Source organism: Pezoporus flaviventris, unplaced genomic scaffold (genome assembly GCF_033815535.1).
Source record: "Pezoporus flaviventris isolate CSIRO_AGI_PZ_B2104156 unplaced genomic scaffold, CSIRO_AGI_Pfla_v1 ptg000055l, whole genome shotgun sequence".
NCBI classification, from domain to species: Eukaryota; Metazoa; Chordata; class Aves; order Psittaciformes; family Psittacidae; genus Pezoporus; species Pezoporus flaviventris.
Genome location: NW_026892603.1, coordinates 2856566 through 2927448, shown reverse-complemented (window position 1 = coordinate 2927448; position 70883 = coordinate 2856566). Strand labels below are relative to the sequence as shown.

General features: G+C 40.9%; 3 protein-coding genes and 1 long non-coding RNA gene across 6 annotated transcripts in view; 2 read left to right on the top strand and 2 right to left on the bottom strand.

Annotated features, from left to right (window-relative positions):
- The window catches only part of BZW2 (basic leucine zipper and W2 domains 2), a 58180-nt gene extending 40614 nt beyond the window's left edge, over positions 1-17566 (top strand). For all 3 annotated transcript variants that reach the window (XM_061469219.1, XM_061469221.1, XM_061469220.1), the window contains 6 exons: positions 1382-1491; positions 3344-3514; positions 3988-4134; positions 8776-8914; positions 15359-15481; positions 17110-17566. In XM_061469219.1, the coding sequence (XP_061325203.1) occupies positions 1382-1491; positions 3344-3514; positions 3988-4134; positions 8776-8914; positions 15359-15481; positions 17110-17138 (719 nt within the window). In that variant the 3' untranslated portion in view covers positions 17139-17566. The remainder of the gene's footprint in view (positions 1-1381; positions 1492-3343; positions 3515-3987; positions 4135-8775; positions 8915-15358; positions 15482-17109) is intronic.
- Positions 5472-7646, bottom strand: LOC133277425 (uncharacterized). The gene is made up of 3 exons (XR_009746200.1): positions 6529-7646; positions 6042-6146; positions 5472-5956 (listed from the first exon to the last, which is right to left on the bottom strand). It is a non-coding gene; the product is annotated as an uncharacterized LOC133277425 (long non-coding RNA).
- A 19499-nt stretch (positions 17567-37065) lies between the features above and the next one.
- TSPAN13 (tetraspanin 13) lies at positions 37066-53584 on the top strand. Its single transcript, XM_061469217.1, has 6 exons — positions 37066-37194; positions 48760-48927; positions 50235-50315; positions 51203-51316; positions 51637-51747; positions 52877-53584. Exons 1-6 carry the CDS (start codon positions 37132-37134, stop codon positions 52949-52951), a joined length of 612 nt encoding a protein of 203 aa, XP_061325201.1. The 5' UTR covers positions 37066-37131; the 3' UTR covers positions 52952-53584.
- Positions 53585-58232: 4648 nt separating this feature from the next.
- On the bottom strand, positions 58233-63927 carry AGR2 (anterior gradient 2, protein disulphide isomerase family member). Its single transcript, XM_061469216.1, has 8 exons — positions 63795-63927; positions 62003-62140; positions 61723-61786; positions 61583-61635; positions 60588-60661; positions 60164-60227; positions 59173-59256; positions 58233-58563 (listed from the first exon to the last, which is right to left on the bottom strand). The coding sequence occupies exons 2-8, from the start codon at positions 62130-62132 to the stop codon at positions 58514-58516; spliced, it is 519 nt and encodes a 172-aa protein (XP_061325200.1). The 5' UTR covers positions 62133-62140; positions 63795-63927; the 3' UTR covers positions 58233-58513.
- Positions 63928-70883: the final 6956 nt, after the last annotated feature.

The following is a 70883-nucleotide window of genomic DNA, read 5'->3' as shown; positions in this document are numbered from 1 at the left end:
TGGATATGCTGCGCTGTGTTTGCAGATTCAGAAATTACAGGTGGAATTTATGCCTAGGTCCTTGTTCGTTGACCAGGCTTTGTGAGTCTTGACTAGTCAGCCTACTATACTTAAGATTGCTGCATTATGCTGGTTTCATTTGGAGCCACCTGTACAACATGTAAAACAAATCTAAAGTAGTTGTTGTAGGCCTTTCTTGTCATGGCATTGTGCATCCATGGTTCTGTGTATCAGTTCCTAAGGGTCATGCCTTGAAACTAAGCTCTTGAAATAAGGTCACCAAAACTGTTGTATCAGTGCTATTGAAGTTTACATTGCTATGGGAATAATCTCTTATGTTCCTGTTTGATGACTCATTTAGTCAATGTATCCTATAAATAAAAAGAATGGGTATCTATCTATAAAGTGCTAAGAACAACGAAGCAGCTTCCTACCAGTAGGTCCCATCTAGCTCTCAGAGATTCAGGACTGTTTGGAGGTGAAACAGACAATTATGGCCACCGGCTGTAGCATAGTATAAAATTATCATTATCACCACCCTGAACAGCACTGTAAATGTTGATATGAGTATAGTATGGAGAAGCATAACTGGCCTATAGGAGACCTTCCACAAGGATAAGCTGGCTCTCCATCCCTGAGACCTTTCAGCTTCCTTCAGCTCCTTGCACTTTGCTGCTCACAGCCAAGAAGCTGGAGCAGAGCCATTGGTGGTGCTGCTCTAGAAAATAGGAGAAGGCAAAAAGGGGGTGTGGGGCTAATGGTTTGTTAGCTCCCCTGGGAAACCCAAAGCTAACAGAGGTAGAGTTCATTTGATTTAATGCTCAAAATACTCAGTCATGCCTTGAGGAAGGAATTTTTCCACTTAAAATCGTATTTGTGCCTTGTCCTATCAGCTACTCTATGCCTTCTACAAGGATGCAGTACAATCAGTTACCTTGAAGTTGCAAAGTTATTTAACCCTATTCCAGGACTTGCTAAAAAGTCCTTTAAAGATACAGGGGTTTAGTTCTTATTCCTGACTATCCTTTATTATTTTGTGCCTTCATTTCATAACTGATTTAATGCATATTTTTTCCTTTTGCATTGGACTTTATCTGTAAATTGAGGAGGTAGGAAAAATAATTGCAAAGTAGATCTTTGAAGAGTTGACTGGAGATGGGTGCTACAGAAAGAAAAGATTTTCAATCAATCTAGCGTATGTCAGGAAATTAATACTTTATTAAAGAAAAAAAATTAGCATTTCAGCTCTATGTGTTTAGTTCCATCGTCACAAAGAAGTGTTTTCATTCTACATTCTCATAACCACTTTCTAACCTTGTAATTCTTATAGCCATCTCTAAATCGTGTTGAAAATTGCTGAAACGTGTTTTTCCTTGAACAGGGATTGCAGCCTCTTTTGCTGTAAAGCTTTTTAAAGCGTGGATGGCAGAGAAAGATGCCAATTCTGTTACCTCTGCTTTAAGAAAAGCCAACCTTGATAAAAGATTGCTAGTAAGTACAATATATTTTCAATAATCCTTTTTTCTCCTTGGGAAGGAGAAAGAAATACAATGCAGATGGGAGTTTGCAGTAAGCATGTTAACTCCCCCTCAGACTCATAATTTTTTAAATATTTTGAATCACAGCAATATTGTTATGGCTGTAGCATTGATACAGGTTCAGGAATATTAAATATCACATGATTTTACATTCTGTCTATTTTTCCTGTAGTCAGATGCCATCTGAAATACTGTCTATATGGGGCTTGGGAATTAAATGAGTTTTTTTCTAAGCACTGCTAACAAAACACACACCACCAGCAGCTGTGCATGAGGATTTGTATTTTGTTGAAATATGTTTTACTTTTGTAAACAACAAAGTATAAAGGGTTATAAATAAGTTTCCAAAGTGACAGTGTTTAAATAGTATAGTGAAAGCACAGCCATCTGGGTAGCATAAATGGTCCTGCAGTGATCACAGGAGATCTAGCAGGAGCAATGCAGGAAGGCTTTCAGCCTTTGGACTCAAAACCTGTGTTCTGAGTTTGTAGCAATGCCCCGAGGTATTTAGAGTATATATGAATATTCATGAGTCATGTGCCTTTCTCTCTCTGTGTCTTTCTGAAGATGAGTCTTTTTTTTCCTAGTCCTCAAAAAAGATTGCTGCTGTGGTAATCCAATCAATGCACTGCATCCTGTGTAGCACTGCCTGGAGAATTTCAGCAGTATTTCCTGTTTCTACCTCAATAATTTATGACTAAGCAAGAATCTTCACAAGTGAAGCAGCCTCGCACACCCCTTCATCTCATCAAATTGTATTTGATTTTAAGAGTCCAAGTCATAAATAATTAGCCATAAAGCTGGGAAATGGGCTAATTACACTGTTTATTAGAGAGGGGGAGGAAAGCAAACTGCATCTTCTATTTTGAACTTGATTGACTTAAACTTTCAGCTGTTGGCTCTCATGCTGCTATATTAAACAATTATAAAGCATCAGGTGATGTTGCCTAGCATAGATGCCTTCATGAAAGTTTCCTCTTAATCTCATTGTCAGTCAGTAAACAGATTAAGGGTCTTTAGCTTGTTTGTTAAAAAAACCCAACTCTACCCCACAAATCATTGATAGACACTAAGAACTGGATCGTAAGCAAATGCGATTGAATCCTTGCCAAGATGGGACATTTGCTGTAGCAATTTTTAAGAGTAGTTTTATCTTTTCTAAGTAGCTGGACTTTCATAAATCATAGATTGACAGTGTCTTTGAATTAGCAATGCCTACAGGAGTTAGTGGTAACAGTACAAAGCCAGCTATGTTTCTCCACTGTACTGTACTGTACTAACAGTGCAGTACAGTGGATTTTGTGGTCTTTGTTAAATGATGCATTAGTGATGATCATCCCTCATCAGGGGAGCAACATCAGGCCAGAGTGCCTGAGCTACTTACGTGTGTGTGGCTAAGCGTATTTCTCCAATGAAGTGGATGCACTGGGAAGGCATGGTAAATGTTCTTCATATATAATGGCTTTACCATGTATTTCTTTGTGCTTTCCCTACAAGACTCTTGGAATCTGGCTGGAAAAGGTATAGTTTCTCTGAGGACTGTTTTGAGCAACATCATAAGTACACACACTTCATGCGGAATGGGTGTTAGCTTTTTTGCGTAACTGGCCATAGTTTTTTTCCTCCACTATAATGAAACACAACAATATGAATGAAGTGTTGACTTTTCCAGTGTTGAAGCACTTTATTTTTTTAAGTGCAGTACCAGGTGATTCCCACTGTTCATTCTTAAAAATTGTTCCTTCAGTTCTGTCAAGAGTTGTCATTGCTTATTTATTTAACAGAAAGCATTCCCGTCTTCCTAGGAACTATTTCCAGCCAACCGGCAGAATGTGGACCATTTTGCCAAGTACTTTACTGAAGCAGGTCTAAAAGAGCTCTCAGATTTCCTTAGAGTTCAGCAGTCACTGGGGACTCGTAAAGAACTTCAAAAAGAGCTACAAGAACGTCTCTCTCAGGAATGCCCAATTAAAGAGGTAAAGAGTGGGGTTTTCCAGCTTTCTGTTTATATGATCATAGCCAAAACCTTAAATCAACACCGGGTAGAGGGGAACAGATATGTGCATCTCACAGATTTCCTCTGAATTATTTTAATGTATTCATCCATTCACTCTGCTTATGATTAAAGCAACAAGACATCCTCTGGATTTACAAGTGCAGCTGACTATGGGTTTTTTGGTTCAGTTATGCTTGATGAGAATGTATTTCATTTAACTGGATTAACTGTTAGGTTGGAGGGGAGGGACAAAATTTATGGTCAAGTTAATAGTAATGTTGCTAAAAAAAGCATGCTAAATGCTTCCTTTTCATTATTCTTGTTCCAATGTTGTTTCTTATTACTTCTATACCATGGTGTTATTTGTAAATGACTGCAAATATTTGATAAGTCAGCATTGTTTCTGGTTGATCGGAAATGTTGTTTAAGACAGCAGTTTACTTCCTGCTCCAGATAGTGCTTTATGTAAAAGAGGAAATGAAAAGAAATGAGCTGCCGGAGCCAGCGGTGATAGGTCTCCTGTGGACCTGTGTCATGAATGCTGTGGAATGGAACAAGAAGGAAGAGCTGGTTGCAGAGCAAGCCCTCAAACATCTAAAGGTGCGTGTGTGGGTGAAGAGGGGAAGGGCTGCTATGAAGTAACAGAAAACATTCCACTGCTGCCAGGTTTTTACCTGTTTAAATCCAGGAGATTGAGTGTTTTGAGGGCTGACACTGAGCACACTAAGTACTGTGTATAGTCCCTTCTCCTTTAGTCAAATGAACGCAAAATTGAGGCATTTAAGATTATTGAATACCCCAAGGCATATAGCACAGAGAGAGCAAACCGATTTGATCACAGCCTGAGCACATCTGTGTTGTGCTTTCTCGGTATGTCAGATCCTGAGAATCTCCTTACGCTGGGGACAGTGCTAAGCAAATGCTGAGACTCAGCCCTGCTCACACCTTACTAAGGTAAGGCTGCAGGAACTGTCTTTGTAATGTCTTTGCCAGAAGCAAAGAAGTTTTGGGAGCATGGTGAGGTGGCACCTGTGCTTGTTTTGCACAAGCGGGACTGCTGAGTTCAGAATCTGTGAAAATGATTGTTGCCTGTGTTGACTGTGGGAGCTGGATACTCAGCAACTTGTCAAATAATAACCCAGGAGCTGGCTTGAGAGCATGTGGACTGTATAGTGTAGTTACTGTCTGATCCAGGCACTGACCTTGTGGAAGAGAGAACTGAATACATAGGAAGACAGGCTGCAGTTTGCTAAGATTACAGATCGCAGTATCACAGTTGGATCTTGGTACAGAAACTCTAATGACCTGGAAGTGGGGAAAAAAAACACCATCCCAAACCTAAAAACAATGCAGAGACATGAGAGTCATTGCTATGGTTGGTATTACTCATCTGAGTCAGAAGGAATTGCAGTACAAGACAGTTGAACTGAGAACAGAGGCTTTTCAGCAGAATTACTCTTTTTAAGCTGCGAACCATGACCAAGAGAATACTCCCTCATAGTCAGGGCTACAAAGATTTGCCCTAGGACAGAAGCCAGCTATACTTTATGGTTAAATGTATGTTAAGCTTGATCTGAATTCCTTTCTTTCTCATATTGGATGCCTCTCCATACTTGGATTTCCCATGTTGGTTTAGCTGCTACTGCTGCTGTCCTTTCATCTGAATTTGGTTTCCCAGTCAGTCATCCTAGACATGTAGTCACTTGGGATCTTGTACAGTCTTTGATGATAAAACTGAATGCCTTGAAGTCTTTTCAAGTGACCCAAATAGCAGTAGAAGGAGGAGATAGTTTCCAGAAGGGGGGGGAGACATTGTTTTTCTTGTTCTTTTGATGTAAAAATTGATCATATCTTATTGAGTTGTAACAGAGTATCCATTGAGATTTATTGTCTAGTACTGCAGGGCAAATCAACAAACACTTTTTGGAGTATTTGAGCATTGGGAAAAGAAACATAGCTGGCTTTGTACAAATATTGTTGACTCGATGACTAGTTCTATGCATCTCACTGACCCAGTATATGTAGCTATGTACGTAACACCACTAAATGAAGACATCTTGCCTATATCAGATAGGCATCCTTCCAGCTACAGCCACTTTCCAAAAACAGAGGATGAGTTTGTATGTGGTATTTTTTTATTTGCACTTAGAGGAAAGATTTTAACAGAAGCAGTAGAAATAGAAATTTAGGCTTTGCTAGTTGCTGTTTTACATTTCAGTGCTCAGAAATGAACAGCATTTCTTTCACATCCTTCTGTGGATAGGTGGTAACAGATCTTGGATTCCTCAGTTTGAGCTCTCAGCTGACCCAGTGTGTGAGCCAACTTCAGAAGTCCGTTTAACACTGTTAATGTGACACAGAGCTTAGTTCCCATGTCTTTGTGTGTTGACATGCCCTGAAACAATCACGGCATTGTTTCACCCTGGTGGCATGGATCAAGATGCATATAAATACGTGGTTGACACAGGACATGCCAGGTGGTGGGATTTCTTGTTGCATGGCTGTACCTGGCAGATAACTTTCACAAAGCACAGTTTCCAAAGTTTTGATGTCTGGATACAAGGCTCTTTGATTTATTGGATTTCTTTTAATAAGCTGTATACGAGGCACCCCTGAAAAGATGTATAAAGGCACAGAATCACACAATCAGCTAGATTAGAAAAGGCCTTTAAGATCAAGTCCAACCACTATACCACGACTGCCAAGTCCATCACTAAACCATGTCACTGAGGGCCTCATCTACATGCTTTTTGAAACCTTCCAGGGACAGTGATTCCACCACTTCCCTGGACAGCCTGTTCCAATGCCTGATCATCCTTGTGGTGAAGAAATTTCTCCTAATATCTGGTCTGTTACCTCTTGTGCTATCACTTGTTACTTGAGAGAAAAGACCAGCCATGTCTTTGCTCCGTTTTCCTTTCAGGCAGTTGTCAAGAGCGGTAAGGTACTCCCCCGAGCCTTCTCTATTGACCTAGTTCACAGTTCTTAACAAACCTTACTGAATGGGTGGCTTCCTAATGCAGGTGGTGAGCAGCCATGAACCGGCGTGCCCAGTGCAGTAAATGTGATGTGTGCCATTCGTATGGCAAGGCTGGCGAGAGCTGAACTGCAGAGGAAATGGGGCAAGCTGTTAAACCCTGAATCTTACAGGGTAAGCTCCTCATTGTCCCAGTAACCTGACTGTGACACTGGGGCTTAGCCCTTAGGTCACCTCCAGAGCAGAGAAGGGATATTCCCCATGGGTGTGAAGAATCCTCCAGACAATTTGCACTGCAAGCCAGGCTGTGGTGTGAGCTTCATGACCCTGCAGCTGCTGACCTGCTGTTGTTACCTAACCTGGGGCAATGGAAAGTCATGCCACTTAGTTCAGCCAGCAGTGGGAGAAAGCTAATTTTATGGTTCCTTAGTCAGTTAAACACTTGTGAAACTTACAGTTGTAAGTCTGCACCAGTTGTGGAGTGAAAGGAATGTGAAGGGAGTCAGCTGGATGCGGCAAAATGAAGGTATCTTACTTCTAAGTTGAAAACACAGGATTTTGATTATTAATTCCTTAACACTTACAGCACTTCACAAACCTATGGATGGAGTGGGTTCTGCTGAGGCTATTAGACAAACAAACTGCAGTGTGTATTGCCCTGCCTCCCTGGTGCTTGCCTAGATACCAGCTGGAAACTCCAAGGGCAAAAATGGGAAGAAGAGGGAGTCCCGCTGCCCAAAGTCTGCACAAGTTTTGCAGCGCTTTTACTGAAACAGTAACATTGTTTCTAAAGATGTGGCTATTCCTGCCAGATGTGGAAAGGCATCTGTGGTGTTAGCTACATCTAGTCATTTCTCATAGTTACTTTGTAAGGGAGTTTCTTCCAGAAGTACTAATATTATCCACCTACCTAGCTGCTCTTGTTACAGTTGCAGTGTGATTCCTTGATCTCTCTGTCATAAAATTAATGGCTGATAATTATTTTGTAAAAGACATTCTGGACAAACCTTTCAAATTTCAGTTGATTTTCAGATTTTTTAATATTTTTTTCCATGGGTCATGTTTAGTAAATCTCTTGGGATTTGGCCTCTTGTAGAGAAGTCCTGAAGTGTACGTACTTTTGAACGTGCCCTTCAGTGCTGTGGCGGCAAGTGTTTTGTTAGCACCACATCCATCTGCAGCCCTGGTCACACAGGCCAGAAAAACATCAAATTGAGAGTGTTACTACAAACCATAGAATCATAGAATGGTTTGGTTTGGAAAAGACCTTAAAATCATCTAGTTCCAACCCTGTGCCATGGGCAGGGGCGCCTCACCCTAGACTTGTCCAGCCTGGCCTTGAAAAAAGGCTGAGCTGCTCAGTGCAAGAACAATTTAAATACTAATCTTAATATATGTTTAGCCAGGGGCTCTGCAGACCAAAGGTGATTTGTCTTCCCCTTCAGTTCTGAAAAATGCTTTTAATATTACCTTAAATTTAAGACTGCAGTCTTAGCTGGACTCGTCACAGGCTAAGAGAAAAGGAAATTAGGAGATATGGATAGAAATATTGTCACTTTTAAGGAAAGAGTGAACAAGATAGAGTCCTTTAATGTCATTTTTATTTTTAAGAGCTGAAATAAGAGGGGGAAAAATTGCATAAAAAGGAAGTTTTTGGTTTATCTTAATAAACTCCAGGAAAAGACAATGAAATGTACTGCTACTGTCTTGTCAGAATAACATTAGCAGTTAATACTGCTAATGTTAACATGTGAAAATGTTTATCAAAGCAAAGGTTGTCATGATACCCTGATGGTGGTAACGAGAAAAAAATCATAACACTTGATCACAGTTAATCTGGACTAATTTAATTTCATTTCCTGGGACTTCTGAAATGCCTGTGAAACAAGAGATTTATATTTTCATGCAGTTCATTCTTGGACGTCTTACATTATGAACATCAATAAATATCACTCTTGGATTAGCAGCATGCTACCTTGTGAAGTGTACAAACAGCAGTACTCGAAAATGTGGACTTTGTAAGTTAGTTTTACAAAATTCAGTATCTGTAAGTGGTACTGAAATTTAGCTCACAGCATGCACATCTTACAAAAGCTCAGGGATATTTATGTATATGTGTTGTATGCATTTAAGTAAATGCAATTGGCAAGTAAACCTAGGGATTTGGGAATTAAATTGATGCATACATTAAAAATTTGCATTAGTTTATTTCCTTTTTCATTATACTAACATGCATTTTGTCTTTCACCTTCTCTTCCTTTTAGCAATATGCCCCTCTGCTTGCTGTGTTCAGCACTCAAGGCCAGTCAGAGTTGATTCTTCTTCAGAAGGTGCAAGAATACTGTTATGACAACATCCACTTCATGAAAGCCTTTCAGAAGATTGTGGTACTCTTCTATAAAGGTAAAAGTCTATATCCCCTGTTGTATCCTGTGTGTAGATTCTCTATGCCAACCACTCACCTATGACATTACAGAAAACTGGCGTTCTCTGGGTATTGCATATGAGAAGGTTGTGTTGGAGCTGAACTCTGGAATAACCTTATGCTTTGATAGTTCAAACCAGTGTGTGGCAGCAGGAAAAGCGAAACAAGCCCTTCTCTCTTTGTTGCACTTACCCATAGTCAAGAAGCATAAGCAGGATCCACACACTGCGCACAGTCTGTTGAAATGCAGCTTAGTCCTTGTAGAAAAACAGTTCTAAGAAGACATTTCTATACATTCCTGGCAGATTTAGAAGCAGATTACAGCTGTGCTTTAAGAAACCTGGGAAGTGCAATCCCTTTTGGCAGGAAGATTTTACGGTTTGGGGTGGTGGGTTGTTTTTTCGTTTGTTTGTTGTTTTATTGGGTTTTTTTGTTCCTCCCTCCCTGCCAGAAAAAGCTTCCCTTATTGTTCTTTCCCCTTTCCTTTCCTTACCCATTCCTTGCAGGTGCCATAGTTTGACAGATTTAATTTTTATTGTGAAATTGACTTCTTCACAAGTTTATTCTGATCAGGTTGTCATAGAGACTAATGGTCTTGCACTGCATGACGGGTGCCAAATGGTTTGTTCTGACATCCTTGCTATAAATAGTTGAAGGAGAAAAATCAGCAGGAGCAGAAACCCAATACTGATCTTTGTTCACCCTGTTGTGTCCAGGTACATGTTCAAGGCAAACAAGTTCAGACTGTTGAAATAATTTCATGGTTTCAGAAGGAAGTGAATTATGTGGGTTTATTTCCATCCTTGTGTCAATATAGCATGGCTTCAGTGATCAAATGAAAAAGCAATACCCTTTGTCCCTCTGCCCTCAAATTCTACGATTCATAAACACTGCTAATGACCGAGGACAAACTTGAAACTGAAAACTGCAGCAAGCACTTTATTCAGTTTTCTTTGGAGAAGAAAATTCACTGTGGACATGGTGAATGAGCACTGTAATTGCTGTGCACTCAGACCAGAAGTGATGGTTAAACCAGGAATAGTCTTGTGTAGGATTCCCATCAAAATTTTGGTAAATTCATTACTGCCTTAGGCTGCAGGGGTAACCCTGACATTCCAAAGTATTTTAAAAAAAGAAAATAAATCACTAAATCGTAAGTTTAACCTACCGTGCTCCAAGAACCCAGTTCCCATATACTCCACTTACCCCATGAGCTCTTGCTCTGACTCTGGAGATGTACTCGGGCAAGCTTGTTAGGGTGAGAAGGCTTTAGCCTCAGCGCTACAGGTGCCACAATATCGTTTAGGATTTGCATAATATCTAGAAGAGTGTTTGGAGCTACCGTATGGCCTGTGGGTAGAAGCTGTGAGTTTAGCATGTCCAGCATGTGCAATACTTGCTGTCCCGCTGTTCCTGCCTGGAACATCTTGGGCAGGCACGCCAGAGCACCTGCCTCTGCCATCTGATGCAGTCATGCAGTGGCACAGCTGCCAGCCCTTCTTGGCCATGCTTAGGCTGAAGCTGGATTGGCAGACCTGCTGCTGCCTGTTTGGCAACTGCTTGCCTGGCTTTACAGCCACTAGCTGTAGGTCCCTTCTGAGCTCTGGACACAGTAAAGAAGTTATCAGCTCTGTCTGCCTAAGGCAGCTGTAGATTTAAACAGTGTCCATTAAGTGGAGACATATTATGGCATTAACCAGGGAAGATTCTGGGAGCACCAGTCCTCCATTTCCTGTTTCTCCCACATTATGTTATCGAATTTTAACCGCTCATGGCTTTGGCTTGTCCAGAGCCATGCTGCCTGCCTCCTCTTTGTTTCAGTACTGGTAGATCTCACCCTCTCCTTCTCCCCAGTTTATATCTATCCACTTGAAACAAGCCATAACGTCTTTAGAGAGACACACTTCATTGTTGCCAATAACAGCATATCTTCTGTTTCCTAAGTCAAGGAAAACAGCCCCCAAACAGTTGTTTGGCTGTGTCAGTGGTGAGGGAACAGCAGACGCACGTGTTTCCCTTTCTGTTGTGCTTCAAGGGTAACCTGCACAGGATCTGGAAAGGTTTCAGGGTACCTGATGTACTTTTTTTTTAATGAGAAATATAGGCATCTGAAGTACCAGTGGATGGGCAGACAGAAATGCAGCTATCTACCAGCATGAATATGGTCAGTGTATTGCTTATTACTTATTATGAAGGAGTGCTTCCTGGGCATGAAAATAGTCATCAATGATGGTAGGCACCAAATGCCACTCATGCTTTGACATATCTAATTTTATGACTGCTCTCAACAGCATGTCCAACATCTTGCATTTAAGTCCTTCCCATGCTTCCATCATAAAATAGCCCTTACTTCTATGGGAATTACCTGAAAATAGCTAAACATACTAACAGGAATGATGGGGCTTATTAGCACCTATAAGGTCTTTGAAAGCCTGTGTTGTTGTTCTGGGTTTTTCACAATCCTGTCTCTAAATGAGGAATATCCACTTTTCCCTTAATGAAAGCCCAAGCCCTGTTTTCCCTTATGTGGTAGCAGCTTCTCACCAGCTTGTAAATATTATTTGCAAAAGCAGTTCTCTAGTCAGCTAAAGCTTGTTGACATTATAATATCTTTGTGTGCCCAGTACAGTATAGAGAAAAATAAGCTGTCCACTTTTTTACTGATCTCTGGCTATAATGTTGCTTTTCTGGTCATCACTTAAAGCCAGTGCTATTGTAAATCTGCCAGCTGCAGTGTGAGCAATAATCTAAAAGCCAGGTGCAGAATAAGAATTGCTGAATTCTCCTGAGTGACACCTAATATGTTTGCCAGCCTCCTTGCTAGTTATGCTTGTATCATAAGATGGATGGTGGTTTTTAATCTGTTCCATGTTGCAGTGTGTCCCTTAATGGTGGGTAAAGTAAGTGTTGCTGTTATGGGATTACGTTTATCATATTCACATGCACAATCGCCTTTCTTTTAGTCTGTGTCCAACCTGGAGATTTCAGATGTGAAATCTTGATGCTGTTGAAATTAATAACCATTCCTTTCATGAGGAAGGAGCAAACACCCTTAGCAGGCACAAACCCTCTGAGCACTTTTGCATTAGAATTCAAGACAATGTTTACAAAATACCAAAGGTTAAAAAAAAATAAATACGTAAAACCCAAGTACATGTGAAGTAGTTCTCTGAGTTGCAGCAGCATAATTGGGCCTCAGAGATACTGTCCTGCAATAGAGAGATGTTGTACCAAACGATGCAGACTGTCTTCTGAAACACTGCAGGAATCGTGTCCAAGAACAGAGTCTTCACATTCCACTTGATACACAGGTTTTGGGTTTTGAGGAAACACAAATATCTTCATTATTCAAGTACTTTCTTTTGGTACTGGATGCAAAAGTTTGCCAGAAAATAAAACAAAAACTGACCATAAAGACCATAGCTGTACTGTGGGTGACATTCCTTGCATTGTAAGAGCCCTTGCCTTAAGGCTCTGCCCTCCCAACTGGATTAGCTGCAGTAGAGTTGAATGCTGCAGATTGACTGCGTTGGCAGCTGACAGGGTGTGTTTTTCCCTTTCCTGCCCATGGCTATGCGGTTTGAGTTGAAAGCAGAAATTCATTCAAACTGGGTGATTTAGTACAAAGCTGAGACCTGAACTTCAAGGAAGTTTCCAGTTAACCCTGCAGTAAAGACTCTGCGCTCTGCAGTCTGTGGTCTTCAGCTTCTCCCTGTCATGGGGGATGCCCCTAGGGCTCTGGCTGTGGGTGGTTTGCGTGGCAGTTGGCTGCACCTGCAGGAAAACCAGCTCTCTGGGACTGACATCACCTGGGGCTGCAGTGAGAATGATGTGCACACACCCACAGTCACAGCATTCAGCTGGTAAAATATAGCTATAATGAACTTCAATGGGGAATAACTATATATATATACAAAATGAATCATTTCCTCCCTCCTCCCGTCCGCCTCAGTGTTCCCATTGCTTCAGAGCAACCTGGAGTTATGATTAACTGCACCCTGTCCTGCATGATTGTTTAATTGAGCATCTCTTTGCTGACAGGAGAATATCATCTCTTATGAGCACTGGAGGCATGAATGTATTACAAATAATATTGCTCAGAAATGAAAGGAGAGTTGCAGTTGTCCTTTTTGTAGCTGAATGCATTTTGTTCTTCTCCGTTAGCATAGGAGGCTTATTGCCATGGAGTTACACAGGCAAATTTTTCATCCACCTGACTTGGGAATGGCTTAAGCTTCAGGGCACACGGTGAGATTACATGCTGTTATTATCAGGTTTGGGGAGGGAGGGAAAAGTTCACCTTTTCTGTTTGGCAACAAACCCATTGAGATCCACAGTCCACAATCAAAAACTGAACTGAAATCCTTGTACTCTTGGACTGAGGTATGAGCCTACCTGGAAGCAATTCCTTGCATGCTATCAGTATAGGCTGTAATGTAGCAATGGGCTTCTGCAGCTGCTTCTAAGCAGCAACTTTGTGTTCTTAAATAGCCACAATGCCCAAGAGCCAGCTTGAGCTGGGGTTGCAGGGTTCCCCTGAAATCTCTCCTGATATTTTTGCCTGTCTCTAAGGATCATAAGATGTGTCACAACCTGAGTAATTCATAATGGTTGGATTTCATCATCTTAAAGGTCTTTTCCAGCCTAGTTGATTCTGTGATTCTGCACATATATGTGCCTGAACTTCAGGGCTATGGTGAATGTAAGCTTTTTACATGCAGGGATTAAACTACAGTTTCATGAGCATCCATGTGAACTATTTTCAGGTTTGCTAAATGAAAATCCTGATTTGTCGAATGCTGTAATAATGCCTTTGAGCTGCTGCTAAAGACTACTGGCAAGTATTTAATGCAGTGTGTTTGAAACCTCTTTCTTAGCTCCAGTGTTTCTGTTGAATTGGAGAAAAAGTTCATTGTGGTGAGTTGTGATTTCAGGAAGATATGGCTTTATGTGCCACTTGTAGAATTCCAGAAGTGCAACTTCATATATACTGAAAAAAGCCTAAAGACAGTGCAGTCCTGTCTTCTGTGCATTTTCAGCTTGCAGCTAGTTGCAGCAAACTGCAGAAGAGGTTTTATTTTGGAAGAGTGCCTTAGAGACAAGGTAACTTCCAGTCAAACACTTAAATTCCAGATTTTCAGGGAGACTTTCCATTACTGTTGAATGTTTTAGGATAGTTTTGATTAAGTTCAAATGTATCCTTGGCTGCTTCCATGTGTTAGTTACTCAGCGGCATATGTGAAATGTGTCTCCTCTGTCTCATTTGATCAGATGCTTTGGAGTTTTGGTGTCATTTATTTCAGTTTGCCTTCTTCCCTTCCCTGCCACACCTGCTCTAACCTTTAGGCTGAAGCAGGAGGTGATGGTCAGGGTAGGTGCCTCTGCAAGTGAACACCCCGTGGGTGGTGGGGTGGCACCAAAGAGCTCAGGGAAGCAGTGAAGGACTCGACATCAGTCTGTTGATTTTGCAGAGCATGAGGGGTATTTTGTTCAAAGACAGAAAGAAGATAAGATGCAGAAAGCTGTCTTTAGTCCTTTTATAGAACAAATAGGGTTTTTTTAATTTAATTTTTGTTTGTTCTTGCCTCTTGCATTACATAACTGCCAAAATGCCATTGTGGATCCAAGGTTTTGCCTCCATAGCTATCAGTTACTGAGATATTTGGCTTGGCTGGATCACAGCTTTGTTCCTGGGGCTAGAAGTCTGTTGCTAGACCTAAATTTGCATCTGTTAGAAACAGTAAAGTGTCCTTGCTGTTCATTAGGATTTCTTTATTCTGAATCATACTCAGCCTCACATTCCCTCACTGACAGCTATTTTATTCTTGGTGCTTGACATAATAATGTCAGCAGTGCTGTCCATCTGAGCTGGTCCCTTAAAATGGGTGGTCTGAATAGTGACCTTAAAACTTACTAGCTAAAAACAATAGAAAACCTTTAGGGTAAAATGATTGCAGAAATCCCCTGCTGGCTGATTTTAACTGTTCAATCAGGAGGTATCTGTCACTTCAGATTTCTGCAACCGTGCACAGTTCTGTGTTCCAGCAGCCAGAAAAAATCATGGGATTTCTTACTGTGATAGCTTCTCAGATGTGCAAACTGGTCTATTTATTTATTTTTTAATCCAGCCATCTCACATGGTGTATTTAACTCAGATGAATAGAAAACTCTCTTTTACAGAAGTATAATATTTGGTACTTTATTTCAAGCCTAATATATTGCACATTTTATTACATCTGGAATCCCTTATATGTATCATATTCTGTAGTTGTACCCCAATACAGTTCACACACAGTTTGTGCCACTGTGATCATACTAACTTTTGTTATGCTGCCTTTAAAATAAATCTTCTCTTGTGTTCAAAGTCTTCTAACCTCTGAAAAATTACACTGTTTTTTTACAAACACTGCTCTGTGTTTCAGCTGATGTCCTGAGTGAAGAAGCTATCCTCAAGTGGTATAAAGAAGCACATGTTGCTAAAGGCAAAAGTGTTTTTCTCGACCAGATGAAGAAATTTGTGGAGTGGCTGCAAAATGCTGAAGAAGGTACAGGTTCATTTAGAGAACGGTGGTAGTCTGTTCACAGATTAAATGTATTTTTTCAGGTTTTGGTTGTACCAGGCCTATGAAGTATACAGACTTAGAACAGGAAACAGCAGGCACCAATGCTCCAAATTGTTTCCAATCATGCTTGAGCCTAACAACACTTGCTGATTTTTAATGTTTACTGTGACCTTGTGAAGTCCTTAAGTCATCTGGTACCACTTGTCTGTAGATAAATTCTTGAAGCTTCTGCAGGGAGGAGCACTGCACTGATGACAGCATAAAGCACCTTGATGTTAGCACATGTAACCAAACAGCTTTCTGCATCAGTGCCTTTTCTGCTATTATCATCTGTGCTGGCAATGTGAATGTATCATAAGCCTGTGCCACTGCAGTTGAAATTACTTTTAGCTGAATGGTCAGACTAAGATTATGCAGGCTGGTTTTGGTGCTTCACAGTGGTTACTGGGGAGGGAAACTAGTTTCTTTAGTCTCTAACACTGTTTTTCTCATGTTCTGCATAGGAAAATACATTGGTTTGTACTGAATAAGTAAGTTACTTTTTTTGCATGGAAAAGGAATTCCACATTAATTGGGAAGATCAATCCATGTGTAATAGATAAGGATATAATCAATAGTGTTCTTTGCAACTATTTAATGTAATTAGTTTTAGAAACTTGGATGGAATATGTTGCAATGCCAAGGAGCAGATAAACTTTGCAGCAATTCACATGTGCAGGTAACAGTATGAATACATTAGCTCCTTTCACACTTAAGACTTTGGACTACAAATCTTGGGCTAATTGAGCATTTTTTCCCCCTTTTAGTTGTCTTCTTGTATGCCTTAATGCTGCTCTTTATTTTTATCCTTTCCTGCATGTCCCCTCTGCCAGATGTCCTGAATTACAAAGTCCAGTACAAATGAAGACAAAAGGCTGCTGTGAGAACATGCAGACCATGTTTGCTCTGAGCAGTCTGATCCAACGCATAGTATTTGTTGGCAGGAAGCCCTTCCTGCCAGGTGGACACAGATAGGAAGTACAATATGATGCAGAGTAGCTTTAGGTGACAAAAACACCATATAGGTTCTGATTTCTAAATTCTGTTCCTGTTTCTACCTCTAAATTGCTTTTATGCTGTAGAAATCAGAAGTTTGTATGGATTTCCTACCTGCTGTAGCGTAACACCACATATGCCTTTCTAGATAAGCTGTATGATGATGATTGATATTTGCGGAGCAAACAGTTTAAAGAGTGCTTCCTAGATGGTAGCAATACAGCCTGCTCAGAGATTAGAAGAGCAAGAAAATAAGGCTGATCCCTTATTAAACTCAGCTCAGATATACATTGCATGACTCTGCAGATGAGGACTAGAATAATAATGCCAGCAATCTGGTTAAAATTTAGTGTTAGATCTATGAATGAAGAGGTCCACCGTAGAGGGTTAGCAGAGTAGATCTTTGTCTTCTGAAGCTGTGTGTTTCTTTCTGGCTTACTTGGTCTGCCAATATTTCCTAGGAAGTACTAGGTGTGATGAAGATTTTGGAAGGGTATCTTGTTATTTTTCTAGAATCAGTAACATCACTGACCTTGTGCAACCTGTGTGAAGTGTTTTACTTTCTTCTTTTCTAGAGTCGGAGTCTGAAGGGGAGGAGAACTGAGACGGTTCAACGACGCACAGTCTCAATCTAGGTTAATGCCAAGTGCGCTTGGGAATGCCATATGTTCAAGCAAAGAGGCTTTACTTCAGTGTCATACAGAAAACTATAGGCTAGGCTCTCCTTTTGTTTAGAAGAATAAAGGTTTTTAATGGAGCCCTGAGGCATTAGATGCTTTACTTGGGACTCTACCTCTGGCTCATTGTACACTAACTTAGGCAAAGACATTCAGCAAGGAGCCATATAGAAAAAGTGGAAATGAAATACTTATGGACTCCTTTTTATTAACGGTCTTTTTCAGGTACTATGGCATATGAACACTCCAATTTTTGTTTATAGAACTGTTTGGTCTGTGTTTGTAGCTCAATATTGGCTTGTGTATGTGATTTGACACCACCACATTTTTTTGAATAAATGGCTTTTATATCTTAGTTTTGTGGTGTTAATGTGTGTGCTTTCTAAATGTGGCTTGCCGAAGTTCTTATGATTCTTCAAGTGAAAATTGCACAAGAATGGCAAGAAACTGTTTGCATACTTCTTACCCCCCAAAATCGCATCTGTAGTTAATTTGGATCATTAGTTAATCTTTATTCCCATGTTATGTTTAATACATTTCCATAATACGATTATATTACCATATAACTTTGGGCAGATTAACCAAATTCCATAGCAAATGTTGATTCATTCCATTAATTAATTCAGAGAAAATATACAGGAACAAATCTGTGGAGTCCCAATTTTGCATGTACAGAATTTATGCAAATGATAGAATAAAATACTGTTCTCAGTTACTGGCAATAGCTAAATCTTGCAAGAACACATCTCATTTTAGAAGTATTATCTTCAAAACATCTAGAAGTCATTACATATGAAATCTGAAATTTGTTTACATAGCATGATGTTACAGTCAGGCATATGACTGAAATACATAAATGAATGTGTAAACTTCTTAAGATCCATCTTACTTTCTTTAATATTCGCCTTATGTCTTGATGTGATGCCACTTACAATTCCAGTGCTTGAGACCTGGCAAGGATTTTGCATAAACAGAGCCAATGAACATGTTTGTACATGCATGAAAGCCTCAAAACCCAAGCCCAGAGGTAGAGGTCTGACACTGTGGGAACAGCACTCAGGATTAGAGTCCCTGGAATCCTGTGTTATGCCTTGTGGATGTGAACTCAACAGCAAAGGTACAGTGCAGCACCATCTCCTGACTGGCACTGTTTCCCACACAGTAGTTGATCAGGTAACAGTTGCTAATTTTTTGTTTCTCACCAGTCCAGTTTCATTGGAAGCAGTCTTCTCCTGCCCCATGCCCTACTTCGCTGTCCATGCGTCTAACCATGCTGATGACACACAATGACTCTAGCAGCACACTGCACCACTCCAGTTCATCTTCTCTTTAAGAGTGTTACTTAAAACACTGTGTATCCTTCCCTTTAACATAGAGTTAAATCCACATGAAGTATGAGTGACTGGAGGATTAGTAAGCTTTAGAAAAGACACCCTTGTATTCCTATGAAAGAGCATAATGAACTAATGAAATGCTGTATTTTGTCATTAGAAACCAATAACCTAACAGATAGTACAGTTTTCTATAGAGAAGTCAACTCTTCATATAATCCACAGTTGTAATGGGGTTGTAAACGTCTCAGTATGTATCTAGCTTTACTGGAAACAGCAAACAGCAAGTGGAAATCCAGTGCTGCTGAATGCCAGCTTTCCCTAGAACAGCATTTATTTTTGTTAACAGGTATTTCCCCTTTGGAAGGGGAAATATGCCATGTGGGTATTTCCAGTAACTTAGAGAAGACAGTAAGACAGTCGTATTAAAAAGCAGAATGGATGCTGTGGCTGCACGCTTTCCATTTCAGTCTTTGTTATTATAGAAAATAAATCTGCCAAGCACTCCTGACCTGTTGAGTCATTACTGATACAGAAGCACTACTGCTAAAGCCATTTCAAATTCAGAACTGCAGCTTTCTGAGCTCCTTACGAGTATTCACCTGGGTGTATGTAAAACTGATTTTCAGTATGCTCTAAAACTCGGCCTTATTCCCAAGGTGCGGATCTGGAAGGAGGTGCAGAGGACACCAAGGCTGGCTGTGGGCTGCCTGGGCCATCTGCTGGAGAGAGGCATCATTATCTGCTGGAGAGACATCATTGTCTGCAGGAGGCACTTGGCAAAAGGCAGCAGGTACAGGATGCCTGCTTGAGTCTGTGCCCTCAGCTTGCAGTGGCTATAAGCAAAGCTCACTCATGCTCAGTTGGATCCACTTCACTGACATTCAGGTACCTAAAAGGCCAGGCACCCACTGGGTTCGACTCAATCCTTAGGGGTCCCTTCCAGCTTGAGATAAGTCTATGCTTACTGGCACAGTCTCCCCGGGCTCCATTTAAAATTTTGTTGGAAAGAAACAGGTGATGTAGGACAGGGCCCCACTGGCCAAGTTGTTCCCTGTGATTTAGAGCAGAGTGAGGAGTTGCACTCTGGACTGATGGTATTTGTCCAGTTTTCAGTTCCACAATTCCCAAAGCCTGACTCTGTGTTCATACTATGTCTAATGTTTAGCTCCCAGGAGCTCCTCTCAGCTTGCCCTCATGCAGCAAAATGCTATTATTTTCCTTAGACACCAAGTGTTCTCTAGTTTTCAGGAAACTTCCCCACTTAATCTTTGAGATTAGTTCACGTGGGGATTTTTCACACATATGTTTTCACCCACTTTACATATACGCTGGTAACTGAACTAGGTAGGGGCACAAATATAAACAGACCTGGGTTGCACCAGACTGAAATTCAGTATAAACTCATGTAATGATCAAGCTTTTCAAGAAACATGGTTTATAAGCTGCGCAGGGCTTTTGATGTGACACTCTTCAGGCAAAGCACCCTTCCCTGGAAGCCTTCACAGAGTCTGCATTTCACTTAAAAATATCCACAACCCAAAGCATTTCTTTAACACAACCCTTGAATTAGTGTTTCTCTGCTAAAGAAATGAAAGATACAGTCAAGACCAAATATATTCTTCAAATATGGAATCAGTTGTCTTATAAAAATCATAGAATCATGGAATAGTTAGGGTTGGAAAGATACTTCATAGAAAATGTGCTTCACATAACATATTGGATTTAATTTTGAAACATCAGTGGAATCTGCATGTTGGAATTATATCTCTTAACATCAGATTGCAATAGAATGCCCTTTAAAATGGGGATTATTCAATTTGAATGTTTCTTCCCTTTGGGCCTCTCCCTTCTGAAATCATGCAGAGGTTTTAATTAAGAGAGCCCATTTATATAATTTTAAAACATTCTAGCATGCAGATGCTCTCTAGAAGGGACTGCATCTTCCTTGGGATGCAATAGTGAGTTGGGTTTTATGGTCTCCTTGGTTAATGCCCTGGCTAGAAGTCTGAAAGATGTTCATACGGTTACCATCTTACTGCTTCGACTACTTAACTGCATTGCAGGCTTGTCAGACTGTGTCAGGCCTTGTACAAAGGGGGCTCAATCCCACAGATCACAAATGATTACTGGGTTGACACACCCTTCAGCATTTTCAGCAGCAATCCTGCTTTAACCCATACCATGTTTTGGCTGATAGATATTTACCCCCAGGACATGTGGTAATGACCTTTTGTGCCAGCATCCCTCCTGCCTGCTTGGCCAGCACAACCCAAACCCAGTGGTCAGACCTGTGCCAAAAGGCGTGGTGGAGAAAATTCACACCGCCAGTACTTGGAAGCTTTGTTTATACATAATATAAATAATATAATACTTTTAGCCTGAACACAATCACTTGCTGCTTGGAATTTACTCTACTGTGTACGAGTAACTGAGGTGACAAGCGGAGAAACAAGTGATTTAGCCTTCTCCCTTCCTGTGCTGTAAGAAATAGTTGGGCAACTAAGATTGTTTAAGAAAAAGCACAATTGATTATCTAGGTGTTAGAATTGCTTTCAGTTTCCTTTTAATATGTCTTAGCTATGCATTATTTCACCTCTTTAGCTTTCTTTTTTAAATAAAAATTCCCTTCAGCGGGGATTCAGTGGGGTTGCTGATCTCTGGCTTCTGTTTGGAACACCTTCCTCAAATTGTGAGCTTCAGGATCCAGCAGGGTCAGCCCTGGGGTGGTGGCAGATGCAGGGCATGTGATGACCCAGCCTCGCAGAGCCTGTCTGAACAGCACATGGAGAAGAACAGAACCTGTTGCTCTCAAATATGCCCTTACTGAGGCACTGGTAAATGGCCCAGTAATGGGTCTCCTCTGCCACCTCAAAGGCTTTCCTTTAAGTTCCCAACATGTTCATGGACAAGAATAACTGCCTTTAAAATCACATTTGCACTTAAAAATGGGACTTCCAATTATCTAAAATAAGGCTTGTGGACAAAGACAAACCAGACCTTTCTCAAAAAGAGCCACAAATAATATTACATGGATTAACTGCAGAGAACCATTCAGTGCTGGCTCAGCTGTGCTGGTTCAAAACAAGGACAAATTATGTCAGTGTATCTTTTCCCAAAAAAGCCTCATCTTTTGATTTTGGAGGGGAAAAAGGCAAATCTTGAGGGTTGGCTGCTTCCACATCTCCACCATTCTTTTGGTTTTGTGCTGTGATATTTAAGGAAAAGTTAATTTCTGGTCCTTACCAGCCTCATGGGACTTTAGAGCTTTAAACAAATCCAGGGAGGGGAAGTTACGACAATGCCTGCAGATGTGATTCAGGCAGACAAGCACACCCTGTGTGTGTAACCTGTATTTGGTCTGTGGGACGGAACTAGCTGTGATGGTGTACCTGATGACCTACCCACTTGCTATTTTTTCCTGGCAGGAATCATGTCACTCCACACAGGAGCAGGGGTTTCAGATGCAGAACAGTGTCCTTAGTACCCAGAGAAAAAGGGGAGTGAAGAGCTTGCTTCCCTGCTGCCCCTCCCATGAGGGATGCAAGAGAACAACGTACTTGTGCAAGCCTCAGCCATGGCCGAGCAGGACCATCTGTTTTCAGACATACACAGGATGTGTCCCCTATTTGCAGGAGAGGTGTTGATGAACTGCATGTGCCACAATCCACCATCTTCTCCCAGTCAGCAAGAGGCCAGTGCTGGAACTGCTGATGTGACACAGCTGCAGACTGACAGGTAACATTTTGGTACTTGGATCTGTCACTTACACAGCTGCTGGCTGCCAAAAACTCAATTACCTCAGTCCAAGTGTCTCATTTAGCAGTTCAATGTTAATGACTGCCTCTGTGTGCTGCACTCATTGCTAGTACTGCTACTGATGGTGTTACAAGACTCAAGTGTCTGCTTCTGTACTGTCCAGCACCCTTCACCCTATGGGACTCCAGGGAAACTGCAAACTGCTCTGGAACTCCACTAGCAGGGAAAAAAAAACCCTGTGAACATCAAATTTCTCTGATTTAGTAACACACAGGGATAAAAAAAGTAAAGATTCAACCCACAATGAACAAATGACCATACCATGGCAACTTCACAGTGATGATTAAGATGTATTTGCATTGCAGTCTCTTCCAGTACATTAGCTGCCTGAGATTTTTCTGTTTATTTTCCCCGATGAGGTTTAGGAACATTGCTGACAGGCCAGCATAACTCTCTCCATATCATTACTGTTATTGCTGGGATATTTGCATAACCCTGACAGCTACAAATTATGCCAGAAGAAGTAACAAAACGGTATTGTTGATGTATCCAAGGATATGACCAAAATAAGGTTTGCAGCCAGACCTATGTTATTAGACCCGCTAGTCTAGCTGAGAAAAATCAATAAGCTTTCAAGTACATTAGTCCTTCTCCAGGTCCAAAATAGAAGTAACAGCCTTGAAACAAAAACCAATTGAGAACAACTGCTGTTAAATTCAGTTAGATTTGTATCCACAAGACCACCTGAGAGAAAATAGATGGGATCTGTGACGCTGAAGGATATTCTACAGGGAAATGTGCAGGCAGATAATTTATACGTTCTGGAATAAAGAAGACACGTCAGTGGAAGGTTAAAAGTAGTCACAGAATCTCTCTTTTACTCTGTTGATGACCAAAAGAAGTTCAAATACAGGAGACTCAGACTTATCCATCTTTGCTTAAGGGTCATAGATAGCACTGCACCAACTGGGAGAGTGTGGTATTTAGCATGTGGCTGGGTGCCCTCCCTGCATCAAATCCGTCCCTTTCTGCCCCTACGATCTAGGCCCTTGGGATAACACAGTGCAAAGAGATGTTCTGAAAGAGCCTGGTGATGAGACTATACTTCCACAACCAGAAATTTCTCTGGTGTCAAGAGATAGGAGCATTGCATGGACAGACCTGCATTTTAACAATAAAAATGTTTTTCTTGGTTTTATCAAGACAGTGGGATTCTGGGGTTAACAGAGATGACACTATTTTTTTCTTGCTATCACACACTTCACATCTTCTGCGTTTTGCTTTCAGCTTAAGACATTAGTGAATCCAAAAACCTCTGAACCTGTAAAGCTGTTCCAGAAGAAATCATTAGGGCTGATTTGTAATCAAAGGGTTTCTTATCCTCTACCCAGCTGAGAACGTACTGAATTCTCTCTCCCCTCACAAAACATGTAATTCAGTAAATCCAACATGGAGAAACCTTCAACTCGCAGACCGATCCTTCTCACACAACCTGATGTCTCACATTCCTCTCCCTCCCAGGCTGGCCCAGGTTTCCAAAAAGACTGGGGAAACATTGTGTCATCCCCAGCTCAGCTTCTATGCCTTGCAGTGAGCACCACCTGCCCCCCTGCTGGCTGTCGAAGCACCTGTGCAGTGGCACCTCCTCCAGCCCCTCATCTAGGGAAGGAATGAAGGAAGGGAGATCTTTCTTACTCAGGGGCTGTGCTGGTTTTGAACCCCCGTGGTGCCCTTCCAGCCTCCCTGCCGAGCCCAGGGAAGGCACAGCACATGAACAACATCTGCTGGCACAATTCTGCTGTTCCTCGGGAAATCTGTGCCGAGTACTAAAATAATCATAGCAGCCAGATTCACAGGGATGCAGTCTCCAGAGACCCCAAACAGGCCAGCAGCTTGTCAGGGGAAATAGCAGCACCTGGCAACACTGCAAAGACAGAGAACTAGCAGTCATGAGAGAAGCACAGGATACAAAAAACAGGACAGGAATACAGAGCAAATGCATAAAAATCAAGGTTACATGCTGCCACTTCTGCACCAAACAGCATGCACATACTACTCTCCCTTGTGCTGTTTCTCTCACAGGCACACCCAAGTCCCTCTTACCAGTGAGCAGATTACTTTATCTCATTTTTTTTCCATTTATTTCAGCTTCCAACTGCATTTTGTGCATAATCACATTCACGGCTTTTGTCAAGGTTTTCTTGGTTTTGTGTTTTAATATTTTTATAAATAGTTATATTTAAGTGATTTATGTAGCATCTATGTCATTATGTTACAATTTAGTGGCTGCTACAGCAACTGAAATGACTTGTTTTTTAAATAAACCTTCCTGAAACAGCAGCTGATGGTGGTCCTTTAACTGAAGAATTCTCAGGGCAAAATGCAGCTCAAATGATGCAGGCCCCCCTCTGAATCATTTATTTAAACCTGAATAACACAATCCTCCCTTCAAGGACTAGAAAAGCGATTAGCCACTTGTTTGCCTGTGTGCAAACTCACTTTTACACACTAAAGTTGAGTAGCTTAGACGAGATTCAAGAATCAGATGCAAGCAAAAAGAATCAGCGTGGATACATCAAATATATATGAATACATTTACTAAAGAAGTCCTAAAGCATTGCTTCTCGTGACCCTAAACTCAAGATGGTTTCCACAGGGTCTGGGAGACGTCTAAAAGCTGTGAGCAGATACGGCCAACCTACTGAAGAGGAACACATGGTGGTGCTGATGCTGCAAAGCAACCCTGGTTTTTTAACGTGAAAAAAAGGACAGAGAAAACACAGATGAGCAGTGTGATCTTTTGGGGAATACTAATCCTCAGAGAGGAAAAACAAAAAAAGGACAACTTATTCCCATATTAAGGGAAGAATCCACTAGGGACAACTGTAACTGTAATAGTATAGATGGGAAGTTAAAATAAACTAGAGGAAAAGTACAAAAGCACTGCCTTTCTACAAACCTAGAGAGTGACAGCAGAACAACAACCTTTTTTGCTCTATCCAAATTATTTTTTCTACAAAACAGTTCACTCACAGGTGACCAGTGCTCCAGATCTGTCGGCTCCTAACACAACTGATTTTTTGCTCTATCCAAATTGCATGAAGAAATATTTCCTGGGGAAAGGTAGCCTTCAGAACCACTTTATTTGGAGTTATGTCACATTCATTTAAGACTGCAGCCTTTAAAAAATAGGTTCCTGTTTAAAATGGTTTGCTACTGCTGAAGCAGCCTTGTTTTTCAACAGCATCCCAGTTATTCCTTTGTCAGCTGCTGTGTTTCAGTGGCATCAATAAGGCACACAGCACCAAGTATACTGTGAGATGTCATAGCTTGGGCTGCTTTAGGGAAACTGTGCTATCAAGTTTCAATACATTTCCAGAAGAAAAGCCACTCTTGCAGTGACAGGCTGGCAGCTTCCAGAGCAGACATCTCTCACTCATACATGGAAGGTGGAAATGAAACACAAGACGGTGTCAAAAAAACTTTCAAGCTTATACTGGGAAGTAAATTAATTATTTTTAACTTGAAAATCCACCATTTAAAATTCTCTGCAGAATTAAGTTTAGATTTACCTTTATGTTTACTTGAAATTCAGTGTACTTTCTGTAAAGCACAGTAACTGCAAACTTCTCTCATTTTGGGATTCTTCACTTAAACAAAAAAAAAAAGAAAAAAAAAAGAGACTAGAACAGCATAAACCCCTCTGTGTTCTTCCTTCAGCCCTCATTGTTTGCTTCTCTTACGGTCTTGCACAAGGGTTCTTGACCCATGTGAAAGTACATAACTAAATGGAAACTGCATTAGCACACTGGCAGAACACTCTTTTCTTTGACCATGTAAACTATACAGAAAAAAAGAACAAACCAAGGTTAATAGCAGGCTGATTCATATCACCCTGTTTTCAACTGATGGCTGCCTCTATCAGCATCAACTAGGAACATGGAAAACCACAGCTTCAAAAGGGCTAACCCTAAATTGGGAATGGAGGCTGGCAAGCCAGGCAACAGAAAGAGGCAAGTCTTGGGACTCTAAGAAGAAACTCTGCTGAAAGATAAGCCATGCCCTATCACCTTTGTCTTTCTTTTAGGGAAATTGTACGAAGCAAATTCAACTGACACAAAATTCCTATGTGCTTAAGGGATTAATTACTGCAGATACCAGTATCTGGCTGTCAGCTCATGCAGATTTTTGGGCACTGACAGCAGAAAGCACTGACAGTAGTATCCATAAGCAGCTAACCTGTGGGATAAAATATGAAGCCAAGTTTAAATAAATGATAAGCCTATATATTGCTTAGCTTGCATAAAGTCAGAAATGCACTCCACACCAAGACAAACAGGCCGATTTTCAGTATGACATGTCTGCTACTCTGCTAGAGTTGGATGTATAGTTCAAGAGCAAAGCAGTAAATTCAGAACAAGCGTGAGACTTTAGGGTTTTGCTGTTAAATTCTGGGTATCACCTGACACTCCAAGTAACAAACAAGGTTTGTTTCATCTATTTCATAGTTAGTAGGTACCTATTCCACTTGGTGTCATCTGCTTGCAAGAAGACTACTGGGAACTAAAGAGCTCACGCAGGAACATACTCATGAGCACTGCTGCTTTACGTTTTTATGCAAGGGCGTGATACTCCTTTCATGCTTTCAAGGGAGAAGACTTTCAAGGGAGAAGACCAGATGATGAAACTGCTTCCCATCTTGTGCGCAGATGATGATGCATCAGAACTGGCTGGCAGTGGCAGGTTGTTTTCCTAACTAGAGGATAGAGTCATAGCTTTTTCTCTGTGTTCCTCACACATGCGCAAAAGTACTGTATTCACATTTCTAGCAGCTCATGGCTGTAGGTCTTCTTTTTGCAAGCAAAGAAGCTAGATTATACTAATAATGAGTATTTTAAAGAAAGACTAATTGCTAGGGGCAATTGCCTTCCACATAACAGCATAAGTAAGTTTGGAGTTGGCTGCAGGAAGCATTAGAACATTTCACTGCCTAAATCTAGAATTCTGCCTTTTTCCCTTCTAGACTTAACTAAAAGCATCCCAATTCTAGGACATCCCCAAATCCTGGTCTCGAAGAGAAGGACTGGGCTTTGGGTAAAACCTTTCATCTGCTACTATTCAAAATATCATTAGACTATTTTCAGACTCCAGTTTTTTCTTTAATACATTAGATGTGACAAACTCTCCTTACCTTAATCCTCTATCAGCTTAATTCAAAATGGATTTTAAATGTGCCAAAAGGGGATCCTTACAATTAAGATCTTCAGAAAATCCCAGGAACTAGCTTCTGAACGTATAAAATATTTGCTGTTTTTACTTTTTTTAGAAGGCTGATTCTGAAATACACTTCCCTTTATAATTAGTGTCCCGGTGCTATTTCGGTTTTTTATTGTTCCCCCCCCCCCCCCTTACCTGCCTATAAACCTGAGAGGGACAAACTTCACCAAGCCTATCTTCTGTCTGGCAAGCACTATTCATGGGACGATTCAAAATAGGCATCAACTCAGCTCATAAGTAGACGTGCTATTGTTAAACTCCAGCGTTATTTTCCCCCCTTTCTCTGGTGGAAGTCATAAAGAATGGCCTAAAAAGCTGCTCCGTCCAGAACACATGCTTGCCTGCCGCTGCTTTTGTTTGAGAAGAGTCTCTCTTCTAGATAGTTTTCTAATAGTGATTTACCTTTCCAGGCTTCATCTGGGAACTTTATGCCCTTTTGATTTTGGTCAGAAAGTTATATTGGTCAGAATATAAAAAAGTTGGAAAGTTGTATTTGGTCAGAAATGTATTGAGGATTTATCTTTCCAAAAGCAGAGATGAACAAGCCATTATTTCTTCAGTTGTCATTTGTAACTTGTTACATTTATTAAACTGAACATTTGCTATGTCACTGTGATCTTGGGAGAAGCTAATTTCTGACCTAGCTGAGGGTTGCTCTAGCCACTGTACTGAAATGGCCTGTTTTCCTGTCCTAATTTCACCTTCTCAATCTTCAGTGCTCCACTTCACTAAAAAATAAATAAATAAGCAAGCCAAACTGTTCTTCTGCAGAGAAGAACCTCTAATGCAAACACCATAGGCAAATTTATTCTGTATGCCAGAATCATCTCTCCCTCATGTCTGGCTTGTAGTGATCATCAAATGAAACACCAGCACATCACTTTGTAAGTCTATCTATAAGCCATCAACAGCTACGCCTACCCGTGCTACTCCCCGCTGCCTGGTGACAACAAATGCTTCTTTAAGGTTGGGAATAGAATGGCAGGAGTGCAACAGCACTGCCAGGGAACTGAATTTGTTCCAGGAAGTGAAGACAAATTAATCTGCATGCAAACACTGTGGCACAACCAAACTGTTACTAATTCAATAAATAACTGGGTTATGTCCACAGTTCATTTGCACTGAATTAAGCTTAAAAAAAAAAAATACAATCTTGATTGTTACTGCAGATAACATTGTAAGTGCATGTTTTCTTGACTCCATATATTCTACCGGCTGCATTACTGATAACTAAGTTGACTAACTGACATGACTGAATAACTGAGGCAGTTCAGGTGACCGAGATGACTCAGATTTCCCTGCCCAGTGACACAAGAAATGACTGGACATTGGAACCCCTCCTTTCTGTGGAGAGACATGGTTGGTCATAAACAGCATTTTATTTCACAGACTTCGCTGACCTTAACACAGATCCTACAGCCATTATCAAACTTCAGACATGCTTACTGGTCCAAGCAGAGGAGCATGCTTTAATGGTCAACTGCCAAGGTAGGATAAGCCCTTTGTTTACTCCAAGTTAAGCCAGCTGAAACTCTGTTCCTTTCTTTATATACACTATTCACCTCAACACTAACAACTAAAAATGTCAACTGTACACAATGAATGCCTTGAAAACAATTTTGACAAACAGCAAACGCTTGGCTTGTTTTTTAGGGCTGATGCAGTAAGCTTTATAAACAATGCTACAGGACCTTTTTTCAGATATAAAAGGAAAATGAGAAATTCCCTAGATGCTGCATCTTCATAGCAACAAGTACAAAAATACTGATTTTAACAGTTGTTTGCCGTTTTCCTGTAGTGTCCTAAAAGAAGCAAAAAGACAGATGCCAGCCTTTAAAAAACCAAAACCAAAACAAACAAATACCAAGACAAATTAGCCAGAGAAGAACCTGTGCAAGGTCCACTACAAACTTCTTTAAAATGGAATTAGCAATGATTTTAACATGCCTGATTGTCTTACAACAGAATGCATAAAATTTAGACTAGTATTTTTTATTTTTCCTACTATCACAAGTATTTTGCTTATGCATTTGAAAAGAGAAAGTCAAATTAAAGTCTAAATTGAGTAATTACAAGTACAGAGATTGCACGAGACATTCGTGCTCCTGGAAACACCTGGTGCTTTCTAACCCTGTTTTTTCCCCTCCCCAGTTTTGATGCGCATGAGCAACTTTACACAAACAAGGAAAGAAAAAATGACTTTACAAGATAAAGAGTGAAATGAAATACTCAAAATGCTGTCAGCAGCTCACTGTAAACCTGGGAAAAATTAAGCGATAAAAATCAATTTCTGCATACGATGTTTCACTCGCAATGTTTTAGATCCTCTGTAAGTAAGAAAAAAAGGTCACACTGTCTTAATGTTAAGAAAATAGTATACACTTTAAGAGAACTTCATATACTTGAGCATCCACATTTCAAATTTGTGCCTCAGGAATGACACAGACCTTTGGATTTCAGGCACATAAATAACATAAACCAGCAGTAATGATGTGAGATCACAGCCTACAGAAGCAGAAGAATTTGCATTCAGTGTTTCAGCAGAAAGCCCCATACAGAAAACCTCCTGAGAACAACCCAGCTGATGTGAGCTGTACAAGGAAATAAAAAGTAAACTACCCAAAGAGCTCCATCTGGTGCTCTTTTGACTAGTAAGAACTGTGATAGCATCAAGCCCCAGTAACTGTGTTTTCACTCCCCTCTCTCCTCACAGGAGCATTTCCTTGCACACTTCTGTGCCATCTGGAAGTGCACGTCAGCAGCATTACAAGTGCCCAGTGTAGTCCCCACCACTACTTTCATTTCCCATGAAAGAACAATTAATTCATCCTGTTGCCAGCAATTCCATTGAAAGACATCAAAGAAGGGCAAGAGAACAAAGACTGCAAGAAGAAAGCAGAGAATGAGCATCAGAAAAAAGTGACAGAAGAAAATGAAAAGGATATTCTGCTCTTGTTATGTCTGGCAGCTCCGGATTCATGTAACAGATGAGAGTGCAGAATCTGTCCCCTACAGAAACAAAGGGTGAAGAGACAAATACTGAGGACCCTCACTTGGACCAGTTATTTAAATAACCTTCAATAAAACATAATCAAATAAACACTATCTATGCTTTTCCTACAGAGAAGGAAAGATCCCCCCCTGCAACTTGCAGTTGAGAGCCTTTTTATAACTGACAATTTGTAAGAATTAAGCCTATTTAGTTCTAGACAGAATACAAGCTAAGTTCTGCAGCCTGACATGGAATAGGAGCACATAGTCCTGAACACTATCTGAAACTGTAGCAGTCAGCACAGCCAAATGCTGTAACAGCAGAAGTATTATCCTAAATCAAAACCACATTATTCTAAGTTTGTACTATAACTCGTGAACAAAACTGGAAAGGCCGTGAAGGAACAACTGGCTTAGTTTGTCATAGTTCCATTTATTTAACTGGAGCCTCTGATTATTTATACCAGCTGAACACCGTGCCCCAAAGTTTATGGTCATGGGAACAATCCAAGTTGCATTAGACACGGTTAGATGCCTGCCTGAAGAAGTAACTTGTAATAGGTACTTCCCACCCACAAAGGGCTGTAGGAGCTGTGTCCCTTAATATGTAACACCAGCATTAATTAAGAAAGCGGAGGTACGCCTTTTAATAATTAATAGTGAAGGAGATCCAAGAAGGGCAGCGGACAATAATATTGAATAATTCAGCACTATAACCAAAGGAACAACGGCACTGTAACTTTAGATGTGAGCATTTGCAACAAAATCCAAGAAAAACATTTGATATGCTGACGGCTTCTTGTGTTCAGGAAAGGGTATACATCCAAGATAGTCTTTCCTACTGAGTGGGCATCAAACAATTTCTGGAACCAGTCTTTACAACAAAATCAAAAGCAGCTGGTAAAATTGCACCAAGGCAAGTGACTTATACCGGTCTGTGCCAGATTCGGGCCCAAAAGATCAAAAGCATCATCCAGTAGAGGCAGTAGTTCATCAGTAAACCAGGATTCTTAACAGGGCAAATTAGCCACACCAGCAACTTAGTTTAATTAGCAAGGGGAAAAAAAAGCACAACAGATTTTTCACTCATCCTGTCACTTCACAAAGTTGCAGCAGCAGTGACAGCCTATGTCTGTCAAGCCTAGAAACAAACAAACAAAGCTTCAGCAGCTGCTGAGCAGTCAGATTTAATCTGCGGTCACAAATACTGAAGAATTTTAGTTTGTTACCTGGCTAGCAGCTGAGAGGTAGAAATACATCAGTAAAAAAATAATGAGCCTTTGTTACTGAATGAGAAAAAAATGTGCATTATATTTAATTGCAGAAGTCTGGCAAAATATCAGATGGTTTAAAAAAAGCATTAAAAAAGATGGTTTGTGGGGTTTTTGTTTTTTTTCTTTTTTTTTTTTTTTAAAGAGACCTGAGTGACAGACGAGGAAGGACAAAGCCTGCTGCTGCTCAGCCTTTTTCTATCTCATTGCTGGTAAGGATATTAGCCTGCTGTTGCTCTCCACTCTCCTTAGCAAACGAAGGGCAGCAAAACTGCATAATCCAAAATGTTTTTGGTATTTCCTTCTTAAATGGTTTTGATGACAGGTTCCTATTAAGAACTGTGAATTCAACAGAAAGTAGATGCAGCTTCTTCTGCTTACTAGGAACTGATCATCACAACTTCTCTGGCACTGAACCCCAATTAAGTAAAATTTCCGTGCTATGTATCCTTACAGACATCCCAGGGGAGGAACATATGTCTCCTTGTCTTTTTGAAGCCCAGCAAAAAGATAGGAAAACACCTTGGACACTAATCCTGTGACACATGTATGCACTGAAGTAGCTGATAGTTATCAGATTTATTGTGTTTGTTGTAAATGTATGGCCCACGGCAACTGGGGAGAAAGTATTCACGAGATACTACTGAATGGGCACACCACTCAAGCCAATTAGAAACAGTGACAAAAATTTGGTACTGACTATTAGGAAATTAATGGTACAGATGGAGGATTTCATCTGACTAGCTACAAGTAAAAATATTTAACGCTCAAACTAAGAAAACACGCAGATATAAATATGGAACAACAGGCACAGTGAAAACACGGAGTCACAGAATATTAGAATAGTTTGGGTTGGAAGGGACTTTCAAACGTCATCTAGTCCAATCCTCTGCAATGATCAAGGGCATCTTCAGCTAGGTCAGGCTGCCCAGAACCACATCCACCCTGGCCTGGAACGTCTCCAGGGATGGAGCACCCACCATCTTTCTGGGCAACCTCTGCCAGTGTTGTACCATCCTCATTGTAAGGAATCTTTTCCTCACATCTAGGTTGAATCGCTCTTCTTTCTGTTCAAAATCATCACCCCTCATCCTGCCACAACAGGCCCTACTAAAAAAATCTCTCCCCCTTTCGGTATTAGAAGGCTGCAATAAGGTCTCCATCGAGCCTTCTCCAGGCTGAACAAGCCCAGGTCTCTAGGCCGTTCCTCATAGGAGAGCTGCTCCATCAAACATGACTGTTGATAAATATTTATATTTAAAAATTTTAAAGAAACAAATATGCAGCTAGCAAAACTATAACAGTGTTATAAATGTGGCTCAAATAAATTGACGAGAGCCAGACCAATGAATCAAATCGGTTTATTGAGCAAGTGACAGCAAGCAAAACAGCACTGGGCGCCCGGGGAGTCTCCACTCTGCCAACGGCACACCCCCCACTTCCCCAAAGTCACTTGTTTTATACTCTTCTTCATCCGACATACGTGTCACCTCCTGGCGTCCTCTGTGTCTGTGTGATCTGTAGATAATGAGGCCCCCCACTATCGGCTCCTGGTTCCTTATAAGGCCCCCAATGTACCCTTAAAAACTTGTCCAGATTTCCAGGGACCCAATCTGAGGCTATTGTTTCGCATCCCCAGGAGGCACAATAATATTCCCTGGGGTGATTACAATATCCTCTTCCTGGATTCGAACTTGGGCAGAAGTAAAATCCCACACGATCTAAACACGGGCTTCTAGGTACTAGCTGACAGAGGCTAGCAGTAAAAGTGGGCCCTCCTGATGTGGTTATACTTTGGACTACTTGTTGATCTTCCCATCTGTACAAGGTCCACTTGAAAAGTTGATGGACATATCCTTTTACCGGGATTAATGTCCACCCCCATATCCAGTAGATGATCCAGAAAATTGGTGGGTTACCTCCTCTCATAAATCCAGATTTCCAATTCTTCCCTTGAAATCTGGTAGGGGTCTTACTACCCACCTGGCCCATCGCCTCTTTCCACCCTATACTTTTGGTAACTATGGCTCTTCTATATCCCCACCTTAGTACGTCTCTGGCTCCAACGCCTACTCCATTGCCTGGAGCAGCGAGGTCATTTTTCTTCTCGGCAGCAGTCGCAGTCTACAGGGGCTCAGCCATAGTTGAATCCTAATATCCCTGAGGGCAGAGTTTAGGGCTCTCGGGTATATGTTCCCCTTGTTCCAATCATCTCCCCTTCTGGATACAGGTAGCCGCCCTTAAAGGCACTTATGAGCCCACCAGTTTTCTGATTCTCAATAATCAATTTTTATTCCTGGTTTTCCTTTGTTTCCAATAACCTGTACCGTCTCTGGGGATATCTTACATCCTTGGGGCAATTTTTGACCAGTTGATCTTTCCGCTCCTGAGTCCACTAGGAACTCAACTTCTTGTTGCCAGGGACCCACTTTTAATTTTATCAAGGGCTCTGTTCTTTCTCGAGTCCCCAGCAGATAGAGCCCCTGACACCCCTAATCTTCCTTGAACATCTTCTCATCCATCATCCTCTTTCTACAGTCTTTCTTAACATGTCCTTTTCCTTCACAATAGAAACAAAGCACTGTTCCTCGCTCTTTTTCCCTTGGAGGTCTCCGGGGTCCCGATCCCTATTGTCGGGATTCAGGCCCCTTCCTAGGAGGGGGTACCCTCTGTCCTTCTCTGACCACCGCTACCACCATTCTAGCCTGCTTCTTTTGCGTCTCCTCTTCCCTTTGAATATATACCTTCTGAGCTTCTCTCAGTAGTTCATCTAAACCGCGGTCCTGCCAATCTTCTATTTTTTCCAGCTTCTTCCTAATATCCATCCATGATTTAGCTACAAATTGTGTTTTTAGTAAGGCTTGCCCTACTGGAGTACTAGGATCTAGCCCTGAATAAAGTTGGAGATTTTTTTTAAGTCTCTCTAACCATTCCGTAGGGGTTTCATCCTTCTTCTGGTGTTCACTGAAGGCTTTGTTAATATTTTGTCCCCCAGGGACCGATTCCCTTATCCCCTGAACTATGATAGTCCTTAAGTCCTGCATATGGCCTCTATCCATTTCATTTTGATTATTCCAATTAGGTCTCTGGAGGGGCCACTTAACATCTGCCACGGGACCTTGCTGATGTTGCTGGTCCCAAATTCTTATTCCGGCCCTCCAGACCATATCCCTTTCTTCTGCTGTGAACAAAATACCCAATATGGCCTGCAGTTCATCCCAGGTGTAAACGTTGGGCCCCAAAAACTGGTCTACTCATTCTGCAACTCCCAGGGGATCCTCTAATAAGTTACCCATTTCCTTCTTAAAGTCTCTAACGTCTCCCGAGTTTAAAGGGACAGAGACCTATCCCATACCAGGTTGCGCTCCTCCCATTGCAACCTCTGAGGGGATATAGATTACCCCTGCTTTCCCTTGCCCTACTTTGGCTCTGGGTCACCTTCCTGTTCTCCTCGGGCGATCTAGGGGTAGTTTGGAGCTCTTGGAGGAGGAGAGGGCTGCGGTGGTGGTGGTATATAAAGGGGAGGCAAAATGGGGATTTCATCCTCACCCCGCATCTTCTTCTTTGCCCCCCATTTTCTTTCTTTTAAAGGATATAAATTTGTCCTAGTCTCGGACCCTATCCATAAACTTGCATACTCGCTTTCCTCCAAACTAAATGGTTCCTTTGTGTTAACATAAATATTTAAAGCCTGGCAGATCCAGTCCTTAAAGGACCCAAATACGGGCCAATATAAATAATCACCTCTAATCTGCTTACCTCCCCAAACTTCCATACAATAATGTACCATTTTTACTTTGTCCTTACCCCGCCTAGAAGGGTAATCATCCCAATATTTAATCATCAGTCCCAACGGACTATCCAGTGGTATCTGGGGTAGCTTAGCCTTAAGCTCCGACCCCCCATGGAATCAGAAGGCTTGCTTTTCTTCTGTCCCATCTTCCGGAGTGCCTTCTCACACACAGAGTCTTTTTGCCCCCTGTTCGTGGCCCAGTCCCTCGCGGGAGATGGGAACCGCACTACTAAGGGGTCCACACTCGTTTCGTCCTTAATTGGACGTCTCACACAGGCAACACTCCGGGATACTCAACCCCAACCAAACGGGTAACCGGCCTATACTTACGCACACCTGCATCTTCGTTCAGAGCTTCGTGCACAAAGATTACAGGGTTGCCAGCTTTCTTTTGCTTGCTGTCGAATTTAGGACTCGTTGGTAGAGGGTATGGGGAGATAGCACTCAAGCAAGGGCCACTATACAGCAGGGCGTCTCCCCTGTGTGGGGCTTCGCACCAGATTGCCTCTATCCAAGTCACAGCACCAAAATTGTTATAAATGTGGCTCAAATAAATTGACGAGAGCCAGACCAATGAATCAAATCGGTTTATTGAGCAAGTGACAGCAAGCAAAACAGCGCTGGGCGCCCGGGGAGTCTCCACTCCGCCAATGGCACACACCCCACTTCCCCAAAGTCACTGGTTTTATACTCTTCTTCATCTGATATATATGTCACCTCCTGGCGTCCTCTGTGTCTGTGTGATCTGTAGATAAAGGGTCTCATTCTGTCTCCCGGTGGGTGTGGGGAGGAAGGCTCCTTATCGCCTTCCCCCTGCATCGTTTACTTTAATGGATACCCGCGGTCTATAAGCAACATGTCAAAGCACTGTAATTTTCCAGTAACTATTAAGCAAGCAAGTAACTCCTAAGCAAGATTTGATTAACAAACAGGAACTTACTCATTACAACAGCACTCGAAACACTTTAATGTTCTGAAAAAGTAAACCCCTGACTGCTTCCTTTCGGCTACACAGGAGGCTGGATCACCCACTACGGATGTGTTTATCACAGCTAGCGCAAGCAGCCACCTCTGCCTCCCTACACAACAAAATGGAGGACCAACACACAGATCACAAAGAATGGAAAACGCGGCAACGGGAGGAGGAGCGGGAAGGAGAGGAGGAGCGGGAAGGAGAGGAGGAGCGGGAAGGAGGAGAGGAGGAGCGGGAAGGGGAGGAGGAGCAGACCGGGGCCGGCACTAGCGCTGACACCGCCCCAGAGGGTGGACCCCGCGGTGCCGGCACATAACGGCTGACAGCAAGCTCTCCCAGGAGCCCTTGCGCCTCTTATTTGCATACCCTCACCTTTGAGCCCAGGAGTAGCCAATCAGCGGGCGCGGCGGCGGGCGGTGAGTGCCGCTCACCTGCTGCGGCCGCGCCGGCCCGACGGCTGATTGACAGGCAAGGGGCGGGGCGGCGGCCTTCTGCTGCGCGGTTCCCGGCGGCGGCAGCGGCGCGATGGTGTGCGGGGGTTTCGCTTGTTCCAAGAATTGCCTCTGCGCACTCAACCTGCTCTACACGGTGCGTGGCCGCCGCGGGAGGGGCGCGGGCTGCTCAGCGGGGCCTCCTCTCCCGGGTCTTCCCCGCCTTGCGGGTTCCGCTGTTAGGCGAGGGGAGGGGAGGAGAGGAGAGGCGGCTGGGTCTCTGCGGCCTGTGGCGGCCTCCTCTTAGCAAGCTGGTGCCGAGGGTCTGGCAAGGCTCTGAGCCGGGAACGCCGCATGGTTGCGGTCTCTGGCTCGGGGGTGGGAAAGGTGGCACCGGTCAGACCGGGCTTTGTCACCGTGGGGACGTGGCTCCTCGGGATCAAAATCCAGGGTGGGTCGGGAGCGGGCGGCACGGCAAGCGCTGCCTGCCGGGGACGGGGGTGTGCATCACATCTCTAGCCCCCTTCCGAGCGGGGCCACAGGATCACCCCTTCCTCAGCCCTCCCGAGCCCGACCCGCCGGTGCCCTTTCTTCTTGGTCTGGAAAGGTCTCTGCACCAACGCAGGCGTGAATGGGGAAGGGGTTATTTTGGTTTTCCTCAGCCAAAGCCTAGCGCCGAAATAAGGCAGTTCGGTGAGTGAGAAGGCCCCTGGCCCTCTGGTAAGCAGCCATCCCCTATGATGGACCAACGAGGTACAAAGTCTGGCTGCTTTGGGGTGGTGGGAACATGGGGGGGCGGGGGAGAAAAGTAGTATGCTACACTGAAATAACTGACTTGCTGGGGAGCTCCAGGCAGGTGCCTGGTTTTGTTTGGGCAAGTTGGAAGACCTGTTTTCAACAGATAACAATAAAATCATAAAATGGTTTGGGTTGGGAGGGACGTTAAAGATCACCTGGTTCCAGCCCCCTGCCATGGACAGAGACACCTGATCCTAATCTCCAACTGTGGTATAGCTGTGAGGTTTTTTTTTTTTAATTATCTATTTTAAAATTACTCATAAATAGCAAGAAACAGGAGTGTATATAACGGCTTCCTCTTGCAGCACATTTGGAAAGGTAGTATGTCCTCTAATGTTTCATGTTAACAGCTGTGCTTGGGGGTGACTTTCGGTAGACTGCAGTTGGGGTCAGCCAGTTCTTGCAGGCAGTTGTATCACTGTTTTTCTGGAAGCACTGCCTGATCTCGAGTGAAGGTGAGAGAGGAGAACAAACAGGTCTAATGCTGTTCATCAGAACAAACAGTTCTTGTAGATAGCAGTTACTGGGCCTGATGATAATCTCCAGGATGGAGCACGAATGGATGTAGAAGTGCCTCTGTTTAAGCCAGTGTTGTTTGTTATTATATTCTTTGGTACATGAGGTGACTCTCATTCCTTCAGAAAAGGGCAGAACAAAAACCTTGGTATAGGAGAATTATAGGACTGTGTCCCTGGAAAATGCCTCTGAAGTATGCTTAGGGGTACTCCACTGCCCACTGTGGAAGTCACCTGGGATCCCTGTGATGCTATGTGTTGCCCCTAGCCAGAACAGAGGGGAGCAGGTAGGCGTTACGTTTTTTGACATCTGTAGTTGGAGGTAAGTTTAGTCTATGTAGACTGGCATGGTGAAGGTAATTAAAATTGTAGAATAGCCCAGGTGGGAAGGAAGGGACCTCAGAAGATCATCTTGGCCAACTTCCTATGGGATTACCTCATCCCAGTGGATTGTTATAGGTGAATTGTCCCATTCCAGTTTTGCTTTTTGGTAAACCAGAGGTTAATGCAAGACTTCATTTTTTTTTTTATGATTCTTGGTTTTATTTCTGGAGTGACAGAGGAGTGAGAGATCTTTCTACCCTAATACATGCAGAAATCTCATTTTGATGTCATGTGGACAGCAGGTGTTTTTCTGAAGGCAGGATCAGTTATTCTTAAAGCTGTGTATTAACCAGGTGTAAGGAGTCTGGTAGGTTTTTTGATTGCATTTGACCACAGCAGGGATGGGTTGATTTTAGGGACCTCTGTAGTTCTTTCTGCAATACCTGTACAAAGCACCTATGACGTTAATCTTGTTCTTATGTCTCCCTGACTAGAATTTACTTTGTGGGTGTCACTTGATATTCTTTCATTTGACCTATGCTGAACATATGTTTCTGCTGAAGAGAAGGAATGTCTTTGCATTACAGGAACTGGAATATCCAATCGGTACTGCTTGTGTTGCTTATTAATTATAAACAAGTTGCAGGACTAATGCTTTCAAATTCAGAGTTTCTGCAATAAATAACATTTAAGGTGTTGGCCTGGTGGAGTTGATCCAGCAAAAATGTGGGGGCTTCGCTGTTCTTCGGTTAGACAAAATCTTCACAATACAAGACTTCGGGTGCAAGTGAATTATGGGCTTATTTTTTCCTAGCTGGGAAAAAAAAACAGAAGACAACTAGAGCAAGAACCTCATCATCATCTTCTTAAACAACATCAATTCACTGTGATAATTGATGAGAGGGGAGTAGTAGGGGTGAGAAGGGATATTAGCTCAAACAGGTAATGAATGTTTTTCTAGCTAGCTTTGATGTGCCTGGATCACATGCTGGGAATGAATTAACCCTCAGAACTGCATATTGGGGGTTACAATTTACAGTCTGCTTTTCTTTAACAGTCTTCTAGAAAAGGATATTAGAGCTTGATTTTTATTTTTTATTTTTAATTTCTATTTATTCGTTTTATAGTAAGTAGTACGCTAAGGAAAATAGATGTCCTGATTGTAATAAATCTGGCTTAAGGCAAGAATCCAGAAACCCACTAACCTAATTGCTCGCTTAATGTTCTTTTCAGATGGTACTTTGCTGATGACTTTTGGTTTTCCTCTGTACTAAGTTAATGTCCCTAGGCCCTGATTCTATTTTTAAATTCATTTTATATGAGTAATTCTGGCATCTATGCCGAGTTGCTGAGTTCAGTATGGTTCCTTATGGGTATAGGAAGAGTAGCAAAAAAGAGACTGTTGACTCTGTCTGTAGTGACGTGTGTTGTTGGAATAGTCTTATGTGGAAGAACTGCCTGTATTGTAGGACCTTCAAAATACTAGTTTTGGGTACCTGACCAATGTTGTCTTTACTAAATCATACTTACATTTCCTGCTGAATGGTAAATCATACAAGCTGTTTAGAAGGTCTGTCCATGGAATTGAGCCAAATTCAAGGATGTGTGGCAGAATCTGCCAGGTATGAGAACCGTTCATGCTGGCTCGACCAATATTTGCTCACTTTAACAAGATAAAAGATTTCCTTAGGTAGACAGTGATCCTTCCAAGGAAGCCTTGAGTAATTGTGTTGAAGTGAGAACAGCTGATATATTATTTCAATCAGATTTTCAGAAAGGAAAAGGAAATTCCTTATTCCTAGCTAGTGGTGAAAAATTGAAGTGGTAGCTGGGTCACAAGATTAAATATTTAAATTAAAAATTTAAATACTGACCATCAGTTCCTTTGGATCGTGTGTGCTGGGTTTGTCACCCAGGCAGCTACTTAATTGCCACTGCAGCAGCAAGCATGAGCTATTCATTGTGAGGTTGTCAGTATGTAAACATCACGCATTTATTTTAATGAACAGGTTTTCAGTTTCATTACAGCTAGAGAGGTTGTTTGGTTTCAAATAAAACATATAGTACCTTTACCGTTAGAATTTTGTATTTCTTAGTAGCACAGAATTTGTTCCCCAAAAGTATCCGTATTTCCTCTTACCACCAGGAAGTACTTTATCAAAGCAATTTACTTTTTATATTACTTTGCTCTCTGAACCTGATTTTTTTGATTGCCTGTTAAGCATCCTGGATTTTGCATTCATTTTCAAAGCATTACCTTTGAAAGTTGGTGTTTTGATACTCTTCCCCTATCACTGCCGTTTCTCTGGGTGCAGTAATTATTGTCAGTGCAACTAGTGCATTTGTGCTTTCTGCCCTCTTTACCAAAATTGCTTTGCCTGTATTATGGAAATATGCAAAGATGAGTACAGAAATTCTCAGATTTGAACAGCGTGTGCTTAGCTTCAGAGGGATTTTAATAATGTCCGTCTTAAATGCGAAGTTCCACATACAGAGGAGTTGAGCATGTTGCATCTTCCATGCAAATTTGCTACCTCCATCTATTTTTTTTGCTGCGGAGAGGGAGCCTAGTGGTAGAGGTAGGCTGAACATCTGGATTTTCCAAGGGAAAAGGGAGATGTGACTGTTTTCTATGTTACTTGATGATTCACGACTGCTGTAGTGGCTGCATATCATCTGAACTGGATGCTCAGCAGTTTCCTTGGAGCTATTTTTGTCATTCTTGAGGACATTTTGAAGGCAGCAGTACACACTGTGCTATCTAGCCTTGATGTGCAGATCAGACAGTGGTACAGAAGCTCCCAGGTATGTGGCAGGGAAGGTTAACATCGGTCATATCAGTGTAGCCTTGGTTGGGGTTTTTTTGTTTGTTTTTACTGGCTTTTGGGGAAGGTTTCTACACTCATGCTTGAGAACGCAGAGTGATTACAGCGTAAATATAGATACATATTTGAAGACTTTTTGTCAGTGTTGGGAATGCCCTCCCCAAAAAGGTAGTATAGCTGCTGTGTCAGTTTATAGTCAAAGTGCCAGAGGTTTGTGGTAGCAGGTCAGCATTGAGATATGTGCTGACCCTGTATGCCAGATATGAGTGGGTTCTGGTTTTTCACTTGTCTTGCACAGAGCATGTAGTGGCATTTAGAGCTAGGGAGGCAGACTGTGTTTTGTGAAAGAACTGGGGAATGGCAGGGCATAGAAGGAGAAGGCTATATGACGCATAGTATGTTTTGATAATGATGTTTTTAGACATCACAGCAGTGCAGATGAACACTTTCAATCCAGCAGTTATTGCGAAGCCCTCAGAATGCCTTGTAGCTGAAGTCATTATTTGTGTTCTTTCTACTATTATTTTCATGTTGAAGGGGATGTGTGTGTGGAAGAAGGATCTGTGGAATCACTAGGCTTCCTGAAAACATTTTGCAAGCAAAAGTAAACATGACAGAACATAGTTGTTCCTGTTACACCACAGAAAGTGTGTGTTTCTGAAGACTGGGGGGGGGGGGGTGGGGGTGGGGGGTGTGTGTGTTATAAAACGGCTTAAATGTCACTGTCATTTTAACATTAAAGAAGCTTATTACATAGTCAAAACCAATTAGATCCTAATTACTGGCCAATAACTTGAAGAACTAGGCCTGAAACCAAAAGAACTGCCTTTCATGATGACACAGGAATGCTGTCTTTCACATAAATTGCTTATTCCACATCATGTGTCTCAAGGCTGTTCAGTAACCAGACTACTGATCACTTTTCATTTACATTAGTCACTTAAAGGTGGAATATTTTGCTTTCTTACTCCTCAGCCTTTGCTTTCAGTAAAGCTGAAGGAGTACTGTGAAGAGAAAGTTGCTTACAGCTGTGATAGAAACCAATTTAGCTTAGTCTTAACTTGTTTAAGATGCACCATTATATACTGTCCATACTTCTAATGTGGTGGTTTTTTAGATGAAGTTCAGGGAAACCAGAATTGTCTCCTAGATTCTCTATGGCTGTTAAGGAATGTTTGGCCAAGTTGAAGGCAAGGGTGGTGGAAACCTCTTCCTTCAAAATACATACCATTTGAGTTTTAAACTGTAAAGTCACTTTAAAAGAAGTGGAATATGAACTTATATGTGAAGAGAGAGGTTAGGAAGGATGTGTTTCATCATGTGTGTAACCTGGCTTTAGTTCCTGTTCCGCGTCCAGCTTGAAAGCTGTTTTGTAAATATTTCCTTTGCTGATACCAGTGTAAGTGCTATATAGTCTCTTTACTTGGGAATGATGAGGATGTATTTCTTGAAATTCAAGTTCAGAAATGCAGTTTTTAAAAACACCATTTAGGGCTGAGTTTAGAAGGAAGCAGCGGGAACTTCTGCATGTGACTTCCTTCCTAATGAGCAGTCCAAGCTAGCTGAAATAAATGTGCTAGTTAGTCTAAACAGCAGATTTGTTTGGGGCTTGCTGTTGAAGGAAGGAGGAAGTGGCTTTGGCATTTGAATAGTTTCTCAGTTGTGTTGTCTAGAGAAATCATTTGTCAGTATCTTCGTTTCTTTTTGTAATGTAGAATATAAGCCTGTAGATAAGCACACAAGGGGTAAATTTGAAGAGAAGTATGTTTTTCCAGTACAGGAGTGAAGGAAATGAGCAGCTATGTATGCAGGAGAAGTTGGATTTGAAGAACAGAGCAAATTAGGATAAATTATTATTTATTTATTTTTTTAATAGAATTTATGCAGCAGTAAGGGTAAAGTAAATCCCATCAAGTGCTGTAAAGGCTAATGCTGTAGTAAGGTTAGTAAGTGCACTGGAGAACAGGGCAAACTTGTGATGACTTTACCTATGTGATAAAGAAATTCATCTTTGTCTACAAACTGTTATTTTGAAAGAGCTCTGTGGTTGAAGTGGGTCTGAAAAATAGAATGGAAATCGCTTGAAGTCTGATCCACTGATCTTGCAGTCCCAAAGAACTTTCCTGTTACAGAGTAACATGCTGTCTATTGACAGTATGCTTGATGTTTTTTTGTTGTTTTGTTTTTTTTTTCCTCTCATAGGGGTAAAAAAGAATTGATCTTCACTTAAGATTTGTGCTACCCATGGGTTTGTTCCAGTAAAGCATTTGCTTCATTTCAGATTGATGAGTTTAAATGTTAGGTTCTGCTAAGCCTGTGTTTGCCTGTGTGCTTTTTAAATAAGGTTGCTAGAGTTTGTATTGATGGAGAAGGTAGTATACAGTAACTAAGGATAGTATATTCAAAATGCTAGGTGTCAGTCCCCCACATGCACACACTTCCCATGGCTCTGTGTTGCTTATTTGTGGACAGTTTGTAGCATCTGTGTGAGAGACAAATTGCTCCAGCTTGAGACTGTAATAAATACTTTTGCTCCTAATGCCTGTTGGTTTTCTGTGTAAACATGCCTTAAATGAATGGGACCTTCTGAGACCAAGATTAGTACTTGTGTTTTTGAATCTCTTTAAGTACTTCTGAAGACTCATTCATTGCTCTTTTAGTGAGAGACCTTAAGGCTTGTAAGAAGGTGTTTTGTTGTTAAAGGGTTTAGGAGCTATTTAATGAGCTAGTTGGTACAGAAGAGTCCTTGGCCAGTGTTAAACCTGCCACTTATCTGCCTCTTAAACTTTGATTTTTGGTGTGGAGAGCTCTTCCATGGTGGAAGAGCTGGCTGTGGTGTGTGGGATGGTTGGTTGGGGGAACTTCTGGGGCTCATCTGTACATGTTCCTGCTCAGACAGGATCACGAATACCAGTTGTTTGCCAGCTGTGGCATTGTCTCCCGAGTCTTGAAAACCTCTGAGGACAAAGTCTGTCACCTCTGAGTATGGCACCAAACCACCCTGCTTTGTGCTTTATCTAATGTCCAGCCTGAGCCTCCTAAACTGTTGCTTGTAATACTGAGAGGAATTTTTCTCCTTTGGTTTTGTAACGCACTTTCAGCTTCAGTTACTATTAGATTATCCCTTGGCTGCCTTTGTTCCACTAAACAAACCCAGCTCCATCACCTGTTTCTCAAACATCATCCTCAAGGCTCCAGGCCATTTTGATGACTCTTTCCAGGTTCTCAAATTCCTTTTCAACCTGGGGGGCTTGAAATAGGACACACATTTGAGCTGCAGTCTCACCAGCATTTGGTTTCCTTTGATTGCACTCCTTTTGGTTTTTCCTGTTTGCAGTGGGAGCAGACTTGGCTCGTATTCAACTTGTAAATCAGTTTGATCTTCAGATCTATCTCAGTAAGGTTGTTGCTCACCTGGTTTGTTCCTAGGTCCCACTGAAGCACCTCATGAGCAAGTTTTGCACTTCATGAAGTTCCTGTTGGCTTATTTTTCAAATTTATCAAGGTCCATCTATATTTGAAGAGTCAGTTGCTCTTCCTTGTTCAGTATCATCCACAAATTTTCTGAGAATTCATTCTGTCTTAATCGCCCAGTTTGTTGATGGAAGGTACTGTGGCCCCAGTATCAGCCTTCATGGTGCTCCTCAGGTACTACCAGCTGGATGCTGAACCATTGATTACTACCGTTTAAGCTCAGGGATCCAACCTGTTACTTAGTCTAACAGCCCATTTCTCTAACCCATGTCTCTTCAGTTTACTAATAAGGCTACTGTGGGAAACTGAATTTGTCTTAATCACTGAAAACTGGGTTGTGATTTCATATATTTCTAGTAGGCTTCTCAAGCAAATATTTGAAGCATTATTAACCAAGGCCAGCTTTATATAAATAACGTGGAGTTTCACTTGGACTTCAGTCTTCCAAGGATGATGCTGTTTTCATTGGAGGAATTCTGGTGCTCTGAAGTGTGGTTTCAGTAAAATGAAATGTGACATTCAGAAGCTCCATAGGGGGTTCCTTTTCCCCTTTTTTAACACAAGTGACTTTTAGGGTTTTTTTATTATTATAAGCAAATAAAGCTTGTATGGTTAGAATGTGCATATTGCTCATTTAAAAGGAGTTAAGGCCTCTAAGTAATTTTGTTTCAAGTACATTTTACTACAAAGTCTTAGGAGCTTCACTTCTAGAAATACTGCTTTTTAATCCTTGTATTTCAGACACTGGAGTAAGCCCTGTTGAGCAGCCATTTTTAGTGGCTAAACAGTGCCTAATACTATGAAGCTTGTGTTGTTTTACAGACTTGTAAAACCTCTCCCAAAAACAGCTTAAGTTTGGTTTTTTTTCCTGTTTGTAGCTGTGTGCATTTACTTTAGTTTTTCACATGGCACTATAAATCTATATATAGAGAGAATTTTATTGCACAACATGCAGAGAGTCCAGTCCAAACCTGAAAATGAAGGAATAACTATAATTTCATCTTTTCCTCAAAATACAAAAGAGTCAAGAACTTAATACTAAATCTGTTTCTGGAATGGTTTGTAAGCCTGCAGTCTCCATTTCAGTTTTGAAACACAAAGTCAGTTTTCCACAATTTTTAAGTGGCCAAAATTAGAGTAGCCCGTTAGTTAGTTTGATCCAAATCATGTGTCTGCCTGTCTGGATCCAGCATTTTTGTGTAGCTTGCCAGCCAGAGCCCAGTCGCATGGATCATACTGAATTGCCAGATGTTTTAAGGAACTGGACAATGGACGATTTTGTTATGTGAAAGAAGAGAAAATACAGCTTTAGTATTGCAGAGGTAATGCTTGAATACAAGACTAATGGCTCTAAAGCTAGAACATGATCAAAAGAGATACAAACTGTTTTATGTTATTTTTCAAAGCTGATCACCTGATTCCTGAACCTCTGGGGTTCAGTAAAGCATTTAAAAGCTAACATGGCTTTTTTCCCCACTTGAAAACCATAACGGTTCTAGATTCAGTATGTGTCTGTTTCTATCAGAAAAGCTTTTTGGGCCAAGAGGGGTTGTGGTAATAACTTTTAGTGTCATACTCACTGATTTCATTTACATATCATCAGTATAATGGAAGCTGAGGTGAGTAACAGCAGCAAGTAACCAGTACTCTGGAGCTCAGGCACTGTGTTTATCCAGTAGGTATTAGGCACAGAATTTGTTTAGGCCACTCCTTTTAATTTTGATACTTTAACAATAAAACTCAATCAAATTGTTTTAGCCCTCTTATGAAGTGAGCAATGCACTAAACAAATACATGTTTTGGTATCCTGGTAAAAATAAAGATCTGCAGCCATAGCTCAGGTGGAACAAAGAAGTATTGGGGAAAATCACTAAAAGCAAAGTTTCTTCTGCCCCCCATCCCCCTTTTTTTGTGTGTGAAGTAGATTGAAACATAACATTGCCTTTGAGATTTTTTGTATTTTTTATTTTTTTTAATGAGAGATTGCTTTGAATTGCCGTGTAGTGGCAGTGTGAGTTCAGTGCTTAGAAGTTCTTGCAGAGCATGGGACGTCAACCGGCGCTTTCTGACTGGAAATTTGGTTATAAGATCTCTTTTGTTGTTCACTTCTGATGCTTACATGGAAAAATAAACTTTCCCAGTGGTATGAGACAATGAAATTAAGTGAATGGGTACAGATCAGAACAGGTAGGACTTGCACTTAATTGTCTGATTAGCAAGGCTAATTTTTAACATAATCATATCAGGAAGTTTACAGCCTTGTGCAGCATGCATTGAGAAAATCTGTCTGTAGCAGAGCCAAGGCTTTTGGTTTTATTTTATTCCCCTTCCATTCCCCCTTGCCCTTTCATTTAGATTTACTTGTTCTGGTGCTTTGGTTTTAAATAAACATGGTGGTTAAAGCATTTTCTTTAAAAGAAACAAAGACAAATATGAAATAATCCTAAAACTCTACTGGTATTGAGCAATTCCTTTGAATTTTATATTGTTCTTTTGTCTCTTCATGTGGTAAGAGAAGCATAGTTACGGCAAACATCCTTTTCTTCTTGCATACTTTCTAAGTTTCTTGTGGGGATTACTGGCTTTTGGTTAAAATGGTTTTGAGATATGTTCCTGTGTGAGCACATGAGAAAAAACAACCCCTGTGCGTTGATCTTGATAAGCATCACTACTTGTTTTGCTAGCTTTCTTGATGTTATTTTAGATTTCCATGTTTCAAAACCAGCATTAGGTAGGTCAGTCTTCTAAAAGGTACTTAAAAAAAAAAAGACATACTTGGTAAGTGGAGGCAAAAATGCTCTGCTGTAGGCTAAGTACACTGAAATGACAAGTTGGACATTCCGTCCCCTCACCACCCCCTGCCCCTTTGAATAAGCAGTAAAATGCCAAGAGATTGTCCTGTTCGAATGGAAACTGGTGAGCAAGTGTACTTTCTTGCTCTGTATTTGTTGTGAAATAAAGCCAATTACTTAAACTAGACCAAGTGCTTACTGTTCTGTGTTTTCTTCTGTTGTTGTTTGTTTCTTTATATATATATATATTTTAATAATGGTACAACTTCTGGGTATTTTTTTTTTGTGAGGTCAGGGTTTTGGAAAGTTAAAACTTGCATGTTGAACTGGTGTTATTTAACAGATAACGTAATGGGTGATATGATGGTACACATAGGTCTAACTCTGTTTTAAACAAGAGAGTGTTAGGCATCTTGTGTATTGGACATCTGGGTTGGTTTTCCTGCTGCTTTCTCCTGCTGTACCTCATTACAGATTTCTTTGCAGCTTTTGATGATGGAATCTTTTTTTTTCCCTTGGTTCCCCCCCCCCCCCCCGTTTTGGTCTAGAAAGAGGAAAGACTGGAGCTTCCTACTCATGTAAACAACAAATCCCAGTAAATTAACTGGGAGGCATTCTTCCTGCCTTCCCTGAATACCATCTCTGAATTAAAACTGATGATTTTTAGTTTATTTGTCAATTTCATTATAATCTACACTTGAGTTTAGTGTCTCTAGTCAGTCACAGAGAGTGCAACATGACTTGACTTGCAGATGGATTAAGTTGCAGCAACTTCACATTAATAGTATTGAAGAATAAAAATGTGTGCCTTAAAACATCTGGAATTGAACTTCTGTGGTGAAGTGGAGGATAGATTTGTTTAGGGTTGTACTTCTTTTTGCACTGGAAATTAAAATTGTACCTTTCTAATAACTTTAATGTAAGGAATGTGGCTGTCTATAGGTTAAGCCTCTTTTAATGTGCAGACTAACTCTTTGTTTTCTTTTTCCTCCAGCTGGTAAGCCTGCTACTGATTGGAATTGCGGCATGGGGAATCGGCTTCGGCCTCATCTCTAGTTTCAGAGTTGTTGGAGTAGCAATTGCAGTAGGAATCTTCCTCTTCTTTATTGCTTTAGTGGGATTGATTGGTGCCGTGAAACATCATCAAGTATTGCTATTCTTTGTATCCTTCTCATGAACTGCAGCTTGGTTCACCAAATATTAACAACCTACTCTGTCAGCTGGGACTGATGTGGAAGGTGCTTCCAAAACAGAACAGAAATTCACAATCTTACTTTGGTCAAGTGCAGTCTAAATTAAACTTCTTTCCCATTTAACCTTATTCTAGCTTCTTTCTTTTCTCCCTTGTTTGTTTGCTGAAGACAGAAGTATCCATGTCTCCTTTTGAAAAATTAAAGTATTTCAATTTTTGGAGAGCTTTTTATGGTGGTTCACTGTGTGACAGATGCTTTGTATTGTGTGCTCAACCCTGCACCAAGCTAGAGTAGATGCGTTAGTGATGTTTAACAGGAGAGAAAGGTGATACTTCCAGATAGCGAGCTGGTTGTAGCAGCAGGGGAACATGTTGGTAATACAGGCTGTCAAGAAGCACTTTCTTTTCATACCTAGGTTTTAATTGCAAACCCAGACTAGAAATGAGCACAGACCTTCTCAGTGTGCTTTGCTGCCCCTTCCTCCATACTGACAATGTGTAAGCAGTCTGTTATGCTGCCTTGCACAAGAAGATTGATCTGTTTGAATGAGAAAAGAGGTTAATAAGATAACTCTTTAATTTTTTTGGTTGTGCTCTATGAATAAGTAGTGACTTCCACCATACAAACAGTTGAAGTGCATGAGATAAGTATCTGCCTCAGAGCACAGCAGCCAAATTGTGAAGGCAATGCCTGACTTTCAAAGCATGATATTTAGTATCAAAGTTTGTTCTTTATTTGTACTGGTTTTAGATGCAGTAGTCCAAACGTATGTGAAGCTGTGTTCCAAAAGCAACTCACTTTTTTTTTTTTTTCACCTAGGCTAAAGTTATCTTTTATAATTAGTTACAAGACTCTGTCATTGAAGAAAAAACCCAACATATTCTGAGTATGCAATATCTAGAAAAGTATTTTATTTACTGCTGTAAGTATCTTGAAATGACAACATGAGTACCTAAAGCTGAAGAAACTGGCTGTAGATTTTTATCTCTCAGAGCTCCTTTTATTAACCTCTCTGCTCATGTTGTCTTGTTAGGCAAGAGACACCTAACCCAGAAATACCAACTATGTATAGGTGTAGCCAAAAAGAGAGAATATATGGTGATTGAGGCCTGGGAACATATTTGGTTCATCTTTTCCTCAACCAGATAGAATTTACTTCCATAATTCTTTGTTTCAAAGGACTTACTTCTTATTTCATTGGATGGTAATACCATTAGGCCTGTGTGTTATAAAAGCAAAATTAATTAGAGAGTATATCCTTAACTACTGTTTCCAGTACATGATTATTCTTTTGCTGGTCTTTATTGTCCAATTTTCTGTCTCCTGTGCCTGTTTGGCACTAAACAAGGAACAGCAGGTAAGAAAAGTTTCCTGACTTCTTGGTTATCTGTAGCATAATACTATAAACATATATGTACACATGCGTACACACACACATTATGTAGGCTTCCACAAAGTGGGGAGAGCATATTTTAAGAAAAATCAGCATTATCCTTTTAAGGACTAAACCTTAGGCAGTGCTTGGCTCTGGAAGCTAGAAAGAAATACATCTGTCTTGGTCCTAAAATGACTTCCAGCTGACTTCTTTTATTGTTTTATTTTTAAACAATAAGAAGACCCAGACAAGCCTTTCTGTGTAGGTTTATGGTCACAGTGCTACAGGTGTAGCAGTGTAATGTTTTGACTCTGTATCATGTGTTTAGCAATTCCAGATAAGCTGATGAAATCTACTGTAATCATAAAGTAGAGAAGATAAAGCTATTGAGTTGTTCTTGTGTAACTGAAAAGTTTGTAACTATATTAGGAACTGAGGTGACCCTGAAGTGTCAAAGTAAAACCAGCTTCCATTTGGTATGGAGAATAATTCTTAAGTAGGAGGCAAATGTACAGTGACTAATCAGCTTTTTACCTGTAAGTGCATTCTTTGTTTACAGTCTGAGCAGACCCGGGTAGATTAGTTACATGTCCCATTGCTAGTGCACTTGTTGGGTTTAGGGGGAAAAAAAAAGGGGGGGGGGGGGGGGGGCAAGAAAATTAATTAAAACCATGTATGTGCTTCTGCTAGGTGCTGCTGTTTCATTAGCTAAACAGGCTGTTTGAACATTCAAGTCATTATTTACTATATTATTCTGTTAGACTTCAGGCTCTGAACGTTTTAGGGAGTTATCAGCCTGGCCTACTATACTGGTTTCTAGTGAAATGTGAAACAGTTCAGTTAATGTGTTTTTTGTTTATGCCTTCTAGAGTCAACTTCTAGAGGTGGGATGGAATAACACTAACAGCGCGAGAACAGACATTGAGAGAAATCTGAATTGTTGTGGATTCAGAGTTTTTGATCTGAATGAAACCTGCTCCTCTGTAAGTTCTCCAAGTGTGAAAAAAACCAATCTTTTTATTGTGTTTGTTCAGAAATGTGGAACTGTTTCCATAGTTGTAGAAAGCAGAGATTTTCAGCGTGTAAGGTAGCTGTTACTAAGCTCTTTTGTTAACTATTGGAAACATAATCACAGAGCACCCTGCAAAGGTACCCCATTGTTATTTATATACTGGCTCTTTTGGGGTCTTCCAAAGCTGCTGGAGTTTTGCTCATGGGTGGCAGTCTTCTCTAGAGCTAACTGGATGCTTTCAATCCATGAAGTGTTGTCAGAAAATGGAGTACAATTCTCTATCTGCTACAGGATTGCTTTAGAAGTCACCAGTGTCAACCATGTGCACCAATAATAGAAGAATATTCTGGAATGGTTCTGCGATTTGTTGGTGGCATAGGACTCTTCTTCAGTTTCACAGAGGTGAGTAGAATGTTAGAAAATGAATGCTCTTCCTCCACTTCTAAAACTTAATTTTATGAAACAATTTTAGGGTGTGTATTACAGGAATTCCCAGTACTATCTTGGGAGTCAAATAATTAGGTGAGATAATACTAGGCTATCAGCTTGGTGGAGGGCTTGTCTTTTGGAAAAGTGTTGAATACCTTGTTACTTATCTACAAAGTGTGATTAGGAACCATATTAAAATGTGCTGCTGTAAAGTTTAGGTTTTGCAGACAGTTAACCTATTCAGGTTTACCGTTCTCCAAAACTAGTGTCATGGCCGTAACCTGTTCTTCCCACCTTCTGCCACCTGTGCACACACAGGTCTCTGCTTTGGGGATTTATTTATTTTTTGTGCTTCCTGTAGTGCAAAGACACAGTTTCATGATGAGTGAACTGTATTTAAAACATCGAGTTAAAAGGTCTTTGACTCTTTGCTTTAGTGATGATACATACTAATCAGTGGATAAAAATCCTCAGAGTAGTTATTTTGTAACCCCACAGTAGAGCATGTCAGACTACTCCTTGTTCTGCTTAGTACAGTTTTAAGAAGGTTTATAGACAAAGCAACAGGGGGTTGAGAGGAACTAAAACAGAATCACCCTGACATCTGCCCTCAATTTCACTACTAAAAATGTGACGCAGCTGGGAGCTGCTGGGGGGGGAATTACAAGATTTGAAAGAGGCTATTAGAAAAATAGCCTTGTAGTTAAATGGTAACTGTAGAATAAAACAATTTGGAGGATTTGTTTATCATTACACTAAAAACAGGTTTATGAACATGTATCATGGAAGGGGAGAAGAGAATAGTTTAATGCTAGAAATGCCTATGGGAAATACTTCCCACTGCATTGCATATATGCTTTTTGCATTTTGTTTTGTTGTTCTCTCTGTTGCTGGGTGTGGATTCTTTCTGAGAAGGTTCATGCTTTTTTCTAATTAAGAAAGCTGGTGTGTGGTTGTGCAGTTTTACCAATAGTAAAGTATCCTAAACTTGTGTGCTGGAAATTCATTGTCAGGATTTTAAGTTTAAAACGGATTTTGTAAAAATGGGAGAAGATGGGGTGGAGACCCTCTGCTTAATAATATCTTTGGTTTTTGCTTTCAGATTCTGGGAGTCTGGCTGACATACAGATACAGGAACCAAAAGGATCCCCGTGCAAACCCTAGTGCATTTCTTTGAGGTTTATAAAGGACTGAATCTTCTCTCTGTACTTTCTACTTCAAAATACTGATTCTCTATAGTTTGGTATTTCTCCATAGTATGGATTCTACATGTTCCCAAAAGAAACCTGTTATTTCCATGAGAAATTTGTAGTTTTCGTATTTAATTTTCCATTATTTTTCTTCTAAGAATCTCTATCTTGAAGTAGACTAGTGTATTCAGTAGCTGGGCAGAGTCAAATTGCTGCTCTGAGCAGGTTAAATAGCTCTGTTAAGGCTTTGGTGTGATGGATCTGGTGAACTTTATACAGTGAGTTTTACAGCACTACTGGCTTCTCTGGTGTCTCAGAAACTCCAGAAGTGATTCCTGCTGTATTTATTGATTACAGAAATACACATGATTTCTCATTAAAATGATAAAAATATGTAGTGGATGGTTGGACTGTATGATTTGGTTAGGCTTTAGGATGAACCATAGTCAACTTTTTTGTCTACCGCTTTCCTGTAGAAGCTAAAGATGTTATTTTCTGTAGTGCACGTAAGTGTATGTTAATGACTACTGTAGTCTTTACCCCACCCGTTTCCTGTATGTTTTGGCTTTCTGGTAGCTTTAGAATTTTGTTGAGAATAAAAAGAATTCTTTACTTTATAATGAATATCTTCACTATGAGAACAATGAATGAAGAAAACCAGAAGAGTATAATCTGCAGCTGATTAACTTGAAATTTTTATTTTTATTTTTCCAACAAGTGAATGAAGTTTGGTATTTGCACAACATCAAAATCAATAGTGATCTGTCATCTTTACTGTAAGAAACTTGATGTCTGGAAAAGTTGTTGTACAGCTATTTTTTTCAGGTGGTGTAAAATTATTGTTGTAATATCTCAGCAGTGTATATTCCTCTGTCATCCAGCTAGCAGTCTTGATTTCATGAGAGATTGAATGGTGTGTAAAAAAAAAAAAAAAGTAAAAAAAAAAAAAAGGTGAAAATGTTACGGTTTCCAGTAGTTTAATTCTATTCTTTGTTTTAAACAAAGTTAGAGTGGTGTGTTATCAATGTAGTAAGTGTTGTCTGAGCTGAATGAAAGCATGCTCCTTCTTCCACCCTTTGATAGAAGCGACGCATCAGCTGCAGCACCAGTCATCTGAACACCTGAGGTACGCAATGTTCTATTTGTTTTTAATCATGCTGAATTGCAGACCTCCACTGCACCTTTTTTTCATTCAGTTGCTGCCTCTGGTGTGGTAGGCGGCTGCTGTAGCCTGCAAGAGAGCTCTGGAGGAAGAAAAAGGGAAGAGTATTAAGGCCATCTGCAAAGGAATAGAGCAACTGAGTGAGGTGGAAAGGAAGACGGGCCGATGGAAGTGCATTCTCTCTCATACAACCTCCCTTTACTAGGGAGATGCCTCCTTCTGCAGAGGAGGCAAAAGAAGCTGAAATACATGCCCATCAGAATGCTATCAGACTTTTATGTGCCCAGTGCTCCCAAAGAAGAAATAGTCTGCAGGTTTCAAAGGGGAAGAGTTGAAGCTGAACGCAGAGGTATTTCAGAAGTTGTTAAAACCAGCTTCTCTTCAGGTGTAGCCGATTCTGCAACACCTGCTGTCAGCGCCATCTCCTGGTGCTTGGTCTGTGAATTACTGCTTTATATGCCGTGTTGGTAGCCATTTCAAGCACATACTTGAAAGTTCCATGTAAGTCCCCACTCGTGTACTAGGAAAACCTTAAAAGCCTTCAGAATATTGCTGAAGTATAATGTAAATGTATGCAGCTTTCCCCTGTTTGCCAGTGCTCTCCTGTTAAAGCAGTTAACCAGCTGTTCTCAATGTATGTCAGGAGGATGGTGGTCATCGTTAATTTTCTGTATAGAAAGGCTCCATGTTCTGTACATTCCTGTAAGAAATTAAAAGAGGAGTCTTATGGAGAGGATTTATGAAGCTTAAAATAATACCACATTGCTGCTTCAATTTTGACTTTTTTTCCTAATTGTTTTTAGTGTGTAGTTTTGGGTTGTTCTGTTGTCATAAATACAGTAGGTGGTATTGGAGAGCAAATGTGCATCACTGAGAAAATACTGAAAATGTTACCACTTCAGAAGCTTTCAAGTCTCATAACATGTGAGTTTGGTTGAGTAGTCGAAAGACAGATCAGCAGATCATATGGTTTGGTTAAAGTTTTTCTGTCATAGCAATACTTTAATCTATTGAAGAGTCTGCTTTAGGGAAAAGTACCAACAAAACAAAATAGAAAACGACCACTACAAACCTTGACATTCACATCAGAGGTGTGGATTGACTTTCAGAACCTGATTCTTAAGGGGGGCGATAAAACATATTGAGTCTGACTTTGTTTTTTGGGGTGAAGAGCATAGCCTCCCTCAGGGGAGATCTGACTTGCACATCAGTATACAAGAAATGCTGGACTTTTCTGATGTGTTGAAATGGAGCATTTAAAAAATTATATCCTTGATACGATTTTGTCTTTGAAGTTTTTGTTGTCTTTTCTGTTAAGAAAGTAGTTTTGGTCATATAAAGACTTTTTATTGTTTGGTTTCTAGAGAGGGATTTTAACTTTTATCTGAGTGCTTGAGAATTGGGCTAAATTGTAACAGATTTTCTAGAAGCTATTTACAGCATCAGAGTATCAAACCATTAAAGTGGATTAACTTGGAGCATTCTTATTGCTTACATTAGATTTCTTTTTGACCTTAGTTGTGTCAAAATGCTTTCTTAAAGTTTGTTGTTCTGGTAGAAAGCTGTCTTGACTTCCTTCAAGGAACCTACACATTTTTACCACATAAAAATAATTAGCTGTAATAAAATAATTCTGCATCTATGTGAGAAGGTGAATCTAGATCTTAACATACTGATACTACTGCACAGTATCTGCCTCCTTTCAGTGTGAAAATAACTACTACAAAAAGCTTGCATAACTTGAACCTGTAAAAATGTACCTTAAAACTTCTAGCTGACAAGTGAATGGGAATGTACTAGTGCTATCAACTTGCTCTGTATTTTTAAGCCTAATTATTTCAAGATTGTCAGAATGCCAGCAGAATTCTGTAAAACACATCCATCCTGTGTACTTTAGGTTACCGGCAGTATGTCCTTCAGCAATGATTTCCCAGGTTTTCCAAAGAAATGGAGGTTTTATTAGGTATCTCAGCTTGGCTTCATGCCTCTGTAAACCTAAATAATGTAGAGGAGTAGGTGAAAAGAGCAGGATTAAGTGGACCATTTATATATTAAGGATCTTGGAAATTTGGCTGAGGCAAACAGCCAAAAGCATAGCCTTGAGTGCAAAAAAAATGAATTTCAATTTCAAAACTTAAATTTCTTGATACCTGCAGGCTGAACTAGCTTGTGTGTTTGCATCTGTAGCACGTAGACTGCTAAACTGCTGTAGGTTATGCCTTATGTCTATTTGTTCTGTATTATCCAGAGTATCTGTACATCTGCTACAGAAAATGCTACGTCCAGTAGTGTTATAAAAACAGACTTGTAAAATGTAATGGCACAACTAGCTTTTGTTCTGCGTTAGATACATGGCTCTACACTTTGAGTTTAGTGGATAAAGATGATTCTGATAACCAGTTCCTCCAGCATCCCCCTGTGCTGTCCCTCTGTGAAGTGATGTAACCATATTTTTTGCCCTTTGTGGCTGATAGTTGGTTCTAGAGAATATTTGTGCCCCACTGCATCCTTTTTTCCTCTGTCTTCTGGCAGCTGCAATAGAACATCTTACTGAACTGCTGAAGGAATACTGAATTGCGTGTCTGGACTATTTCCAGGTACCACTTGATATTTTCTGGTTGGTAGGGTTCACATGCCTTGCTAAAGCCATCTTAGCAGGTGCTTTGCTTCTAATTTGGCAAGAAATTCCGCTGAGCGGAAACTCTTGCTTTTCTTGCCTGTCCTACCCTCCCAAGTGTATTCCTCCCTAGTGGTTGTCGTTATGACTGGTAGTGGTAGTAATGGTAATAGTAGTGGTGATGATGGCTGACCAGCAAAAAGGTGAGAAGATAGTGAAGGTATTAATCCTGGGCATAGTTCTTTCTCAGTAGTGCTGCTGATGATTTCTTAGGTATTTGAAATTGGGAAGTCTCCTTTTGGCCTGAGTCTTAAGGTGATGTGTACTCGGTGTTAAGATGCAAGTATTTCTTGTAGTTCTGACTTCTCTTACCCCTTTTGGCCTTGTAAATGGCAATGACAAGCTGTAATGCAATCGTGAAACCAGCCATGGACTCAGTACAGTATCACTTCTATTAATCATGTCAAGGCCTTACTGAAATCTGATGCGAGCAGAAATCTTTTATGAGAAGTAGTTTTTATCTTTTTCAAAAAAAAAAATCTTTAACTAGATAAGGTGATCCTTGGATCATTTCAAAGTGCAGCCAGCTTAAAAAAAAAGAAACAAAAAAGCCCTATGTGTAAACAATCCAATCCTCTAGTCTCAAGTATTTTTTCTGTAAAAGGTTTGCACTTGTTATCTAACTGTAAAGAAAGGGCTGATACTGAGAGCTTGGCATAGCTTGGTGCTACAAGAAAATAAATGGAGATCAGGCAGGCTGAGCAATACAGAGCTTAGCTAGCTGCTAAAACGAGATTAAAACTGCTTTCCTCTGCTGGGTTTGGCTGGGTAGAGTTAATTTTCTACATAGTAGCTGTTGTGATACTGTGCTGTAGATTTCTGACAAAAATGGTGGTGTTAACACAGATGTTTTCTGTGATTGCTGGTGCTTACATAGAGCCAAGGCCTTTTCTGCTCACACCTCCCCACCAGTGAGTGAGCAGAAGCTAGGAGGAGGGACAGCCCAGGACAGCTGACCTCAACTGACCAAAGGATATCCCATATGGTGTCATTGTTCAGCGTATAAAGCTGGGTAAAGGAGAAAAAAGGAGGGGGGATGTTTGGAGTGATGGCATTTGTCTTCCTAAGTCACCATTACGTGTAATGGTGCCCTGCTCTCCTGGAGATGGCTGAACACCTGCCTGACCATGGGAGTGGTGAATGAATTCCTTGTTCTGCTTTGCTTGTACACACAGCATTTGCTTTACCTGTTAAACTGCCTTTATCTCAGTCTATGAGTTTTCTCACTTTTACCCTTGTGGTTCTCTTACCCTATCCCACCCTGAGGGGAGTGAGTAGTGGCTGTGTGAGGTGGAGCTGCTAGCCCACAACAGCAGTTAACCACTTCCAAAGTCCTTAGATGTGAAAAGGCAAGTTGTGGTCTCATGTAACAGTAGTTTTCTTTCTAGTACTGGTAAATGATAAGTCAAGAAAACCCAAAACACAGCAATGTTTTGTATGTAAACACTTGAAACAGTTTTATTTTTAAAAAAAAACGTTTGTACAGTTGGATCATACAGTGTTCTTCTGTGCACCTTAAATTAAAAGCCTCCAGCTTTTAAAAATGCCACCCAGTACAAAAGTGCTAATGTAAAACTGTAGTGTTTATGCATATAAACCAGCACTACACGTTGCTAAATATCACTCTAAATAGTCTCTTCACCAGCGTCAATGAGTGGAGAAGAGATGGAAGATCAGGCTTCATGGTGTTGAAGGGCTTCCTTCTTTTCCTTACAGTTCAGTCTTCAGGAGCTTCAGTGCTTTCTGCATATTTGAATACACTAGAAATTAAATATTCATAGATGTTATTTTTGCTGCAACTTCCTCTGCCAGCAACTACAAGTACTGTAGAGAATACGTCAGTGTTACCTAAGCTTTTGGTCATATGCATATTCCTATACAGATTCGGATGCACTGTGCTCTTCCAAGCATCTTGTGAATGTCATCTGTTTAATTTTAACTGGTGAATATATACATCTGTTAATGCGAATACACAGGCGTTTGCAGAGCTGAGGTGGGAGCTGTGCAGCAGTGAGGGAGGGCTGTAGCTAACAGCTCTTCCCTGCTCCCGGAAGGTTTCCTGGCCTGGCAGGGCTTGTGTGCCAGGGTTCTCACTGTTGCTTACAGAGAACGCTGCTGAATTATGCAAGTTCCTACTGACGTATGCTTGCTTTCAAAACAGATGGATGTTTAAGGCTCTGGGGCCCTGCCATCATTCTCTTCACCTCATTGAGTTTAAGTCTAGCACCCTGTTTAATTTTAATCCTAGTTAGCTGTCATTCAGCAAGTGCTGATTGCGAGAGTCTGTGATGTCTGGTGTTATTCCTTATCGGGTGAAAAATGTGACTGCTTTCAGCATACCTCAGAGTGTTTCAGAATATGCTACTTACACAATGAAATGTCAGAGGGCTCATATGCATAAAGACGGTTTGAGTATCTCCCAGTAATATCTGCTCTCACAGTCAGGGAAGGATCTGGAAAATAAGGATGAGAGAGGCTGCAGTGGACAAACTAACTTTCAAGCAGAAGATAAACCTTTCTGTGCTTCTGCTTGTTTCCTAAACGTTTCTGCAGGACCCATCTGCTTCCACTAGCAACCAAGAGATGGTTCTTCTACAAAGTCACTGACATTTCTGTTTTAACTGTTTGCAGGTTGATTAAGAAGAGGGAATAGGTTTAATTTTGATCAAGTTGATCAGCATGGCACCCTGTGCTACTGCATAGAACCTGGAGTAACTCTGCGAACTGAGGCTGCTTTCAGGCTACAAATCTTACTAAAAAAGAAATAATTAAGGAAGAGATAATGTGACAGTTGCTTTGGTCCATTGAAAAGGGGCATCATAACCTAGGTTTATAAAGGTATGTGTTAATGATGCATGTGTGCAGTATGGGAGGCTGCAGACCTGTTCTGGGAGAGGGTATACTTGGATACATGCATGGACTCTAGCACGTCTTCAAAATGCAAATGCTTTGGAGGGTTCTGTGCATGTTAGGGCAGCTTAGAACTGAGTACTGAGCTTTGAAAATCAGCCCCTGAAGCACTGCTGTTCCTGCAGTGTCCAAGGTTGTGTTGCAAAAAACAACCTGGCAGGTTTACAGTATTTCTAGAGATAGGTGGGTGAGCAAGGCTGAGCCAGTGCCCATTCTATGGCATCATGTCATTTTGATGGAAGGAATTACATGATTCATGGAATCCCTGAGGAAGGAATGCTGGAACTGTGAAGCTGATGACCCAGCTGTGTTGCTTTGAAGTCTGATGCAACAAAACCAAACAGAAATTTCATATTCGCCATGGAATAAATTAATAAGACTGCAGGTTTGAGATGCATGGCACAGCAGGAGCTTTGACCCCAGATAAGCTTTCATGCTTGAGGTACTCACCTATGAACAAAATTCGAGGGACATACTGGCCATCAGGTGAAAGATTCTTGTCTGTGGTTTCATACTTAAGGAAAGCAAAGAAGGTTCCCAGTCAAGGAGGGCATAAATACTTTTTTCCTTCATTGTACTTTGTCTCATGAAATACACCCCAAATAATTTTGCGGTTTAAGACATACACTGTCTGAGTGCAATCTTTTAACAGCTGGAGTTGCAAATCGGTAACAACAGCTTACGTTATTAGGAAACCTTAAATTCCCTCATATTTTTAGTTTATGATAGCTACAGGTGAAAGAGACTTGCTACTAATCTGTTATGCTTCAGCAGTGGCAAGTTTCCTAGCCATTAAACTGACTAATTATAGCTAGAGGAGCCATAATTAGAACTTTGTTGCATTCACTTACTGAAGTGTAACTGGGAAACTTACCACAAGGTTCAGGAGAATGAATTTTTCAGCCAGTTTCTGTATATCTTTGTGTTCAGCAAAGACCTTCTTGAGGGCTAGAATGGAAACAAATGGGAAAAAAAATTAAAAATATACTCCTGAGATCTATTCTCCTTGAAAAAGAAATTCAAACAAAATGATAGAATCAAAGTGAGAATTCCCAGTTTACAATTACAGCAAGAGGAGATTTTTCATTCCACTGGAAGATGATTAACTCATATTCTGTGATAAAGAGTAATTATAATGGTACAAAATGTCTCTTCTTCCTTCAGATAGTGCAGCTCACTCTCAAATTTGTCTGCTTAAGTTAGAATTTGAGCATTTGACCCTCTAAGTGCTATTCTACTATTGCAGTTTCTGGCTCCAGTACTTAAGGCACTACCAATACAGCATGTTAAGACTGCTGCCTGAAATGTTTGAAAGGATTTCAATGCTTGTACAAATATCCTTTTGCATCCATGGCAAAGGTCTTGCCTTGTGGGTTGGCTTGCAGGAAGAAGGGTCCTCAGGTAAGTTCAGAAACACTGGGAAAAGAGCAGTCCCAGTTACCAGAAATCACACAAGAACTGAGTGTCCAGCCTAGTATGGTTTAGTCCCTGGGCAGATTCAGTCTCAGTTATCAGTGATCTAGAGAGCCGAGTATGTCCTTTCCAATACATTGTTGTTCGCTGCTGGTCTTGTTATTGGTTTTGGCTGGTCGTGACACCAACCAAAACCACGTTTGTTACAGGTCAAAACCTGCTGACCTCTACTTGTTTCTGTATCCATTCTGTATCACATAACACTGAATTACCATTTTATTTTACTTCTGGACATCAGAAAAATACCTATGTGGGACAGTGTCTTGAAGAACGCTCCAAGTTGGTATTTCACTAAGTCACCAGAATGGTGGCTGCTGATATTTTTTTTAAACAGCATTTATCCAGAAACCAAAAACCTGATGATTTTGTTATTCTTTTTCTGCATAAAGGGATTACCTTGGCTGTGTGGGCAGTCATCCAGGTGGTGGATAATCATCAGGGGTTTGTTGCTGGAAAAGAAGAGTCCTCATTAGGGGATGGGGGGTGGGGTGGCAGGGAGTTCAGGGGGATGTGGGGTGCAGAGTGGGGCACAGTACCCGTGCTTGGCACGGAAGAGGGCTTCTTCGTAAGTCTGTGTCCAGATGAGCTGGTCTCCCCAGCCTGCAGGGGAAGAACAAGCAGCATGTTTTAAGCAGGGCCGTGGATTCAAAATAATGAATAAAGGGGGAAGGGGTACTAGGAAATACTAGAAAATGTATTTGCAGAATGAGTGGCAAGAAAATTAATGTAGTGGAACAGCAGAAGAGTCAAAACTTCAGCAAACCGTGTCTCTTTTGTGTGTGTGCGTGTGTGGGTTTTTGTTTCTTTTATTTTTACCTCTGGAGAGTGTCTGAGGCAGTTTTGGTTTAGCGGTGGTCTCCTTTGTCTCCTTCTTGCCTGCATCCTTTGCCAGAGCACAGGAGATGGCAATGAGCAGCAGGAACATGGACATGTAACTTTTCTCCATGGCTGCTCCTGGGAACAGAAGAGAGAAAAGTGATGTGGCCATGCCTCCCAGGCTGGTACTTGCTTTGGGGCACACAGCAGATAAGGACTTTAGAGCAGCAGCAGGTCAAGTCACAGGTATGCAGCTGGGTGAGTCAGGGCTGAAGCAAAGTGCTCCAGGCAGGGGCGTGGGCTCGGGGGAACAGCAGGGCAGTGGGCTTAGCAAATTACCAGGAAGTACCTGCCTGCTTTCTCCTGCTCTGTTCGTGCCCTTGGGCTCCGGTCCTTTGAAGATACACATGTATGTGTTAGTTTTTCTCTCTTCTTTTTACACATAATGAATTTGCTCAGTAAAACAACTGAGTTTTGGCAATTCCAAAAGTAATTGCAGGTGCTAATAAGTTCTCAGTCCTACCCCAATCTCCCAGTGTTACAGTAACCTAGCAGCAGGTGCTGAAAAATTAGCTTGTCCAGCTCTTCTTCCATTTTGCAGTGGAAGCAGCTCAAATGGGAAGTCGGAATGTCAAGTTAGCTTGTGCAGTGAGCCATTGGCACAGGCGCAGCTTAATGCTGTTGTTGAAACTTTTGACCTGGTCTTCCCCCTTAAAAGCATGATCTAATCCTTAAAACCAATAGAATCTGTAATAAAGAGAGTGTGTGTGTGTATGTGTGTGGGGTTCTGTATGGAACAGTGAGCACTGAAATGGAGTTTGCTGGTGTAAGCAACACCAAGCAGCGAGCTTTTCCTGAGCCAGACTCTGGGGCATTGGGATGAGACATGTCACCTGGAAAGCTCCTCGGCTTTTCAGGTGGGATGCTTCTCTGATGGGGGAAAACACTTCAGCAGCATGACCCTGCGTTTTCTCATTAGATTTCCTCCTAGAAACTAGAACACCAATGTAAAGGGGACAGCAAGAAAAGCTGCGATATTCCCAAAGCCATACGGAAAACTCAAACTATTTATGCAAACTGCAGCAGGCTGACAATTTTTAAAATTCAGGCAAGGAAAATTAAACTCTAGGGAAACAGCATTTTCTGGATAGGAACTGCAGGAGGAAACATAAAGTGAGTTTCCGTCAGAGGTACAGCACTCTCTGCTACTGGGATGTCCAGTAGACCTCAAACATCCAGAGAGTCATTGTTTTAAGGTCATGAAATATGACTATTGCAGGAGACTGGCTTTCTGCCCTAAGAAAGGTCTCCTTGCCAAGGAAGCAAATTGTATAAAATTAAATTAAACACAGTGGATTTTTGGGGTTGCCTCAAGAGTTGTTTTGGCCAGAGCTGTAGAATGGAAATAATGCTTCTTTAAAAGAAAAGAGAAAGAACTTATGGAACAACCAGGAAATAGAAGACCAGCTAAATTTTATGCTGTTGCTGATCCAGAAAGCAGAAAGCAAAGACTGAGGAACGTTAGACCTGCTCCTTAGAACTTTCCTTCTAGAAGGCCATGTGCACTTTCGCTGATTTTTCTACTTTACCCCCTAAAACCCTTCTCTCTTGGCTCTTTTAACCTGCAAAGCTGGAATCTCTCTGCATAGTTGTTTTTCATAGCAAGCTGTGCTGAGCTGTGCCTACTTTGCTGCAGTTCCTTTCCTTCTATGGGTCGGCCACCCAGTCCCAGGTAACCCAAGCTCACAGCTCCCTATGTACTTTCTAAAGCAGTAAGCACGCTTCACCTTACCTTGTTTACTCTCCCAGATGCTTGCCCGTGGGAGAAGGTGATCCCGGTTACAGTGTGAATGCTGCCGATCCTACTGCCTATTTATGCACCTTCACACACCCAACTCCACCCACAGGCTTTGGATTTGAATACTACTTACAAAGAACTAAACTTTCAACTTTTTTTTTCCTACCAAAACATTCAGGGTTAATTTTGTAATTAAATAACATCACATTTTCTTGTCAGAAGTTGCATCTGGAGCCCAGAGATGTTTCTATAGACTTTTGGGACATTTATTGAAAGGTGCTTTTCAAAGACTGGCAAAGATCCAAGTCCAGGTAAGCTTAAATCAAGACTCCTGATTTGCCTGAAGACTGATTTGTCTTTTCTTGATTGGTTGAAAAACCAATTCGGGTCATTGTTCTTTTAGTCCTTTGAAAAAGTTAAATTGATGACTCAGAGCTTTAGATTTTAATTAGATAATTAACTATGCACATTTTATAGATATGTGTGTATGTGTGCACTTATAACAGCACATAGGAAAACTGTAGTAAAGCCTAAAAGTTTACAAAGATCACCACAAAAAGCAATGTGCTCAGAAGCTGTAACAATGAACTCTGTTTGTAAGTGGAGGTCTAAATAAACATTTAATTCAAATTCTATGCTTATATGCTTAGTTCTATAGGCATTTATTTTTAACTACAACACAAAAATCAACCATTTTAAATTTCAGATACAGTGCAATGCTCAGGAAAAGAAGACCTTTTAGGTGGCCTTTTAGGCAGGCCATCCCTCCAGTTGTACTGACTGCAGATGGCCCCTTCCTCAGAGGTCAGTGTGATTCTGTCCTCTGCTATATATGTTGAAACTACAGTATGTTCTCCTTGGTGCATGCCTCATATATTTCAGTGAGATTAAAATCACATGTTCATGGGCAGCAAACACTTAACATTACTCAGTTGGGTAGATGAAATCCATCAGATACGGATTTTCCTGTTTGAAATTCACAGTGCTCTCTGATGTCTGCTAACAGCACCCATTTCTTTATTAATATCCTGAAGAGAATGTGCTTCTTTGGATCATGCTGTGTTGTTTTGTTTGGTTTTTTAATCTCTCATAAATAGTAATTGGGAAAACAAAGTGCAGAAGCAAGATGATGAACTGGAGCAAAAGAAAAATATTGCTGTTCCTCACGAACGTACAGTAGTACTGTGCTTTGCTTAGATGCTTTACATGTTAGAAGGGTGAAACCAAAGCTCCCAGGGAGGTCAGTCATTTTAATTCCTATTTTTGTATTTTTTATGGTAAATGTATATTTTCCTGATATAGAAATTAAATGGGAAAGTTTGCATATGAATTTCTGCTACTCCTCCCACACTTCTTCCTGAAGATTCAGAGATGTATTTTGTTAGCTTCTGTATCGTGTATCCAAATCACATCCATGCGGATTTTCTTCTAAAACATATTCCAAAAACATTTCCAAGATCTGCATTTAGACATGGGAGCACTTGCTTTGGACAATCAGGTTACAGCCTATAAATGTAGGAGTCAAATATTAGGTACCCATTTCTCAAATCTTGGTCTCAGCTCAGGCAATTTGTAACTGTAATTTAACATGCTTTTGCTGACTGTCTTCTCAGGTCACGCCTAGTAGCATTTGGTAGTTTTAAATCCTGTAGCAGAAGCTCTGTTTGCTCTCTGGTGATGTGAAGAGGTCAGGAGCACGTAGGCTCCCACTCAGAAGCTTTTTAAAAAAGAAATTTGATTTTGTCTAAAATATACCCTTGAAACTAAGCCCCCACCTGCCCCTTGGCTCCTGCTTCAGATGTATTTCCATTTAACCTGCACCTTTGCTTTCTCCTGTTTCCAGGAGATGTACTTACCTTAGCCTATTCCCACATAGCTTTGTGCTGAATTGTTTCCTGTAGGAAACTCAGTAATTCAAATACAGCTACTCACAGGGACATCCCTGTCCGCTCAGACCTGGTGATCTCAATGTAGTGGTTGAACATGTCTCCAAACTATCCTTGTGCCTTGTTAATGAAGAGAGGGGAGCTCAGCCTTTCCCACAGCTCCTCGCTTGGGTTCTGAGACCAGACCCAGCCTCTGAGTTAGCTTCTGGCTGTTTATCAGGGGCTATTTTCTCTGTCTCAGTGACTAACTCCTGCAGGAATTGCCCCAGGAGAGCTTGGAACAAAAAAGGACCATCACAGAAGGTCTTTTGCTATAAAGATCTGGTAGACCCCATTTACCATTAATATTTAGTATCTTTACAAAATTAGTAATTGGATTTTTCTTTTGATTTTAATTTCTCTGGTCTGAAGGTTCATTATGTTACTCAGAAATGTCTGTGTTGTGTATGTTGATGGAAAAAAATTACATTGTAATTGAAATCCTGATTTAAAAAGCCAGGTTAGATGTACCTTTGAGTAAGCTGGTCTAGTGGAAGGTGTCATGGCAGAGGGGCTGGAATTAGTTGATCTTTAACGTCCCTTCCAACCCAAACCATTCTATGATTCTATGAAATCAGCACAGTATCAGGGGAATGATGTTACAGGTGTTTTGAAGTGCATTGTTTTTCCATGTGTTTTGTAACACATACCATTTAGGATTCAGCCATTTCTTCTAATTTAATCACAAACATGTGCTTCCAAGTCCTGTGATCTGCTGCTCAGAATAAATAGGAAAATTTGACATTAGAGGAATAAAAGTAATGAATAAAATGCATAGTCATTCCCACACTAGGAATACTCTCAGTAAAAGCTGGAGACAGCCATACCTGGGAGTCACCGAGCTCCCACTGCTGTTAAAGTAGTAGTATGTTGTATGACATGGCTGTTGAAAGTAGAATGCGTTAGTTTGAGAACTGGTCAAAATTCCTTTGTCAATGCTTTAACCACATGAACTGCGTAATAATTTTTTAGCACCTGAAAGCTGCTTGGATGAAATTTGACTGATAATTTAAGACAATTCTGTCCAAAATTTAAGACAATTCTGACACCTATGTCAGATTTCATTCACCCCCCAGATAATTGAAGTCTTTGTCTTGAGGATTATGGGTAGGTGCTTTCTGGATTGGGGTATGGCAGTCACTCCTGTCAAGACTGTTTCTTTTTGTATAATAGTCATTTATGCTGGAGCAGGTACCAGACCCCAGATACCTCACTTCCCAGCTTAGTTGTTCATCTGTTGGGCAAGAAAGTGATTTTTCTCACATTGGAAAAATTAGGAAATGTTTGCTAATTCATGCAAGTGGAAAGCACTGCTAAAGAACAGACCAAGAAGGACTTGATATCTTACAAGTGGTCCAGACATTCCCCTGAGAGTTGGAGGATCATGGTTCAACCATTCTCCTGCCTACTGTATTTTCAGTACAAAGCCACATTTCAATGCAAAGCTGGAAAGTCAAAAGTTCAGCTTATTTCTGCTGCTGAGCACTTAAAGCTGGTAACTGGAGCTCAGGAAAATCTGATGATTTGTCTTGAAAGATGTGATTTCCCAGAACATGTCAGCCCAACACTTTCCTCTTTTTTTTTTGTCAAATGAATGACTCAATTAACTTGCAGTACTTGCAGTTTATGGCAACATTTTTCAAATCGGATAGCAGAAGAGATGGTTAGGATTTCAAATATGACAGTCTGATTCTTTGATCACTGCTTTCAAAGCAAAACACAACCCATCAGGATTTTGAGACCTCTAAAAGCATTCTTTTCCACTTGCCTGTGCATGTTTACAATACAAATCACCACCACTTGATGTAAATTGACAGGCTGGCATAAAAAGCATAGAGCATCCTTTACATAGCTTCAGATAAAGGTAAGGATTTATCATGTAACTAGTTCTTATGTTATACACTGGTTTGAGCTGTGAAGTACTAGGTTGTCTGGAAGGCATTTCTGAATGACATGTTTTAAAATCAGTAAGTCATTTGAACACCAATAGTAAGTATACTTACTCTTGCACTGTTTAATAGCTTTTTTCCCAGTGGTAAGAAAATTACCACGCTCTTGTTACACCAAGGAGTGTCAAGGTTTTCAGCATATGTGGGACTTAAATTGCTCAGCTTGTGTTTGGTAAGAGAAGGCCGGACCCTGACAACATTTAGATTTAACTTTGAAATGTTTTGTTCAGTCAAAACAAGGGAGGCAGTGAATGAGTGAAGAGGGATTCTTTGAGAGGGATTGGGAAGCTGAGGGTGTTTCACGCACTGCAGAGGAGACTGTTCATCTGGTTTTCTTAACTGGGTAAATTGGGTATGATTTGCAAGGCTTCATGCCTGAAATTCTTGTACTTAAGTTTAAGTAAATGTATTTTAATTGATTGGAATGACCAGCTGTATTTAAAACCAGAAGATTTGCTGTGTTCCAGGATTAAAGACAATGACTCCTCCCCTATCTGAATAACTGATACTCAGTTTTGAGTATTGCTTGAAATCTGTAAGCCAGCAGTTTCCTGTTTTTAATATACTGTAATATATGAGGATGGTGGGAAGACCTTTGTGATTTGGACAGCTCAGTTTTGTATTTAGTATCATATGGATAATGACATGAAGATTCAAACTTTGTTGAACTAATTCTTGGAAACCTGAGAGTGAAGTTGTCCTTTCATCTCTCTTTGTAACATGTACCAGTGCTACACTATCCTCTGCATAAAGATGATTTTCCTGATGTCTACTGTCATCCTCCCAAACTACAGCTCATTGAAAAGTTTGAATCCTTCATCTTTGTAGCACCTGTTCAAGTAGTTTCAGGCTGCTATTACATAGTCCCTTATCCCCCTTTTCAAGAGATTGGACAAGCCCAGCCAGCATCTTGAATTTTAGTAGAGAAGGTCAGTTATGGCAATAGACAGAATGTAGAATACTGCACTTGGGGGTAAGGGGAAAGAGAAAACTCTCCCCCTATAAAGGGGTAGTTCCTAATGTTGAATGTGTTTCTGAAGGCTTCTTACTGCCATTCTTGTCTGCAAATATTGACATAATATACTTCCTCTTGTTACACAGTATCTTAATGACATATTGTAGACCACTTCTTTTCCTTCTCATTGCATAAAGTCATTCTATTGCAGAATGCCTCAAACTTCACCTTTTCCTTAGTGTTTTGGGTTTAGGTTGACTGACTATGTTCTATGCTATGGTGATATTCTGGATCCCAAGATAATATTTTATTTGCCAGGATAACAGAAATGTTAGGGACAGAAACCTTTTAAAGGTCTTTACCAAGATCACCTTTAAAGATCCCTGTAGAGCTAAAAATCCTTACATAGTCTTAATACAGAATTCTTCCTCTTTTTGCATTCCATGATTGTGTGAATATAAAGTTTTGCTGAATTTTCAGCAAAACCACGCTTACTTCAAAAATAGCACATCTCACAGGGATGAGAATCTTTCTATTTCTTTGAAGAATAACATTTTACTGCTAATAATCTCTTAGCACATGCTATCAATAAACTAATTTCTTGCAAAGCATGTGTTTGTGCAGGAAGCTGTCACAGGAGCAGCATTAATGATGGTGGCTTCTCAGAGATCATCTGTCTTGAAGCAACTGAGCTGGTTTTTAAGTCAGGGAACATATCACAACACATTGTCATTGCATGAGAGAAGATACACTTTCCCATAGCTTCCCTGCAGAAAACCTGATAACGTATGGACTAAGTAAGAGGAGAGTGATATGGACTGTCAGGCTCAAAGGGTTGTGATTAGCAACAGATGAGTTGGATGCCAGTCACTAGTGGTGTACCCCAGGGTCCGTAATAGGGCTGGTATTATTTAACATTTTCATTAGTGGATGGAAAGAGTGCACCCTCAACAAGTCTGCAAGTAATACAAAGCTGCGAGAAGTGGTTCAAAGCCAGGCTGGACGGAGTCTTGGGTGACATGGTTTGGTGTGTGGTGTCCCTGCCCATGGCAGGGGGGCTAGAATTAGATGATCTTAAGGTGCTTTCCAACCCTAACTATTCTATGATTCTATGACACCACACAGAGGGACCTTGACAGGTTGGAGAAATGAACCACTTGAACTTCAACAAAGGTTGATACAAAGTCGTGCACCTGGGGAGGCACTAAGACATGCTGGGGTTCCTGGTGGACAGCAAGTTGGACATTAGCCAGTAGCATGTCATTATGGCAAAGGTAACCAACAGCCTGTAGTGCTGCGTTAGGCAAAGCATCACCAGCAGGACAAAGTGAGGCCACATCTGGAGTTCTGGGTCCAGTTCTAGGCTCCCCAGTACAGGAGAGACATGGACATACTGGAACAAGTCCAGCAAAGGGCTTCAAAAATGGTGAAGTGATGGAGCATCTGTCATTCAAGAAGAGGCTGAGAGAGCTGGAACTGTTCAGCCTGCAGAAGAGATGGTTCAGGGGGATCTCATCGATGTGTATAAATACCTGATGTAGGGGAAGTAAAGAAGACAAAGCCAGACTTCTCTGACATCATGTGGCAGGATGAGAGGCAACAGGCCCAAGCTGAAATTCAGGAAATTCCATGCAAATGAAAGATAAAACTGGTTTTTGGTAATGTGAAGATAACTGAAGACTAGAACAAGCTGTCCATAAAAGTTGTGGAATCTCCATCCTTGGACATATTCAAAACACAACTGGTCTTGAACTACAGTCTCCACAGATGCCTTCTAAATCCAACAATTCTGTTATTTTGTGATTCTACATATGTAGCGTATATGAAAGAAGGTTAAATAGTTCAAAGGCAAAGTTATAACTGAACCCAGACGTATCCCACTCTAAGCTACCGCTAACTGTTACTATAGCTAAATTAATAGGAAGATGCCATACTGAGGTCACAGATTAGGATGTTTTTGCTGGAACAGTAATGAATGGTTATTAACTTTGACCCAAGAGGAGCTCATGTTTCACCACTGTGTGGTCGTGCACCTTCACTCTACAGTTGTAATACCCCTATCAGAACAGTTAGCTGGCTATTTAAGCCAGTTAAGGCAACGTGTACTTAAAGTCTTGTTTAAATGTTATGGCCTGGAAATGGTAAGCACACTCCTGCAGGTGGTGACACTAAATAAGCAGTATCAGTCACAGGGAGCTGATAGAATGGGTGTTCCCACTCTCCTGCTGGCCCAGTTCCAGCCATTATGATGACA

What these genes read in the sequence shown, in the direction of transcription:
- AGR2 (XM_061469216.1), bottom strand. Translation starts at nt 62,132, where the DNA reads ATGGAGAAAAGTTACATGTCCATGTTCCTGCTGCTCATTGCCATCTCC. An exon ending in TGACTGCCCACACAGCCAAG is followed by an intron (nt 60,662 to 61,582) that starts GTAATCCCTTTA and finishes TTTCCATTCTAG; the next exon opens with CCCTCAAGAAGGTCTTTGCT. An exon ending in TCATTCTCCTGAACCTTGTG is followed by an intron (nt 60,228 to 60,587) that starts GTAAGTTTCCCA and finishes GCTTTCCTTAAG; the next exon opens with TATGAAACCACAGACAAGAA.
- TSPAN13 (XM_061469217.1), top strand. Translation starts at nt 37,132, where the DNA reads ATGGTGTGCGGGGGTTTCGCTTGTTCCAAGAATTGCCTCTGCGCACTC. An exon ending in ATCAAGTATTGCTATTCTTT is followed by an intron (nt 48,928 to 50,234) that starts GTATCCTTCTCA and finishes TACTGTTTCCAG; the next exon opens with TACATGATTATTCTTTTGCT. An exon ending in TGAATGAAACCTGCTCCTCT is followed by an intron (nt 51,317 to 51,636) that starts GTAAGTTCTCCA and finishes TATCTGCTACAG; the next exon opens with GATTGCTTTAGAAGTCACCA.